At 36.2% G+C, this 63,299-nt stretch overlaps 3 protein-coding genes and 1 pseudogene across 5 annotated transcripts; all 4 read right to left on the bottom strand.

Moving 5' to 3' along the window:
• Positions 1-3,544: 3,544 nt before the first annotated feature.
• LOC100818589 (blue copper protein) lies at positions 3,545-10,005 on the bottom strand. The gene is made up of 2 exons (XM_006578248.4): positions 9,840-10,005; positions 3,545-4,050 (listed from the first exon to the last, which is right to left on the bottom strand). Exons 1-2 carry the CDS (start codon positions 10,003-10,005, stop codon positions 3,545-3,547), a joined length of 672 nt encoding a protein of 223 aa, XP_006578311.1.
• A 22,978-nt stretch (positions 10,006-32,983) lies between these two features.
• LOC100817522 (probable isoaspartyl peptidase/L-asparaginase 3) lies at positions 32,984-34,477 on the bottom strand (annotated as a pseudogene).
• A 4,982-nt stretch (positions 34,478-39,459) lies between these two features.
• On the bottom strand, positions 39,460-41,804 carry LOC100806480 (28 kDa ribonucleoprotein, chloroplastic). Of its 2 annotated transcripts, none has more exons than XM_003522731.5 (5): positions 41,402-41,804; positions 41,216-41,314; positions 40,545-40,829; positions 39,833-40,079; positions 39,460-39,743 (listed from the first exon to the last, which is right to left on the bottom strand). In XM_003522731.5, exons 1-4 carry the CDS (start codon positions 41,702-41,704, stop codon positions 39,873-39,875), a joined length of 894 nt encoding a protein of 297 aa, XP_003522779.1. In that variant the 5' UTR covers positions 41,705-41,804; the 3' UTR covers positions 39,460-39,743; positions 39,833-39,872. The 2 variants fall into 2 exon arrangements, with proteins under 2 accessions (XP_003522779.1, XP_006578310.1); XM_006578247.3 differs by having other exon boundaries at positions 39,460-39,759; positions 41,402-41,780.
• A 1,394-nt stretch (positions 41,805-43,198) lies between these two features.
• LOC100805956 (uncharacterized) lies at positions 43,199-47,711 on the bottom strand. 2 transcript variants are annotated; one of them, XM_014774580.3, is made up of 5 exons: positions 47,106-47,710; positions 46,740-47,006; positions 45,571-45,722; positions 45,272-45,377; positions 43,199-43,612 (listed from the first exon to the last, which is right to left on the bottom strand). In XM_014774580.3, exons 1-5 carry the CDS (start codon positions 47,295-47,297, stop codon positions 43,523-43,525), a joined length of 807 nt encoding a protein of 268 aa, XP_014630066.1. In that variant the 5' UTR covers positions 47,298-47,710; the 3' UTR covers positions 43,199-43,522. The 2 variants fall into 2 exon arrangements, with proteins under 2 accessions (XP_014630066.1, XP_014630065.1); XM_014774579.3 differs by lacking the exon at positions 43,199-43,612 and adding an exon at positions 44,300-45,168 and having other exon boundaries at positions 47,106-47,711.
• Positions 47,712-63,299: the final 15,588 nt, after the last annotated feature.

Genomic DNA, 63,299 nt, shown 5'->3' with positions numbered 1-63,299 from the left:
ATGTAGATCCGGTAGTTGTGTATGGGTTAGGGTTTTATTTTATGATTATTGTTATTTAGTAGTATAAATATTGAGCACGAGACTTTCTTTAGAGACACTGAACATTTTGTTTTTATTATTTATTATTCTCATTAGTGAGTGGTGGGAAATCATGTTCATAGTGCCTTCTCGGAGATCATGTCCTTTAGGGTTTCATTTCGATAGCTTCACTCTCTCAGACTCAGACTACCATTATTAATATTATTACTATCATCATTATTTATTTATCGATCTTTTCTTCTGTTTAATGTTTTTTTCGGTTTGTTCTGATGTGGTTAATTTGGGTTTACTCCACTCGGAATTTAATTTAATTTTTTTTTACGGTATGATTGTTTGCTTGCTTCGCTTTTCTAGTAGTTTCTCTTGGATTTGGTTTACAGAATCGATTTTTTGCAAATTATCGGTGCGAGAGTTGAGGACCAAACGGATTAACAGATAATTTTGTCTTTAAAATATATAATTAGGAGTTCCATTTTTGGATTTATGTGTATAGAAAAATGTTAGTTCCATGAATTTTCGGTATATCAAGAGGTTGATCTTTTTTTAACTAAAAAAAAAGAATGGTAATATTTTGAACCTTTTAACTAATAATTCATATTTTTCTTTTCCTATCAGATTATCTATCTATCAATGTTTCTGTCTTTCTCTCTGATGTCTTTATCTCTCTCAAGCAAAAGAACTTAAGAGAGAGAGAGAGAGAGATTTGAGGTAGGAAACAGGTTTCATGGGAGGAACAAGTTTTTGTCGTGTTTTGGAGTCTGTAAACATGAGGCAGTGACAGCTGGTGTTGGAGATCTTTTTATTGTTTTGTTTTATGGTGGTGCAAAAAGTGGAGTTTGCTTTAACAGGTGTCACATGCAAACCCCTATAAGTGGGCTTTTACGTGTCACGGACGCATGTGCTTCGTGGCATATATATCCAAAGATTATCTGCCTGTGTTTCGCCACAAAAGCTATGACAAAAGTCTTTTCCTTTTAAGTTTTTTTGTATGCTCTTTTATATCATAGGACCACTTCAGCACTTGCTTAGTGGTTATGATCATAGCATGCAGGGTACAGAATTTATATCACACCAGCATCGTCATTGTGTTTCTAACTTTCTATACAAACTTAGGTTTTTATTTTTGGTCCTTTGTTCTATTATAAAATGGAATTTATTCCGTGACTAATTTCATTCTCAGCTCTAGTTTTATGGAAGTAACATGCATTTTGAATTTTGAAATATCAGGAGGAATTCTCTTAAAAATTTGAGTTTAGTGTCTGCGTTATGCGATACATTCATATTGGTGCTAGGAATAATTGTTGTTTTGTCAACATGATATTGTAGTCTCCCATGAAGTTTGGATGTGTAGGGGAAATCTTGTAATTTAGTGTTTGTCTAAATTATATTTCTTAAAAAAGATATATTTTTTACTTTAAGAAGTAAATCATCTTTATTTCTTAAAAATGTGTTTATATAAAAAAGTTCTTATTTTAAAGTTACTTTTTATAAGTTTAAACAAACTCATCTAATTCTTTTCTTTTTTCCAAAGTTTTGAATAAAGTAAATGCGTCTTTTTTTGTGTGAAAATAAAGTGTATGCATCTAATATACAAAAGAAATACGAAAATTCGTAAAAAGACATTTAGAAGAATTTACAATTGTTCCGATTAATAGCAGTATCTTTATGATTCTCACGGATTCATTATATTCTAAGTTTGGTTAATATTTTATACAATAAAAAAAACTCTTAAATTTGCCTTCGGCCTGATTTTTTTGGCACAAATAAGGGCTTAGGAACTCTAGAAATTTAATTTTGATTTTTATTTATTTATTTAATAAATTGCACTAATTATTTGAGTATTTGATAGGGAGGTTTTAATGTGTACTTTATAATTTTTTATTATTAGGTATTAAGGGAAGGATAATAAATTTTAATAATTTTATTATTAAGCATTTGAGTTTGTACACTCATTTAGTAGTTACTAAGCATTCATTTACTATATTTATACAATTTTTATTAAAAGATACTATATTCTCATTGTTTTTGGTTTGTTTATTGATAGGAATTAAACTCAAAATAAAAATAATATTTGATGCGTATTTAAAATGGGAGACTTTTGCAATTTACATTTTATTATTTAATAAGTCATTGAAAGGTCTTCATTATCACAATTAATAACTTCTATTTTTAAAACAGAAAATGAAATTAGTTTCTTATAAGTTATAAACTAATTTATAAAAGAATTTTTCTAAAAGTTTATTTTTAACATATACATAAGCTATTTTTAATTTATGGAAAAAATTATTTTATTTTATTTTCTTTTCATATAATTATTTATAAAGAAGTTTACTCAAACATAACCTCAATTGGGTTTGCTTGTGTAAAGTCTTCCATGTATTGTAAGTAATAAGTGAGAATTGAGAACAGGTGACGTTTTTTATTCAACTTTTAAATGTTTTAATGAGTAAATTTATTCTAGCTTTATTGAATTTTTCTATAGTTTCAAAGCTTTTAAAATGACTTTTATATTTTATTTTTTTCACTAAATACCTATTGGCTTGTGAGTGTAAGACTACCAAATGCCTTAATGTAATAATTTGCAAAGTTAGAGACTTTTAAAATTTTCACAACTAGTACAGCCCTGTTTGAAGTTTTAGTTGAATCACAATGAGTTACTTCCATTTGATAGGAAGGAAAAAAATATGGGAAAATGAGATGGATAGAAATAAGAAAGGTAGAAGAAAATAGGTGAACGAAAGAATAGAAATAAAAGTGTTTGATTTAAAAAAAATATTGAAAAAATGAACAAAAATAAGTGAGAAATAGAACAAAAATAACTTATAAATACCATAGCTTTATATTATTTTTTTCACTTATTTCTTCTCAACCAAACACATAATTTTTTTTAAAAAATTTCTTATTCATTTCCTTCCTCTCCATTCTATTCAAGGATAGAACTATAAAATAATTATTCTTTAAATTAGAAAATCTCAATTCATTACAATTATAAAGACTCAAAATAATTAATCTATTTTCATTTTTGGTTGTATCAAGAAGTTTTAAGTAATTAGTCAGCAAAAAAAAAAGTTTTGAGTAATTTCCATTTAAAATTCGGCATATTTGTGGAAACAAAATCTGTAAAAATCTCTCCATGTGCATATTACTTACCAAAGGCTTACACCCACAATGAATCTGCACGTACGATTAGGCTAGATCTAACTGGTAATATGCTATAAAGAAAAAATTTGGGAGGTTAACTTCAAATTCACAAGAAGTTGAAAGATTCTTTTTTAATTTACTCCTAATTTTTTTTCCATATTTTTTCATATCACTTAGGGTGGTTATTTACTCAGATTTTAAAATAATAGGTGTTTCTCTTCACCATAAGCCTTTATGTATTAAAAAAAAACATACATAAAAAGATCCTACAGATCAGTACTCTGTATATTAAAAGAAGAATGAAAGACAAACATGGGAGATTTCCTAGATAACTACTACTACTACTACAAGAGACCTGGATTAATTAGTACTCAGATAAATCTGAATAAATCAAACCATAAAACAGAGTGACAATAGTAATAATAATCGTAATTATTATTATTATAAGGAAATTAAGAAAAAGTGAGAGCACTACCTCTGTCCTGGCTGAGTGGGGGAAACTTATACCATACAAAACATTGTAAGAGATCCACGAAACAATAAACATAGCAACAATTGGTGAGACACCACTCGCTGAAGACGAGTTTGATTTAGTGGTGTTGGGTGTGACATCAGAAGGTGAAGCCTTCCCAGTTGAAGTTGAAGAAGAATCAGTGGCTTTTCCTGATTTGACAGTGACGACAAGTTTCATGCCGCCAGAACAATGTCCAGGAACAGAACATATGAAGTAATGAGTGCCTGCGGTTTTAAGAGTAATTGTGGTCTCACCACTACTGTCTGTGCTAATCGAATTCCCTGCTGTGCACGACTTGTACTCGCTCTCTTTAACCTCATCCACTGTGTGCCCTCCTCCTCCTCCATACTTGAACACTGTCATAAATAAATTAATGCTACATCATCACCCACTTCCTAATTTTAATTTTGATATCATAAGTCTAGCAATGATTTCTGTTGGAAGGGATGTATATAGTAAGAAAATATATATTTTTTTCATTAAAATATACGTTTTTTTAAAGTCACGTAACTCTTGTAATTAATCATGTAACTTTGAGTTTTGGTCGTGTGTATATGATTGTATGATATTTTGATATGAACAGAGAAGCAACAGAGCACAATGCAAGAATTATAAAAGGAAAAAGAAGTATTAAACCAAGATACTTGGAGGATTATGTGGCAAAATAATCCTAGTAAGCATCAAGAGCCAGGTCAGCACCATCTAGAAGCATTCTCCCAAAGATCCTGGACCATTAGAAAGGATTCTCTCTGAAGCAATATCAGTATTCTCCTTAGCTTTCCTTCAAGGCATAAAAAGCCAAAATCCGTTAGAATTGTATCTTCTATTCCATTCTAGAATTTAAATGAAAAGCTTATAAATAGAGGATTATGTAATTCTGATGGATAGTGAATAATACAAGCAATTTTCCCTTCCTTCTTACTCTTCTGGAGGCTCTAGAACCTCGAATTCTAGGCTAAGTGGAGGGTCACAACAACTTGGTGCTTTCATTGAGCACTCCAAGCATGGCAGACTCCACACGTTCAAAAACTACCCTGGATCGTCTGGAAGAGGCTCTTGCCAAGCTCACTTTAAGTCACCTGCATATCACTGGCAAACTCGATGACCTCCTCAATCGCGTTGCGGTCCTGGAAAATACCCCTCACCACACTCCTTCATCCTCTTCAGCGAACCCTGCAATCCAAACCCACCCAATTCAGCCCCACAGACTTAAGTTGGAGGTCCCTCAGTTTGATGGTACGGATCCATCAGGATAGGTATTCAAGATTTCCCAGTTCTTTGAATACCATTCAGTCCCTGACTTATAACGCCTCATGATCGCGTCCTTTTATATGGACGGACCCGCGCTTGCCTGGTTCCAGTGGATGGCCAGAAATCACCAGCTACCCACATGGACAGGGTTCCTGCAAGCAATTGAAGCTAGGTTTGCTCACTCCCCATACGAGGATCCCACAGGCCAGTTATTCAAATTAACTCAAAAGGGCTCAGTGCGAGATTACCTTACGCAGTTTGAAGCCTTGGCGAATCGAATCACCGGCTTATCCCCTTCCTCGCTTCTGAGTTGCTTTATTTCCGGTCTCAACCCTGCTATTCGCCGTGAAGTCCAAGCTCTGCAGCCACTGATGATGGTTCACGCCGCCGGCTTGGCCCTTCTGTAGGAGGAAAAGTTTCAGGACTCTTCCCGCAGCACCCGCATCCACCCATCCTTTCCTTCTTCACCGTCAACCCCGCTTTCCATTTCGGCTCCCTCACCTCCCTCGCCTTTACCCTTACTCCCTTCCCCCGCGAAGCCACCTCCTCTACCAGTCAAACGATTAAGCCTCGAAGAACTCGCGAGTCGTCGTGAGCGCGGCCTATGTTTTTATTGTGACGATAAGTTCACCCGCGACCACCGCTGCTCCTCACGCTTCTTCCTTTTGATTGCAGATGATGACCCATGGGACACTCACTCGAACCCTAATATAGAGAGTCTGCCCCATTCACCTGACCCGCCCCTTGACCCAGTCCCGGCCTAACCCGAATTTACTCAACCCGATATAATTTTTAATTCCCCAATAACCCAACTACAACCCGAACCTCCCCAAGCCCAAATTAGCCTCCATGCCTTATCGGGCCAGACCGTGCCGGAGACACTTCGTTTGACTGGCCAGATTGCTCACCACATGGTGGTTATCTTAATTGACGGTGGCAACACACATAATTTTGTGCAGAGCTGCCTCGTTAAGTCCCTCAGCCTCACTTCCCAACCCACACCCACCTTACGGGTCCTCGTCGGCAATGGTAGTGAAGTGGAGTGCTCTCAGATTTGCGTGGCAGTCCAAGTCAATACCCAGGGTCGCACCTTCACAGTTGACTTGCACGTATTGCCATTATCATGTGCTGACATCGTCTTAAGGGTCCAATGGTTAAGGTCTCTGGGCCCAGTGCTCACTGATTATAATCATCTAACGATGAAGTTCATTCACGAAGGCCAATTTGTCGAGCTCAAGGGAAATTCCGACATGCATTCTTGGTCGTGAGTCCTCCCCAATTACGACGTTTACTTCAAACCCAGAGTGCGAGTGAGCTCTTCCACATTCGCATCTCCTTCTCGCAACCGTTATCACCTACACATCACCCGACCATCATCTCCATTATTGACCAATTTCAAGCTCTGTTCCAACCACCCACTACTCTTCCTCCCTCCCGCACCACAAACCACTCAATTCACCTACTACCAAACACTTCCCCAGTCAATATCCACCTCTACAGGTATCCCCATTTCCAGAAATAAGAAATCGAGACTCAGGTGTCCACCATGCTCCGACAAGGGATCATACGTCCGAGCACCAGTCCCTTCTCCTCACCCGTGCTCTTGGTGAAGAAGAGGGATGGTTCCTAGCGCTTTTGCGTTGACTATCGCGCCCTCAATTCCCTCACAATCAAAGATCGATTCCCCCTTCCCACCATAGACGAGCTGTTAGACGAATTGGGAGGTGCATGTTGGTTCTCAAAGCTGGGCCTCCTTCAGGGCTATCATCAAATCTTAATGGCACCGGAGGACATTAGCAAGACCGCATTCCGAACTCATCACGGCCACTACGAGTTCGTGGTCATGCCATTTGGCCTGTGTAACGCCTCGTCATCGTTTCAGGCCACCATGAACAGTACCTTTGGCCCCTATTTACGAAAATTCGTTATCGTCTTCTTTGACGATATTCTAATTTACAGTCAAAGCTTTTCCGATCACCTGGACCACCTCAGAATAGCATTACAAACTCTTGCCGACAACAGTTTCATTCTTAAACTATCCAAATGTTCATTCGCGACCCAGCAGGTGGAGTACTTGGGTCATTTGGTTTCTACGAAGGGAGTAAAACCGGTACCGAAAAAGGTCATAGCTGTGCAACAATGGCCGACTCCCAATTCCACTCGTGCCTTACGGGGATTCTTAGGCTTATCCGGATTCTATCAGCGTTTCATTAAGGGATACGCCACCCTTGCGGCTCCCCTAACAGCTCTCTTGGCCAAAGATAAATTCAATTGGACCCCTGAGGCTGATCGCGCCTTTCATCTCCTCAAAGATGCTCTGTGTCAAGCTCCCGTTCTGAGATTACTTGACTTTAATTCAGAGTTTGTCATTGAGACTGATGCCTCGGGAATTGGTATGGGGGCCATCTTATCCCAACATCATCATCCTCTCGCCTTCTTTAGTAAGCCATTTTGCTCTAAGCTACTTCGAGCTTCAACATATGTCAGGGAGCTCGCCGCCATCACGACGGCCGTGAAGAAATGGCGGCAATATTTATTGGGGCACTGGTTCGTGATTCTCACAGACCATAGGAGCTTGAAGGAGCTCATGGCGCAAGCGGTGCAAACCCCTGAACAGAAAGTCTACCTCGCACGATTAATGGGGTTTGATTACACCATTCAGTATCGGGCCGGCAAGGCTAATGGGGCGGCTGATGCCCTCTCGCGACTACCAGAACCACCATCTGATCAGCTTTATGTGCTAACGATACCCAATTGTCTATTTTTGCAGGAATTAAAAGCTGAGCTCACATCTAATCAGGAATTCATTGATCGCCGACAACAAATCCTCGATGAACCCAATCAATTCCAGGAATAGGTTGTTCGGGACGTATGGCTCCTTCATCAGGGACGCATTTGGCTTCCACCACGACTTAAGCTACTCCCCACCATCATTGCTAAGTTCCACTCTACCCCTACCGACAGGCATATGGGAGTGATGAAGACGTTAGCTCGAGTTCGGGAGAATTTCGTCTGGCCCTCTATGAAACAAGACATTCATCAGTTCATCATGAGCTGTGCTACCTGTCAGCAAATCAAGATAGATCACCGCCGTTCACCAGACCTCCTTTCCCCTCTCCCCATTCCGGCGCAACCATGGGAGGACCTCTCGCTTGACTTTATTGTCGGCCTCCTATCCTACCACGTCACTCAGTTATCTTGGTGGTTGTTGACCATTTTTCGAAGGGTCTCCACCTCGGTTCACTTCCACAGCACCACACCGTCGCCGGTGTAGCCCGTTTGTTCATGGAAATCTCCGGCAAGCTTCACGGAATGCCTAAGAGCCTGGTTTCAGACCGGGATCCGCTGTTTATCAGCCATTTTTGGAAAGAATTGTTCAAACTCAGCGGCACCAAGCTCCGGATGAGCTCTGCCTATCACCCACAATCGGATGGGCAAACTGAGGTCATGAATAGAATTGTTGAACAATATCTTCGCGCATTCGTACACCACCAACCTTCTACCTGGGGTCGCTTTTTGACTTGGGCCGAATGGTCATACAATACTTCGGTTCATTCGGCCACCGGCATGTCCCCCTATGAAATTACATTTGGGAAGAAACCACCCTGTTTTCTGCAATACATTGAAGGAACATCCAAGATCGAGGCAGTTGACGAGTGGCTCATTCAACGTGACAGGATGATTGGCAGCTTGGTAAAGAAATTAACCAAGGCTCAGCAAAGGATGAAGGAAGTTGCAGACCGCCGACGCCGGGAAGTGCAATATGCAGAGGGAGATCAGGTATTGGTTCGTCTACGTCCCCACAAGCAGACATCAGCTTCGGGAACTACTCATTCCAAACTCGCCAAGAGATTCTATGGCCCTTTTCAGATCACCAAAAGGATTGGTAGCGTTGCCTATCAATTGCAACTTCCCCCAGATTCCCGCATCCACCCATTATTCCATTGCTCCCTCCTAAAACTATACCTTCCTTCAAATGACTCAGTGCCCCTTTCTCTACCTCCTAAGTCTATTGATAATCAACCCTGCATTTTCCCACTTGCAATTCTAGACACAAAATGGGATGAGACTGCATCAAGGAAACAATTGATGGTTCTTGTTCAGTGGGCAGGACTATTCCCAGAAGATACATCGTGGGAGCTGTGGGATACACTCAAACAAGATTACAACCTTGAGGACAAGGTTGTCTTGGAAGCCTGCAGGGATGATATGAATAGAGAAGCAACAGAGCACAATGCAGGAATTATAAAAGGAAAAAGAAGAAGTATTAAACCAAGATACTTGGAGGATTATGTGGCAAAATAATCCTAGTAAGCATCAAGAGCCAGGTCAGCACCATCTAGAAGCATTCTCCCAAAGATCCTGGACCGTTAGAAAGGATTCTCTCTGAAGCAATATCAGTATTCTCCTTAGCTTTCCTTCAAGGCATAAAAAGCCAAAATCCGTTAGAATTGTATCTTCTATTCCATTCTAGAATTTAAATGAAAAGCTTATAAATAGAGGATTATGTAATTATGATGGATAGTGAATAATACAAGCAATTTTCCCTTCCTTCTTACTCTTCTGGAGGCTCTAGAACCTCGAATTCTAGGCTAAGTGCAGGGTCACAACAGATATCAATTTATCTTTTTTGTTTTCAGATAAGAAAGTCATTCTTACATATAAGTCTGGTTTTGTTGAAGATATAAAATAAGAGGTTGATACTTTATTGTACATGAGAGGGAGTGAGAAAGGTCATGTATATAAATCATGTGTCTATTTCTCTCCGTATTGAACATAGTCATGTTATATTGAAATGATAGATACAAAATTTGAACATAGTCTTGTAATATAAAATTTAATGCGAGAGCATCTATCACTTACTAGAAGAAGTTTCTTATTTCCTAGTTCTTACCAAGACTATCACCTATTACAAAGGTCTTGTCACCAGTCCATGTGCTATAATCAGCACCAATTGCCCAACCTGAAGTATCTCCCACGGTGTAGTCGGTTGCGAGGGTTGGCAGGCCCATGTTGATTGCTAGCAATGAGCCCAAAACCAAAGCACTAGAGAATGCCATGATTTGGTGAGAGTGAGAGATAATAGGGAAACAAGGAAACAGACTATAGAGGAGGCTTCGAGGATGAAGTTGGAGGATGTGTTTGCCTTATAAGTATTATTATTACTGAAAGAAAAGGGGATATGAGTTGTTAAGAGTTAGGCCCTAGTTTGCATGAAGATGACTTGAGTTGCACTTGATACCAAACGCCCAGAAAAGATGGTGTTATTATGTGTTGTTTTTATTATTTGATTTAATCACCATAACTAGGATCTTTGATTTCTTGGTAAAATACCGAGGTATTCTCATAGGTTTATATTCTTTGGGTCCATTATGGGATTAACTCTTGATCCGAAATTTAATCACACTTAAACTCTTTGTCCTTTCCAAAAGTGTATTATGTGAGAATCAAACTTAAATTTTTTCTCATAAACTTAACGTATATTGTCAAGTGAACTATGAGGGAGTGGCCCACGTTCAAGCTTTATTTTTTCCCACGTTTCATGTTCTGTTTTAGTTATTTCCCATTGCAAATTTTGGGAATTTTATTTTCTGAATCTTGTCTATTTTCCTTTCACATCCAATCCCTATCTTTGCAACCACCTTCAGTAACAAATCACCTACTCATACTCTATCTTACGTTCTGATAACAAATTGGTTGAACTCTGTGATGGACAGACTCTATAAATAGGATGTGGGGCTCTCAGTTTTATATCACCAAACTCACTTCTCTATTCAGAAAAAATACACCATCTATTCAGAGCTAGTAAGGGTCTGAAAGAATAAAATAGTCTTCAGGTTCGTGTATGCGCCGCTTCGCGTTCAATTTACAGTGGCTAGAGGTACGCTCATAATATTTAATTTCCGTTGTTTGATCTGAATATGCTATTTAAATTTATTTGCATGTTTAGATCAGTACCTATTTAATTTACATTTGGTATCAGAGCCTTTTTGTACCTCTGCCTTGCTTGTTGGGTCGTTCCTATTATGCGTTTACGAAGTTTATTTTCTAAGTATATGAGTGTTATGTTTTAAGCCTCCTTAATTCGAAATAATATCAAAATTAGGAATGATATGAGTTTTCTAATTTTTCTGTGATTTAAAATGTGTTTTTGGGTGTCTAAAATGCATATAATGGTGTGGGTTTTCGAAATCGGGTTCGCGGGTGTTGAACAGATCCTTATGACCCGGCTGGAGGTTGAAGATGAACATTCACGTTCTTTTGGTTGCTGATATGAAATTGTTAATAAATTTTATTTTCGGAGAGTACTAAACAAAGCAAGACTTGATCCAGTGGTTGATGTGATTTATATTATATCATTGTCTTGGGTTCGAATCTCACTAGAGACTTTTAATTGCATGTTTTCCTTTTCAATTAATTAAAAGGAACGCATAAATGGAAACGCCTTGGGCTGGTCTCGAACCTTGCCCTACAACATGAAATGGCTTTCAAATTGTTAAAAGGAACTCATTTATGTGCAAGCTATTTAAAATTGTGTGTCTCTAAGTTATGCTGAACATGCAATATTATGTTAAATACTGGTATGCATTGGATGTGATCCTTTAAAGTTTATTACATGTTGAATGGATATATGTACAATATTATTTTGAATTGGTATACATGTAATTTTTACGATTTAATATTGAGCACGTTTGCATTATTAAGTATGTTATACAAAGATTATTTTTGAATGTTAAGTGATTAATATAATTTTATTAAATTAGAGAGTAGCCACAACATCTTTAATTGAGTAAAATTATATGTTAAATTTATAATCACATTAGAAATATTAATTGTGATTAATCATATGTAATGTGATGAAATCTAGCCACATGAATTTTGTTGTATTTGTATGATTAATTAGGATAAAATATTATATTATATTTCTTAATTTACCCACAGGAATTAAAGAAAAGAACATGATTTAATAGTTTTATCGTAAAGTTGCATGATGAATCTAATTGAGTAGGACTTTAGCCCACAGACACGTTTTGTGTCAGTAGATTCATATATTGAGACATGATTTGCATTAGCAAAACATGACATTTGTTTAGTCTCAAATTTTCTTAATGAGCATGTGTGTTTGTTTGCAGTTTCACAATCTATGAATATTTCGTGTGACCTTCCCATATTGAAAGGTGATAATTATAAGGTTTGGAAGGAAAGAATTCTCCTTCATTTGGGCTTGATGGATATTGACTATGCTATAAGGAAGGATGAGCCATTGGCTATTACTGAAACTAGCGAACCTGATGCTATTGACCTTTATGAAAAGTGAGAGAGATCTAATCGTCTATCCGTTATGTTCATAAAAACCAACATATCCGCTAGTATCCAGGGTTCAGTTGACCAACATGATAAGGTCAAAGATCTGTTGAAAGCCATTGATGAACAATTTATGACCTCTGAGAAGTTGCTTGCTAGCACACTCATTATGCAATTCTCTTCCATTAAGCTTACTGGAACGAGAGGTGTGCGTGAACATGCGCTTAAGGGACATAATGGCTCAGTTGAAAACCCTGGAAGTTACCATGTCTGAATCCTTCTTGGTACATTTCATTTTGTGCACCCTACCTCAACAGTATACACCCTTTAAAATTTCTTACAACACACATAAGGATAAATGATCTATTAATGAACTGATGACCATGTGTCTTCAAGAAGAGGATAGATTGATAATGGAAGAGGGTGAGAAGGTAAATTTGACTACTTCTACTTTTGGAAAGGATAGGAATAAGCCTGTATGTAGATGCAATTGCTTTTGATGTTTTGATGATGATCATGATGATAAGATGCAATTGATGTAAATGGGTTTTTCAAGATTAAATTCAAGACAATACTTCAAGATTACAAGTCACAGCATCAAGATGATCACTAGTATATTAGGAAGGGAATTCCTAATTGAATTAGCAAAAGGTTTGGCCAAGTAATTTAAATTAAAAAGTGTTTTACAAAGGTTTTACTCTCTGGTAATCGATTACCAGTGGCCAAATATATTTTATAACAGCTACTAAAATTTGAATTCGAAATTTTAGACTGTGTAATCGATTACACAATTCTGGTAATCGATTACCAGCAGTTAGTAAACGTTTTAATTCAAATTTTGAAAGCTGTAATCGATTACACAATTACTGTAATCGATTACCAGACAGGATTTTCAGAAATATAATTTTAAGAGTCACAACTTTTCAAAGGCTTTATTCATGACCACCAATGGTCTATATATGTGTGACTTAAACACGAATTTGCTCAGAGTTTTTCAGAACAACAAGTGTTTATCCTCTCAAAGAGCAAAATCTTTTTTATCCTCTTAAGAATTCCTTGGCCAATTCAATTGCAATTCATTAAGGAATTATTTGAGTGCTCAATCTGTAAAATCCATCTCTTTCTAGAGAGATTCATTCTTCTTCCTCTTCTCATTTTCTAAGGGATTAAGAGACTGTGGGTCTCTTGTTGTAAAGGAATTCTAAACACAAAGGAAGGATTGTCCTTGTGTGTTTAGAACTTGTAAAAGGAATTTACAAGATAGTGGAACTCTCAAGCGGGTTGCTTGGGGACTGGACGTAGGCACAAGGGTGTGGCCGAACCAGTATAAATCTGAGTTTGCACTTTCTCTTCCTTTAATCTCCTTTGTTTATTACTGCTTTATATTCATACTCAAATTGTTTTATTTGAATTAATATTTAAGAAGTTCATCGTTAAGGGAATTTATAACTTAAAAAGAAAGTGAAATAGATTTTTAATTGGGGAAGTAGTTTGGAATATCTTAATTCAACCCCCCCTTCTTAAGATATCTGAGGCCACTTGTCTAACACTGTAGGCACCAATAAAGGAAGGATTCCGACTCAACCAACAATTAAAAAGGAGTCAAAGTGTTTCTTCTGTAAAAAGAAAGGACACATAAAGAAGGACTGCCCCAAATTTAAAAGTTGGTTTGAGAAGAAAGGTACATCATTTACTTTCGTTTGTTATGAACCTAATATGATTAATGTGAATCATAATACATGGTGGATTGACTCTGGTTCTACAATCCATGTTTCTAATACCTTGTAGGGTATGGAAAGCCTAAGGAAGTCAGTGGGAAGTGATAACTGCTAAATAATTGTGAATTTATAGGAGTTAAATAGTCAAATTTTGGCTTAAAATAAATTATTTAGCAGTTATTTGAAATTAAAAGTGAGAAATTAATTTAATTGAATTTCTGGTTGTAGATACGAAAAATAAGGTTGCATTTAGCAAAAGTGGCACAAAAAGGAAGAAAAAAGAAGAAATTCTAAAGCAGGCCCAATCCAATAGGGGCGCTAAGCGCGCATCAGGCGCTAAGCGAGCAACTAACTGCAGGCGCTGAGCGTGGCGTTAAGCACGAAGGTGGAAACCGTTACGCGCGCTAAGCCCAGCTAGGCGCCCAGCGCCCGATCCAACAGAAGCACAGGCCCAGCGTGCATGGCGCGCTCAGCACGCGATCTGTACGCGCTAAGCGCGAGGTGTGGCGCTGAGCGCGACTACGAAGGCCCATAAGCCCAGTTCAACAACTATAAATAGAGAGGCAGTCCCAAGGAAATTTCATCCCGTCTCAGAGCACTACTCTCAGTTCCTCAAGCCTGAGTTTCTTTTCTCTCTCTATATTCTTTGTTTTATTAGCCTATTCTTTCTTTCATCCCCAGTTGTAAGCCCTCAATGGCCATGAGTGGCTAAACCCCTAGCTAGGGCCTAGCAGGCCTAAAAAGCCAACGATGTACAATGAGCTTCAAGAGTTATCAATGCAAAGGAATTTATTCCAGGTTTTTCTGTTCTATTTCTTTTCTTTTATTCTTGCATTCATTCTTAGATCTCTTTTTGGGTTTTATTCGCTCAGGAGAGGGTAATTCTCAATAATATTTAAGATTCAATGCATGCATCCGTTTTAGGAGTTATACGCTTGGGAAAGGGTAACACCTAATAGAACATCTAAAGAAAAGAATCATTGGGTTAGCATTGCTAGGCATAGAATGATAACTCACTGCCCATGCATTTAAGCAACATCTAGAACTTAATCTTAATGCATTTTAATTATTGAATCTTCACAAAGGCATTTGGGAGATAGGTAGTTAAAATAGGCTTGCCAACGTGAGGCATCAGGGGCAAGTAGTCAACAGATGTGGGTAGAACTGATACCATTTCATTGATAATGAATATCCTATTTACATGCATCGTAGGCCAATTGGGTTTGTCTGGTCTTGGCATTTCTATTAATTGTTTCCCCTTTTTCTTATTTGTTTTAGTAATAGCACTCTATTCCTACTTTCATTCCTATTTTTACTATTTTACTCCCACTTACAAATTGAGAGGTATTGAATAAGTGCAATAAAATCTCTGTGGACACGATACTCGGACTTCCGAGCTTTACTACTTGTCACGATTTGGTGCACTTGCCAAAGTCCTAACAAGTTTTTGGCGCCGTTGCTGGGGATTTTGTTTTCGCACTTAATACTATATCAGTTTGTAAGCCCGACTCTTCTTTTCTTGGCTTACTTTATCAGTATTTTCTCTTTACTTCTATTCTTTCTTTCTTTCCTCTATAATTGCACGGGTAGTGCCTTCTTGTTTTTATGCGACTTAGGACTGCATCTGGAGACGTGGTCCCTATCAACTTGGAAATCGAAGCCACTTGTCGGCGTAACAATGCTGCAAGAAGAAGAAGGGAACAAGACACCGAAGGAAGCAGTCACACATCACCTCCTCTCTCTCCACATCACGCTGAAATGGACGGGGAACTGGCACGAAGAGTCACCTTAGAAGACTTCTCCAGCATCGCCACTCCTCAGTTCTTCACAAGTATTGCAAGACCGGAGGTGCAAGCAGCAAATATCTCCTACCCGCATTCCCTTATCCAGCTGATTCAAGGGAATCTCTTCCATGGTCTTCCAAGCGAAGATCCATATGCTCACCTTGCCTCGTACATTGAAATATGCAACACCGTAAAGATCGCTAGAGTCCCAGAAGATGCGGTACGCCTTAACCTCTTCTCTTTTTCTCTAGCAGGAGAGGCAAAACGATGGTTGCACTCTTTCAAAGGCAACAACTTAAGAACCTGGGAAGAAGTAGTGGAAAAGTTTCTAAAGAAGTACTTCCCAGAGTCGAAGACCGCCGAAGGGAAAATGGAGATTTCCTCCTTCCACCAATTCCCGGATGAGTCCCTCAGCGAAGCACTAGACCTTTTTCACGGGCTGTTACGAAAGACACCGACACACGGATATAGCGAGCCGGTACAACTGAATATATTCATCGATGGCTTGCGACCCCACTCGAAACAGCTACTAGACGCGTCCGCAGGGGGAAAAATCAAATTGAAGACTTCGGAGGAAGCAATGGAGCTCATCGAGAACATGGCGGCCAGTGATCAAGCAATCCTTCGTGATCGAAGCTATGTGCCTACAAAAAAAAGCCTTTTGGAACTTGGCACGCAAGACGCGACATTGGCACAGAACAAGCTGTTGACGAGGCAGATTGAAGCCCTTACCGAAACCCTCAGCAAACTACCTCAACAGTTACAAGCGGTAAATTCTTCCCACTCTTCTGTTTTGCAGGTAGAAGGATGCCCCACATGCGGAGGAACCCATGCGCCTGGACATTGTGTAAGCCAATAGGATACTTCTCGAGAAGTAAACTATATGGGCGTACCAAATCGCGGATATCAGGGTTACAACCAGGGGAACTCATCTGGATTCCACCAAGGGGGAGCAGGATTCAATCATGGGCCACTAGGATTCAATCAAGGAAGGAACTTCACGCAAGGTTCAGGGTGGAGGAATCAGGGAAACCAGTACAAGGAGCAGAGGAATCAACAACCATACCAACCGCCATACCAGCATCCTAGCCAGGGCCCCAATCAGCAAGACAAGCCCACCAACATAGAAGAGCTCTTGCTGCAATTCATCCAGGAGACACAGTCCCATCAGAAGAGCACGGATGCAGCCATTCGGAATCTGGAAGTTCAAATGGGCCAATTGGCACAAGACAAAGCTGAAAGGCCCACTAAAACTTTCGGGGCTAACACAGAGAAGAATCCAAAGGAAGAATGCAAGGCCGTGCTAACTCGAGGGCAGAGGAAAGCACAAGAGGAAGGTAAGGTTGAGGAAGAAGACCAGACAGAGGAAGATAAGACAGAGACACAGGAGGACAGGACAAAAGTAGAAGAGAAGGTAGCATCACCACCTAGAACCAAGAGCCAGAAAGCACGGGAAGCCAGGAAAGAAGAACCACCAGCCCTACCACAAGATCTCCCATATCCTGTGGTGCCCACCAAGAAGAACAAGGAACGCTACTTCAAGCGTTTCTTGGAAATATTCAAAGGGCTGGAGATCACTATGCCATTCGGGGAAGCCTTACAGCAGATGCCCCTCTACTCCAAATTTATGAAGGACATCCTCACCAAGAAGGGGAAGTACATAGACAATGAGAACATTGTGGTAGGGGGTAACTGCAGCGCTATAATACAGAGAAAGCTACCCAAGAAGTTTAAGGACCCCGGAAGTGTTACCATCCCATGCACCATAGGGAAGGAGACGGTGAACAAGGCCCTCATTGACTTAGGAGCAAGCATCAATCTGATGCCCTTGTCAATGTGTAAAAGAATTAGGAATCTGAAGATCGATCCTACCAAGATGACGCTTCAGCTAGTAGACCGTTCGATTACACAACCTTACGGGGTGGTAGAAGATGTCCTGGTTAAGGTCCGCCACTTTACTTTCCCGGTGGACTTTGTGATCATGGATATCGAAGAAGACGCAGACATTCCCCTCATTTTAGGCAGACCATTCATGCTGACTGCCAACTGTGTGGTGGATATGGGGAATGGGAACTTGGAGCTGAGTATTGACAATCAGAAGATCACCTTCGACCTCTTCAAAGCAATGAAGTATCCACAGGAAGGTTGGAAGTGTTTCAGAGTAGAAGAGATTGATAAGGAAGATGTCAGTATTCTCGAGACACCACAGTCTTCACTGGAGAAAGCAATGGTAAATGCTTTGGACTGTCTGACCAGTGAAGAGGAGGAAGATCTAAAGGCTTGCTTGGAAGACTTGGATCGACAAGACAGTATTCCGGAGGGAGAAGCCAAGTTTGAGAAGCTAGAAGAGAAAGTTCCGTCCGAGAAGAAGAAGGTAGAGTTGAAGATATTGCCAGATCACCTAAAGTATGTGTTCTTGGAGGAAGACAAGCCTGTAGTAATCAGCAATGCACTCACAATAGAAGAAGAAAACAGGTTAGTAGGTATCCTCAAGAGACACAGGGAAGCTATTGGATGACATATATCGGATCTCAAGGGAATCAGCCCTGCTTATTGCATGCACAGGATAATGATGGAAGAGGATTACAAGCCAATCCGGCAACCCCAGAGACGGCTAAATCCGACAATGAAGGAAGAGGTTAGAAAGGAGGTACTCAAGCTCTTGGAGGAGGGACTCATATACCCCATCTCTGACAGTGCTTGGGTAAGCCCAGTACAGGTAGTTCCCAAGAAAGGTGGAATGACAGTGGTGCGGAATGAGAAGAATGACTTGATACCAACAAGGACTGTCACGGGCTGGCGAATGTGCATCAACTATCGCAAGCTGAATGAGGCCACCCGAAAGGACCACTTCCCTCTACCGTTCATGGATCAGATGCTGGAGAGACTTGCAGGGCAGGCGTATTATTGTTTCTTGGATGGATACTCAGGATATAATCAGATTGCGGTGGACCCTAGAGACCAGGAGAAGACGACCTTCACATGCCCTTTTGGCGTCTTTGCTTACAGAAGGATGCCATTCGGGTTATGTAATGCACCAGCCACATTTCAGAGGTGCATGCTGGCCATTTTTTCAGACATGGTGGAGAAAAGCATCGAAGTGTTCATGGATGACTTCTCGGTTTTCGGATCCTCATTCGACAGTTGCTTGAGGAACCTAGAGATGGTACTTCAGAGGTGCGTAGAGACTAATCTAGTCCTGAATTGGGAGAAGTGTCATTTCATGGTCCGAGAAGGCATAGTTCTGGGCCACAAGATCTCAGCTAGAGGGATTGAAGTTGACCAGGCAAAGATAGAGGTTATAGAGAAGCTGCCACCACCACTGAATGTTAAAGGTGTCCGAAGTTTCTTGGGGCATGCAGGGTTCTACAGGAGATTCATCAAGGATTTTTCAAAGATTGCTAGACCCCTAAGCAACCTGCTGAATAAAGATGTGGCCTTCAAGTTTGATGAAGAATGTTCAGCAGCATTTCAGACACTGAAAGACAAGCTTACTACTGCACCTGTGATGATTGCACCCGACTGGAGTAAAGACTTTGAGCTGATGTGCGATGCCAGTGATTATGCCATAGGAGCAGTCCTTGGACAGAGACACGATAAGGTATTTCATGCTATTTATTATGCTAGCAGGGTCCTGAATGAAGCACAGTTGAATTATGCCACCACGGAGAAGGAAATGCTAGCTGTTGTCTTTGCCTTGGAGAAGTTCAGATCATACTTGATAGGATCGAAGGTCACCATTTTCACAGATCATGCTGCCATCAAGCACCTGCTCGCCAAGACCGATTCGAAGCCAAGGTTGATTAGATGGGTCCTCTTATTGCAAGAATTTGACATCATCATCAAGGATAAGAGAGGATCCGAGAATGTGGTAGCCGATCACTTATCTCGGTTAAAGAATGAAGAAGTCACTAAGGAAGAGCCAGAGGTAAGAGATGAATTTCCTGATGAGTTTCTTTTGCAAGTTACCACCAGACCTTGGTTTGCAGACATGGCAAACTAGAAAGCCACAGGAGTCATTCCAGAGGAGTACACTTGGAATCAGAGGAAGAAGTTCCTACACGACGCACGCTTCTATGTTTGGGATGACCCCCACTTGTTCAAAGCAGGGACAGATAATGTATTGAGAAGATGTGTCACAAAGGAAGAAGCACGAAGTATTCTTTGGCACTGTCACAGTTCATCATACGGAGGACATCATAGCAGGGACAGAACAACAGCAAAAGTGTTACAATCAGGTTTTTTCTGGCCCTCTCTTTTTAAAGATGCTTACGAGTTTGTGCGTTGTTGTGATAGATGCCAGAGAACAGGGGGGATATCACGGAGAAATGAGATGTCGTTGCAGAACATCATGGAGGTGGAAATCTTTGACTGTTGGGGCATAGACTTCATGGGACCCCTGCCTTCGTCATACGGGAATATTTACATCTTGGTAGCAGTTGACTATGTCTCCAAGTGGGTGGAGGCCATAGCTACGCCGAAGGACGATGCCAGGGTTGTAATCAAGTTTCTAAAGAAGAACATTTTCTCCCGCTTTGGAGTCCCACGAGCCTTGATCAGTGATGGAGGAACGCATTTCTGCAACAACCAGTTGAAGAAAGTCCTGGAGCACTATAATGTCCGACATAAGGTGGCCACACCTTATCATCCTCAGACGAACGGCCAAGCAGAAATCTCTAACAGGGAGCTCAAGCGAATCCTAGAGAAGACAGTAGCATCATCCAGAAAGGATTGGGCCTTGAAGCTCGATGATACTCTCCGGGCCTATAGGACAGCGTTCAAGACCCCCATCGGCTTATCACCGTTCCAGCTAGTGTACGGGAAGTCATGCCATTTACCAGTGGAGTTGGAGCACAAAGCATATTGGGCTCTCCGATTGCTTAACTTTGACAAAAATGCATGCGGAGAAAAGAGGAAATTGCAACTTCAGGAGTTAGAAGAGATGAGACTGAATGCCTATGAATCGTCCAGAATTTACAAGGAAAGAACAAAGGTATATCATGATAAGAAGCTGCAGAGGAAAGAGTTCCAGCCAGGACAACAGGTATTGCTCTTTAACTCGAGACTAAGGCTGTTTCCAGGTAAGCTGAAATCCAAGTGGTCTGGGCCGTTTATCATAAAAGAAGTTAGACCTCATGGAGCAGTGGAATTGGTGGACCCTAGAGAAGGGAGCTTCGAGAAGAAATGGATCGTCAATGGCCAGCGCTTAAAGCCGTATAATGGAGGACAATTAGAGCGATTGACGACCATTATCTATTTAAATGATCCTTGAAAGAGCCTATTGTCTAGCTAAGGACAATAAACTAAGCGCTGGTTGGGAGGCAACCCAACATTTAGTGTAAAAATGTAGAGTTTTTATTTCTGTAAAAAAAAAAAAAAAAAAAGCCCAACAGGTGCAAACAGCAAACAGGGGGTACGAAAAGCAAAGCCCACAGGTACAGATAGCAAAAGGAGGGGTGCCAATAGCAGAAATCAAGTGGGCTGCACGAAGACCCGCGCTTAGCGTGAGACCTCGCGCTAAGCGCTCAGGTAAGTTTTTCAAATTTGAATTTTAAAAGTCTGAGGGGCAACCAAGGGATGCTTTACTTGGTGCGCTTAGCGGCCACATGCGCGCTAAGCGCGCACGTCATAAATTCTGGGGAGTTTTCGAAACTCCCCAACGCCTCAGTTGCCTCCCAGGAGCCTTTTTAAGTGCAGCGCCTCATTTTCTTTTCTTTTCTCGCCGATATCTGTCCCTGTGCTATTTCACGCGGATTCCATAGGTAAGACATGGTCTGGTACATAGGTTAACCTAATCTGCAGGTATCATCACGCTAAGCCTTGCGCATAGGCTTAGCGGGAGCAAACCATGTGAAGAACAACACGAGGAGCGCGCTAAGCCGCTGCAAGTCACAGGAGCTACCAGGAAGCGCCAGCAGCAGCGCGCAGGGTGGCACCAAGCGCGAGGCTGGGCTTAGAGGCCACCAGTCCTCGTGCTTGCTTTCTGCACCCCCATCTTTCTCACTTCACCCCCTTCTTCTTGCTTTCTGCACCCCCATTCTTTCTCACTTCACCCCCCTTCTTCTTTGCTTTCTGCACCCCCCTTCCTTCTAACTTCACCCCCTCCTTCTACTTTCTGCACCCCCTTCTTTACTACTTTCACCCCTAAGTTGTTTACTTTTTGCACCCCCACTAATTACTAACTGCAATCTGTTTTGCTGTTTGTGTGGTTTTTGTTTTTTTCAGATGGCTTCTCGCAAGCGCCGTGCCGTGCCCACACCCGGGGAAGCGTCCAACTGGGACACTTCCCGCTTCACATCTGAGATTGCTTGGCACAGGTACCAAGACAACATTCAGCTCCGGAACATCCTTCTGGAGAGGAATGTTGAACTGGGACCCGGGATGTTTGACGAGTTCCTCCAGGAACTTAGGAGGCACAGATGGGACCAGGTGCTGACTCACCTTCCGGAGAAGCGGATCGACGTGGCTCTGGTGAAAGAGTTCTATTCGAACCTTTATGATCCAGAGGACCACAGTCCCAGGTTCTGCAGGGTGCGAGGACAGGTCGTTCGTTTTGATGCTGACACCATTAACGACTTCCTCGACACCCCAGTTATCTTGGAGGTCGGGGAGGAGTATCCAGCATACACCAGATACCTCAGCACTCACCCCGATCCTGACACCATCGCGGCCACACTGTGCACTCCAGGGGGGCGCTTTGTCCTTAATGCTGATGGTCTCCCCTGGAAGCTCCTGAGGAAGGACATGACGACACTTGCTCAGACATGGAGTGTCCTTTCTTACTACGATCTTGCGCCCACTTCTCACACTTCTGATGTTAATCTTGACAGGGCTCGCTTGATCTACGGTTTGGTGAGCCGCATGGACATGGATGTGGGCAGCTTTATATCACAGCAGATCAGCCAGATTGCCCAGTCCAGTACCTCGAGGCTCGGGTTCCCAGCGTTGATTACAGCGCTGTGTGACATTCAGGGGGTGGTTTCTGATACCCTGATCTTTGAGTCACTCAGCCCTGCGATCAACCTAGCCTATGTGAAGAAGAACTGCTGGAACCCCGCCGATCCATCGATCACGTTCCCTGGGCCTCGCCGCACACGTACCAGAGCTTCAGCATCAGCTTCCGAGGCCCCTCTTCCTACCCAGTCTCCGTCTCAGCCATCCCAGCGACCGCGACATCTACCTGCTTCCACCTCAGCATCCATGGACACGCATGGGCAGATGCTGAGGTCCCTTCACGTTGGACAGCAGCTCATCATGGAGAATATGCACAGGCTGTCCCTACACCTGCAGATGGACCCCCCGCTCACCACTCCAGAGGCTTATCGTCAGCGAGTCGCCTGGCCAGGAGACCAGCCCTCCACTGACAGGGGGGAAGAGCCTTCTGGAGCTGCTGAGGATCCTGCAGTCGATGAGGACCTCATTGCTGACTTAGCCACCGCTGACTGGGGCCCATGGGCAGACTTGGGCGGAGGCAGTTGATTTTTTATGCTTTCCTTTTATGTTCTGATGTCTCTTTTATGTTTTGTTTTGTGTTTTGTTCTTTCTTATGTTTCGTTATATGGTCTGTTTAGGTATTAAAAAGAAGTAGTAGTAATAATATGAGAGATTTAGCATTTGTTTTCTGAGTAATAATTGCATGATAACTTGAGCAGTCATAATTTTTGAGCTTGTTCTGAAAGGTTGAAACACTTGAGATGCCACTAGTCCTTGGAAACATTGGTTCTGGAAGCACGAGTCAGGTCAGGAAATGGAACATGAATAGCACAAGGTGGGAAGGATAGTCTGATGGAACAAGGTTATAACCGGTATGCCGTATACTTGCTTTAATTCCGGTGAGAGTGTGAACTTAATTGTGAGAGAAAACGCCTGTTTTTAAGTTCCTGGTTTTGCATCACTCTTGGATTGTTAGAATAGTTACTTAAGGTGGATATGATCAAGGCCATGTTTGTTATATCTAGCTACTTAGCCAAAAAGCCAACCCGACATCATCTTTTTCCCCTTGCACCCATGATTGAGCCTATACATCATATTATTTCCGAATTAACCCTTGAGCCAATAAAATGATAAGTCCTACCCCTTAGGATGATAAGAGAGCAAAAATGGGTTATAAAGGTCTTAATTTGGGGGATTTTGGAAAATAGGTAGCTAAGACAATGGTATAGCACGTAGTACGACACCTTTCATAAACTAGAAAAAAAAATAAAGGGCAGAAACAAAAAGCAAGAGAGGTGTCAAAAGAAAAGTGTTGTGGAAAATAAAGGGTTAAGAAGAATGCATCAGAAGTATTAGAAATTTTTGCTCTCTTAATCCTAATTTGAATTTTCAAGAAAAACCATGATTTTTTTTGTGAGCCAAGCCCCAATACAAGCCAATAAAGTCCTTAGTGATCCACCTGAAGGTAACTAAAGATAACTATACTTGAGAGGAAATGCAAAACTTTGGAATCTTACTTGCAGGTTGTTAGAAAATTGCAGACACTAAACCATACACTTGTGAGCAGAGGAAAACACCAGCCTTGTGAGGAAAGTAAGGCAAGCCAGATTTGATCAAGATTCCAAAGGACTGACTAACCACTTGTGTGTTTTATGCTTTCATTCTGAGATGTTGACAGATGCAGAAAGGACCACTGGAAGAAGGAGGAACTAAGGCCATTAACAGTGTTGAAATACTCAGAACTTGTTTGGAAATTATTTCTATTCTTGGTTTGCTTGGGGACAAGCAAAGTTTAATTTGGGGGATTTTGATAACTGCTAAATAATTGTGAATTTATAGGAGTTAAATAGTCAAATTTTGGCTTAAAATAAATTATTTAGCAGTTATTTGAAATTAAAAGTGAGAAAATTAATTTAATTGAATTTCTGGTTGCAGATACGAAAAATAAGGTTGCATTTAGCAAAAGTGGTACAGAACGGAAGAAAAAAGAAGAAATTCTGAAGCAGGCCCAATCCAATAGGGGCGCTAAGCGCGCATCAGGCGCTAAGCGAGCAACTAACTGCAGGCGTTGAGCGTGGCGTTAAGCACGAAGGTGGAAACCGTTACGCGCGCTAAGCCCAGCTAGGCGCCCAGCGCCCGATCCAACAGAAGCACAGGCCCAGCGTGCATGGCGCGCTCAGCGCGCGATCTGAACGCGCTAAGCGTGAGGTGTGGCGCTGAGCGCGACTACGAAGGCCCATAAGCCCACTTCAACAACTATAAATAGAGAGGCAGTCCCAAGGAAATTTCATCCCGTCTCAGAGCACTACTCTCAATTCCTCAAGCCTGAGTTTCTTTTCTCTCTCTATATTCTTTGTTTTATTAGCCTATTCTTTCTTTCATCCCCAGTTGTAAGCCCTCAATGGCCATGAGTGGCTAAACCCCTAGCTAGGGCCTAGCAGGCCTAAAAAGCCAACGATGTACAATGAGCTTCAAGAGTTATCAATGCAAAGGAATTTATTCCAGGTTTTTCTGTTCTATTTCTTTTCTTTTATTCTTGCATTCATTCTTAGATCTCTTTTTGGGTTTTATTCGCTCGGGAGAGGGTAATTCTCAATAATATTTAAGATTCAATGCATGCATCCGTTTTAGGAGTTATACGCTTGGGAAAGGGTAACACCTAATAGAACATCTAAAGAAAAGAATCATTGGGTTAGCATTGCTAGGCATAGAATGATAACTCACTGCCCATGCATTTAAGCAACATCTAGAACTTAATCTTAATGCATTTTAATTATTGAATCTTCACAAAGGCATTTGGGAGATAGGTAGTTAAAATAGGCTTGCCAACGTGAGGCATCAGGGGCAAGTAGTCAACAGATGTGGGTAGAACTGATACCATTTCATTGATAATGAATATCCTATTTACATGCATCGTAGGCCAATTGGGTTTGTCTGGTCTTGGCATTTCTATTAATTGTTTCCCCTTTTTCTTATTTGTTTTAGTAATAGCACTCTATTCCTACTTTCATTCCTATTTTTACTATTTTACTCCCACTTACAAATTGAGAGGTATTGAATAAGTGCAATAAAATCCCTGTGGACACGATACTCGGACTTCCGAGCTTTACTACTTGTCACGATTTGGTGCACTTGCCAAAGTCCTAACAGGAAGTGATCAGTGCATCTACTCGGGGAGTAGGATGAACTCGCATGTAAAGGCCATTGGAACGTGCTTCTTAGTTTTAAGTAGTGGCTTTAAATTACATTTGGAGAAAGTTTTTTATGTTCCTAGTTTTTGTAAAAACTTAATTTATGTTTCTAAACTTGCACCTTTGGGATTCTATTTTAATTTTACAGAATTTGATTTTAATTTATTGAATAAATATGAAATTATTGATTGTGGTCAATTGGTTGATGGTCTTTATTCGATTGAATTGAAAAGCGACGCTACTTATAATTCTATTCACGTTTCTGTTGGGTTAAAACGATGTATTGTGAATGAAGAATCCTTTATGTTGTGGCACTGGAGATTAGGACATATCTCTATTGAGAGAATCAAGCGATTAGTAAATGAAGGAGTACTTAGTACTTTGGATTTCGCTAATTTTGAGGCTTGTGTAGATTGCATTAAGGGTAAGCAAACTAACAAGTCTAAAAAGGGTGCAAAGAGGAGTTCTAATTTATTAGAAATCATACATACAGACATATGTTGTCCAGACATGGATGCAAATAGTCCGAAATACTTCATAACCTTTATGGATGATTATTCACGATATATATATATATATATATATATATATATATATACATTTACTTCATTCTAAGAATGAATCTTTAGATGCCTTTAAAGTTTTTAAAGTTTTTAAGGCTGAAGTTGAGAAACAATGTGGAAAACAAATTAAGATCGTGAGATCAGATAGAGGTGGAGAGTACTATGGTAGATACACAGAGGATGGACAAGCACCAGGTTCATTTGCGAAATTTCTTCAAGAACATGGGATTGTTGCCCAATACACTATGTCTGGTTCTCCGGATCAGAATGGTGTGACAGAATGAAGAAATCGAACCTTATTAGACATGACGAGAAGCATGAGAAGTAATGTAAAGCTTCCGCAATTTTTTTGGATTGAAGCTCTTAAGACGGATGCGTATATATTAAACTGAGTTCCAACCAAGGCTGTCTCAAAGACACCTTTTGAGTTATTCAAGGGTTGGAAACCAAGTTTGCAACATATACGCGTTTGGGGATGACCGTCTGAAGTAAGAATTTATAATCCACAAGAGAAGAAACTAGAAACTAGGACCATTACTGGGTATTTCATTGGATATGTTGAAAGGTCTAAAGGGTATAGGTTCTATTGTCCTTCCCACAACACTAGGATTGTGGAATTAAGGAATGCAAAGTTTCTTGAAAATGACTTGATCAGTGGGATTGATCAATTTCAGAACATTTCTTCTGAAAGGGATCACTATGAAACTGAACCTTCTGGGACAAGTAATAGGTTAGTAGTCATTCCCACCCCTCAAATTAAAATGGGTGTTAGACAACCAGTGATAGAAGTTCCACAAGCTGTTGAAAGTGATCATGTAGATCAAGTTGTTTGTGAGGAACAACATGATGATATTGAACAAACTGGTGAAGAACCGGTTGAACAAGTTCCTCAGCAGGATGATCAAGTAACATTAAGAAGATCTACTAGAGTAAAAAAGACAACAATTCCTAGTGATTATGTAGTGTACCTACAAGAATCAGACTACAATATTGGAGCCGAAAATGATCCTAAGACATTTTCACAAGCCTTGAGTTCTAAGGAATCAAATTTATGGTATAATGCTATGAGGGATGAGATGGATTCTATGACATCTAACCAAGTTTGGGATCTCGTTGAGTTGCCCGTTGGTGTAAAAGCCATCGGATGTAGATGGGTCTTCAAAACATAGAAAGACTCAAAAGGCAACATTGAGAGACATAAGGCAAGACTTGTTGCTAAAGGATTCACTCAAAGAGAAGGAATCGATTACACAGAGACCTTTTCCCCTGTATCTAAGAAAGACTCTCTTCGAGTAATTTTGGTATTAGTAGCTCATTTTGATCTTGAGCTGCATTAAATGGATGTGAAAACGGTGTTCCTGAATGGTGATCTAGACGAAGAGGTTTACATGAAACAACCTGAGGGATTCTTATCTAGTGTTGGTGAGCACTTAGTCTGCAAGCTTAATAAGTCCATCTATGGATTGAAACAAGCCTCCCGTCAGTGGTATTTAAAATTTCATGAGGTCATTTCTTTATTCAGCTTTGAAGAGAATGTCATGGACCACTGTATGTACCAGAAGGTCAGTAGGAGTAAGATTTGTTTCCTTGTATTATACATAGATTATATTCTGCTTACGCCTAATGATAAGGGTATGCTATATGAGGTGAAACAATTTCTCTCGAAGAACTTTGACATGAAGGATATGGGAGAGGCATCTTATGTCATAGGCATAAAGATCCATAGAGAAAGATCTCAAGGCATTTTAGGCTTGTCTCAAGAAACCTATATCAACAAAGTTTTAGAGAGATTTAACATGAAAGATTGTTCACCAAGTGTAGCTCCCATTGTGAAGGATGACAAACTCGCTTTGAGTCAGTGCCCCAAAAATGATTTTGAGCGGGAACACATGAAAAATATTTCATATGCTTCAGTAGTTGGAAGCCTTATGTATGCTCAGCTTTGCACTAGACCTGATATTGCGTTCACTGTTGGAGTATTGGGAAGATATCAAAGTAATCCAGGTATTGACCACTGGAAAGCTGCAAAGAAAGTGATGAGATATCTTCAAGGAACAAAGGATTACATGCTCATATACAGACAAACTGATTGTCTGGAAGTGATTGACTACTCCGACTCAGACTTTGCTGGTTGCGTTGATTCACGAGGATCAACATCTGATTATATTTTTATGTTAGCCGGTGGAGCTATATCTTGGAGAAGTGCCAAGCAAACCTTAACTGCTACTTCCACTATGGAGGCTGAGTTCGTTTCCTATTTTGAGGCTACCTCACATGGTGTATGGTTGAAGAGTTTCATGTCTGGCCTTAGAGTTGTGGACTCTGTTTCTAGGCCATTAAAGTTGTATTGTGACAACTTTGATGCGGTGTTTATGGCTAAAAACAACAAAAGTGGAATTCGAAGTAAGCACACGACATCAAGTACTTAGCCATAAGAGAACATGTTAAAGAAAAGAAAGTGGTCATTGAACACGTCAACACTGAGTTGATGATTGATGATCCTTTAACTAAAGGCATGCCACTAAAGAATTTTAAGGATCATGTAATACGAATGAGACTTGGTTCCGTGATGTAATTTCATTGTACGTGCATTTGTTATTTTCAATTAAACTCTTATTCAGTTAGATATTTTATCATATGGTTTTGTGCACATATTTATTTATTTCGAGAAAAATCATTCGGTTTAGATATAGAATAAACATATGGTTTATTCATTAAGTTGAGAGCTAGTGTTGAGAGACTTGATATATTATGGTACATGGAAGATACTACTCATCATCAGAGGACCTATCGTCATGACTCATATTATGTTTCTTATTATGGTTGATGTTGAGTTAAATGGACCAAGTGGGAGAATGATGGAATGACCCACGTTCAAGCTTTATTTTTCCCCATGTTTCACGTTCTGTTTTAGTTATTTCCCATTGCAAATTTTGGGAATTTTGTTTTCTGAATCTGCTCCATTTTCCTTCCATATTCAACTCCTATCTTTGCAACCACCTTCAGTAACAAATCACGTACCCATCCTCTATCTCACATTCTGATAACAAATTGGTTGAGCTCTGTGATGGACAGACTCTATAAATAGGATGTGGTGCTCTCAGTTTTGTATCACCAAACTCACTTCTCTATTCAGAAAAAATACATAATCTATTCAAAGCGAGTAAGGGTCTGGAAGAACAAAACTGTCTTCAGGTTCGTGTATGCGCCGCTTCGCGTTCGATTTGTAATGATTAGAGGTATGCTCGTAATATTTAATTTCCATTATTTGATCTGAATATGCCATTTAAATTAATTTGCATGTTTAGATCAGTATCTATTTATTTTACAAACTACACCCAGTTCGATAATTATTAAGTGCTCTTTCTCACTTCCATTATGAGATACGAAATAGTGGTTGAGTGGAATTATTCTGTTGCAATCATAATGCCCTTTGACTAAACTAAACCTTCCAATAGGAACTGAACTCATCTGTAGTAGTTTAACATGATCGGTTATGATGGATTGCCAATGAAGAAAAATCAAGGGCAGATTAGAGTTGTGTAATTTATACCTATTTCCTTTGCTTGCCCAATATTGAACTATTTTTATGGAAATGCATAGTTCCAATTTTGGCTATATGTTCCGACCATATATACGGTTGGGAAGGTTATGCATTGATGCTTCGAAGGAACGCTTGTCAAGTATATTTGATGAGGGTCCCTCATTACCGTGCATAATTATATAAACACGATAATCGTTTGAAAATTAATTTGCTTACAACATACTCATAGATTGTGATGCACACAATAACGCCACTGCTCTGCTAACGCGTTATAAATTATTACTCCATGAAGATCAGTCAAAAGTTTAATAACATTCGACTGCGAGTCATATGAAGATTAGGTAAGGCCATAATCATCTGGAATCATGTTATAATTTCTCGTTATATCCTTTTAACCATGAACAAATAGGTTTCCAACACGTAATGATATACATGGGCATGCTAAAAGGGTACCATTAATAATTATAAAGACTTACACATCAATGTTGGTAAGGAGGATATCATTGCGTTGTTCTGTATGGCCATTCTTAAGGAACGAAGACAATATACTTTATTGGACATGTGTAAGTAAAGCTTCTACTTTTCAGGGGATTGAAACATTTAAGAGAAAAGGTATAATTAATAATCCCACGACGTAATTCACATCTAAATTCTCAATAAAAATAAAATAAAATCAACCCCTTCAAGAATGAGATTAATTTGATATTGAGGCTGTTTTCCCATAAATACGATATTTAAAAGAATTCTCAACCAGGTGAGTAGTTTATATTTGAATATAGGGATATAATTTTACATCTCAAAACAAATTTTGGCTAAACTAAACGGGGCAATTTACAAAAAATTTGTGTAATTTTTGCTGCCAAATTTTCACCAAAACTTCTAGTCATGCAATGGAAGCTTCAAAAATATATTAGTTTCGTTTGTTGAGATTGCTTTGGAGGCAAGTTATAAAGTTCAAATCGGCAGGAAAAAAATATGGAGAACGTGGCAACGGAGAGAAGGGTTTCTTTGTGGCGACAAAAAATGAGGTTTGGAAAAGAATGTGACATCTGAAATCTTGGTTCCAACATCTAACCAAATATGGTGATTATTAAATTTGAGTAACATATTAAATTAGTCTCTAGAAACTAGAATCATGATAATCGGTTAACTTAATCCTTTCTCTTAAAAAGGTTAATTTAATCCTTAAAATTATAAAAATATTTTAATCTTTGAAATGATTAAGTAATGGTTATTTGTATTTTTGAATTATATAAATAAGAATTAAATGATTAACACTTATCCACAACGGTCGACACAAGACTTGTATCTCTTAATCAAGTTGTTCAAGATTCAAATTTTGATCATGTGTATGGAATAGACCATATTGAAAAATGAATATTCACCTTAAGTATACTCATAGTCCGATGAAAATTAATCATTACTTCTAGAGGTAAATATTGTTGTATAAATATCATGGTAAATAAAAAAATATATTAACACTTAATAATTTCAAAAACTAAAATGTCATTTTTAAATTTCATGAATTAAAGTGACTTATACTCAAATCATAATTTTAGGAACTAATTTAGTATATTAGTGACACTTGAAAGTTTGAAGACTGATCTCATGGGCTCCTTTGACAGGCTTACCTCTTTGTGACGAGCCTATTACGTAAAATAAAGTTGGAATTTTCTTCCTGTCCCATGCACAATTTCTTTTACACCTAGCATATAGAGTGAAAAACTAATTTTGTCCCTCATTCATTCACACTTAAAATGTGAAATACGGCTTGGGAATCCGTCTACACCATTCATTCATGCTTACAGGATTTCTCCTCTCAAATTCTCTCATCTTCTCTTCAATCCATGCTTGATCTTCATCAATCCGTGTGTGCTCCTCATTGGTGTCTGCTATCGTCCCACTATTTTTGCCGTGAGTCCTGCTATCACCCTATGTGTTTTTTTTTCTTTTGTGTATTGAACCTATACGGATAAGAAATTTGTATGGCCCATACAAATTGGTTCTTACAAATTGGTAATATGTATGAACTTTAGGGATTGCCAATTCGTATGGCATAGATCGAAGTTGTAGATGAAAAAAACTAACATCCTCCGCCGTTGCACCGTAACACCCATCACGACGACAACCACAAACTCAATGCGAATTATGAACGAACCACCATGGCAATACACCTCGACCAAACCAACCACAACATGAAGGGAGGAACTCAACCAAAAAAAACTGCAATTGAATGGTGTAGAAGAAAGAAAGAAGGAACGAAGAAGAAGTAGTAAACATGGGTAAGGTTGAAATTTTTAAAATTATGTTGGGTGTAGAAGAAATATGCTAGGTGCAGGAAGAAAATCCAAATAAAGCTGTAGAGATTGGGGTTGTTGGGTTGGGTCCCCTACTCTATGCCGAAACTACTTGTGCTTTTAGTTATGTTGATGCTAGGTGCACCCAGCATTATTGCTGGTGCACCCAACACTTTAATGGAAAAGACAAAAATAACCCTGGCATTTTTTAAAAAGCTTTTGTCCACCCAACCTCCTTTTTTTCACGCGTCACCTTCTTCTTCAGCTTCCTCTTCGCTTCGTCTTCAGTAGCTCCCTTCTTCTTCAGCTTCTTCAGTCACAACGTCCTTGGTGACCCCGTGCGCCGTTGTTCCTTATCTCCGTTGGTTGTGCTTGCGGCACGTCCCGTGGTGTGTTCGTCTTTTTCTTCTTCAGCTCGCGACATTGTCGAGGTAAGCCACTCCCTCCCTGTCGTCTGTGTTTCCATTGTTGGTGGTGTTGTGTGGCTATTACTTGATCCACGTATGCATTGATCTGATCCGCATTAGTGATAGGGTAGAATGTAGATGATCCACATAGGTTGTAGATGATCCGCAGTAGTGATAGATGATCCGCATAGGTTGAAGCTTAATACGGACCAAGTTGATTCGTAAGCTAGTTGCAGACCAAGTTGATCCGTAACTAGCTTACGGATCAACTTGATTCGTACTTGATCCACAAGAACTCAAGCTCGTACTTGATCCGTACTTGAAATAGCAAATTCTGATGCTTTCTCTCCTACCAGCAAAGTGTGTTCAGTATGTTACATCACTAACCTGGCAGCTTTAATTCCATTCTTTACATATCTCATGGTTGCAACAGCTCCTACTTCCATTGTCACCTATGCATCTGCTTAGCAGAAGATAGGACCAAAAATCATGCCAATGCATGAAAAAGTATAAAGCAAGGCACAAAATAATCAGCAGATGTAGAGCATGGTGATTGGTAGTTACCCCATCCATTATCAAAGCATCAATTGTAGTTTCTCCATTCTCATCTGGACTTCCACCTGGACCAACTGTTTAGAGTAGGATATCCAAAAGGCATCCATAAGTGTACTTATCATGAACAAAAAACCCCAAAAAGACCAAATCTTAGGAATTAGGATAGTTAAGAACTATGCATAGAAAGAACAAAAACAACATCAAAAGTTTGTCTGATTCATTCTTATAGGGGTAAAATAAAGAGAAATTTTCACAACTCTCCTCTTCCTACCAAGCTTTATTGCCAATGCCTATCTTCCAGATAAGTTGTTAATAAACCACAACAAAACAAGTCAAACTAGAACATAAATTTTACACACACACACACACACACACACACACACACACACACACACACACACACACACACACACACACACACACACACACACACACACACACACACACACACACACACACACACACACACACACACACACACACACACACACACACACACACACACACACACACACACACACACACACACACCTCTCATCTTTAAGAAAGTTAGATGAGAGAGATTATGTAAAAAGTCTAAGGATATAAATTGATTTTAACTTATAGTAGTTTAATTCAATTTGTAATCTTATTTTTTTTTACTCTTATAAGTATTTATTGAGTTATCCAAAATGGGCCTTTATCAAAATCAATTACCAAATACTTAAAAATCACAATATGGAGAGACAAGTTCACACACACAATTTATAGGTTCCATTAAATAAAAGAAAAAATTAAGTTGAAATATTGATATTGAAAAATCCTTGTTATGTTCCAACCTATCCCATCACATATGAGTTCCTCACAAGCAGAGCATCCTTCAACCACAAAATCCACAGCTGAAGAGCCAGCATCAACAGCCCTCCATGCAGCCCTAACAGCCTCGATAAAGGGCCACGTGCTCACAACCAATGGGTACTATTCTGATTCCACAATTCCATGCCCCACCACCACCTGATCACAAACAAACAACACGTATCACATCGAAACTTGCCTAAAGTGGAAAAGATTCAGACTTTAACCCAAAAGTTGCTGAATTTTGAGTGTTGGGAAATTCAAAATTGTTCATTTTATATTCTGATTAGGGAGGGGGGGAGGGAAAAATGAGTTGAGAGAGAGAGAGAGAGGAGTGTGTTGGGTACCAAAGAGAGTAAAGGGAGGAGGAAGAAGATAATGTTGAAGGGCTTTGCAACCATGGAGGTTCTAGCACTGTTCTTGAAGGCCTCTGAAATGGAATGAATAGAGAGCAACCCAACTGAAGAATTGGATTGAAGTATGAAATGATCAAGCCTATGGATCAAGTTTATCCGCAACAAGCCTACGGATCAAGTTGATCCGTAAGAGCCGTACGGATCAAGTTGATCCGTATGATCCTATTTTAATTTTAAAAAAATGAAAAACAGGTTTATATTGATGAAATGTGAATTTTGTTAGGGTTTAGGGTTAGTTTTGAGGGTTTTAGGCTGAAGTAGAATTTGAATGAATAATGAAATAAGTTTCATATTATGCCGTAATTTTTTGATGTTGATATTCGTTTGAAATTTGATTGTGCTACATTTGACTATTGGCATTGTTTGGTTTGTTTTGTACTGTTTGAACATGAACATGTTCATATTGGTTTGAAATTTGTTTAGTTTGTATTAGTTGTAGTCTACCTGAACCACTTTTAATAGTTTGTATTAGTTTTAAGATACCCAAGTGCCCGAAGGCTCCTTGTTATGGCAAGGTATGAGATAGGGTCATTGTACACAGTCTTACCCTTGCATTTATCTCCTAATGTGGTTAAAAAGGAGTTTACTGATATGAACTAACAGAATTCTCCTTCCCAATTATGGCATTAACCTCATTCTTATTTCTCTCGCAGACTTTAGTTAACTTCCATAGGCCCGTCAGCATCCCTCATTCTTTCGATGTGTATTAATGTAAAAAATGCTTCCATGTTACTACCAATCTTCAAATAAAAACAAATCCTGATGACTCCCTTTGGAAATCCAAAGTTCCTTCCAAGGTTTAAGTTTTGTCATGTGGACTAAGATACTAATACTATATAAGATTAAAATTAATGATAAGTAAAATTTTTAGCAGTTTAGCTCTAGCTTTGAAGGTGGTGGATCCTCTCACCTTAGACAATTAAAAGCTACAAAACAAAACATATCTAAACTTATTTTTCCATCTCAAAGACAACAAACCCAAACAATAGCCCAACAATCCTGATAGGAAATATACACAAAGTTACTCCTCCTTAGTCCATGAATTGAAGCAAAGTTTCATCAAAATCAAAATCATGTTCAGAAACAGTTTTCTCGAAATCTTGAGGTAGTTTCTAAGTTATTGTTACAAGCATATCTTTCCTAGACCAGTTCAATTCATGATCGTTGTTAAAAGCATTTACTTCTCTACTAATTGATTGTTCTTATTCATTAACCCATATTAAATAAATCTCTTGGAATTGTCTTGAAAACATAATGTATATTTGCTTCAGAAGGATGTTGGACATAAAAACATTGGTGGACTTGAGAAGCCAACAGAAAAGGATCATTTGGGTAAAACATTATTTGTTGAAGTAAACACAAATAAGCCCATATTTGTCTTCTTCACCCTCAAACCAATCACACTTAAACATCACAAACTTGAAGTGACACATCATCTTTCAAGAACCAATATCCCTCTACCATGTTTCGAGTGAGTTGAGTAGTTGAAAAATGCTACTACTTTCAAGAATTCTTCCCATCCCTTACATCTAATGTTGACCAATAAACTGAATTGCCAAATCGAGAGCACTTCAATTCAACCTTAAGGTGAACTTTTAAGATACCAAATACCAAACATGGCGTTTCACATTTTTTAAAATAATAAATAAAGAAATATAGCATTATGACAAATGTAGGCGAAGAAACTGAACAAGTTAATATTGTGATGAATTTGTGTGGTTTAGTGATGGAATTTGTGGTAGACATTTGCAAATCATGGTTAGGACTAGAGGTTTAGGTTGTGCCTTAGGTAGGGTTATTGGCAGAGCTCTGGGGAGTGAGGATTGTCATGATTCTGATGATGCTCCCCAACGGCGAAGGCCTACCGCATCGGCATGCAGGCAACCGGGAGCTGTCCGTGTTGCCGAGGATGACCTTGTGGTAGTTGCCGATGAGCCTATGGTAGCTGCAGATGCTGGTGCAAACGCTGGTGCAAACGTACATGCACCTGGTGTAGACACTGGAGCATAGGCTGGTGCAGATGAGCCTGAGGGATTTTCAGGTGGACCGAATGACCCATCAGTGCTTATTGAGTATGCTAAGCATGTTGCAGCTAGCGTATGGACCGAAGAGGTATTTATAATTTTCTATTTAAGTTATTTGTTAAGTATGTGTTATTATTGAAATTTGTGTTCCTTTAAAATATTATGTTAATAAATTGTATGTTCCTTTATACTTCAATTCAGGAACGACCTGAATTGAATTTATCCTCCCATGGGAGGAAGGTGCAAAAATTAGGTAGGCATGTCCCTGCAATTGAGGGGCTAGTTGTTGGCACAGGACTAAGTCCTTTAATCGCGTGTTCAGTAGACACTGGCGATCGGGGACTTATATTCTCGTTTATGGAGAGGTGGCACAGGGAGACCCATTCAGTGATGGAGGAGACTAGTATAGCCTTACGGATCAAGTTGATCCATAAGCCTTTTACGGATCAAGTTGATCCGTAAGCCTTTTACGGATCAAGTTGATTCGTATGCTTAATATCAACATAGGGATCAACTTGATCTGTATCAACCTTACGGATCAACTTAATCCGTATGATTTACGGATCGCCCTCGCGCACACCTAGCACAAATGCGTACCTCGTATGCCGTCCCCGACGAACCAACCACCGCAACAATGAACACTGGCACCTTCACCTTCACCGAAGCTAACCGATCTCAAGAAAACGAAGAAAATACGGTGAAGCACTGCGCAAAAATGGCTAGGGCAGTTAAAAAAAATAGCTTTTAAGATGAGAAAAAAGTGCAGGAGCAATTTTGACATTTTTAAATAATGCTGGATGCACCAACAATAATACTGGGTGCACCTAGCATCAGCCTTTTAGTTAATGTCAAGGGAACAATCATAACCGTTAAAGGGTTTCCACTTTCCAGCTATTGAGCTGAACTTTATCAGTAAAGGAAACAATAGTTATGTAGTATAGAACCATCTTGAAATTTGACATGAAATAAAAACCTACTCAATTTATCAAATCTTGGAAGTAATTAGAATCAACACGGCATTGATATAATATGCTAAATTTCCTCACAATATGTAGAATAGCATGCTGCATGAGATAAAAGCTGATAAAAGTAAAACCCAAAAAAAATGACTGGGGCTAAAAATGTCACCACGTTAGGGCAATTTTGACAAAATCCTTCTGGTACATATTAGCATTTTATATATGTTTCATTTATCAATTAATATTTATTTAAGATAGCAATCATGCGTTGGTGTTTTGTGCTGAACAGTACTGCTGAGGAGCATTTATGCTTCAAGTAACCTTCGTAAGAAACTACGAGAAACATCTCTCGTGTCATAGGCTACGTTCTTTCCGTGACAGGAGAAAAAACAAGTTATCGGCAAAAACATTTTAACTTCGGTACCTGTTAAAATGAAAATGTTCTTTGCACAAAAAATTAGAACAACAAATATTTCCTCAATTTTACGGTATATTTTTAATTGTGTAGACAAAAAAATAAAAATAACATGTAATGTTACATCTAATGTCAATTTTTCAATATTCAAATAATAAAATTGCTCTATTTGCTCTTCATTAAGCCCAGTGTAATACTTGGGCGTAACATTATCATTTGTAAGGTTAAAAGTATATAATCAAAGTTGAAAACATGTAAATGCTTTGGAGTTGGCCATAGTAACAACAAAAAGACCTGTCCAACAATCAGCAATCTCAAACGACTAGTTAAGAAGGAAAGGAAGAGATGTCCGATGCCTTTAGCGTCTTACCTTTGTAAAGTTGATCATTAAAACATAAAAAATACTATGTAAATCTCAAATCATAACCTAAATGAATACTAAGGGAAGTGGTCGCAACATCACTATTTTAAGAGCATACGTAACCACTTTACAACTGAGAGAAGGCAGGACAAATAAGAAAGGTAAAATATGCAATTGCTTCCAATACTGTTCATTAAAAAAATTGTCAGCAACGAATATTTCCTGAAAGTTTCAAACAGTTGTCATATCGTGATGCTATTTAGCTTAGTAAACTAAAATCCTAAAACCTCGTCAAGAAAAAAAAAATACTCCTTACTATGGTTATCAAATCAATCGAATATTTTGTAAATGTGAAGCAAACTATATTGTAAATCATAACATCCATGATCAATAATTGAAAAGAGTCAAATGACCATAAGAAGTATCTTAAGATAAAGAAACATAAAAAGACATCTAGTCTAAATATTGGCATTTTAAAGCCAAACGACTAATTATGTATAGCATTACAAAGTGAAGCATCAGCTTCAAAATAGACCAAGATTCAAGTCATAGAGCTCACAAAGACAAAAAAAATGACAAAACAATCCAGCTGCATAGTCCCTAAAAAATCCAAAAAACAAAAAATGACAGCAAGTAACTAAAACAATTAACAGTGCAACAAGGACAATCCAAGGTGTGATTCTAGCAATCGAGATTATTCAAGGTGCAATTCAGCACCATAAATGATTTTGAACGCATTCTCAAAATGAAATGAAATCACACAAATCATAATTCATGATTCTTATGACATTGCAGTATTTAGTAGATAATACAACAGAGATTTACATGCATTGTAAACAATCCCCTTTTGTTGACACATATAGTGAACTCAGTAAAAGCAAGAATCTAACTCTCTGCTATGAACAAACAATCCCGCTTAAATATTAATGTTAGGAGTTAATGCATATTTCAACCCAACCTTCAAGCCACATTCATAGATTATAGGACAAGTCTTTTTGTCTTAAAGCGATAGTATCAAAGTCAAAAAAAACCAAACCAAACCAAATAACTGTCTTAGGGCTACTCTGAAAGAATGCACAAAACAAGCTTCAAGTATTATTAATTTAAATAAATGGTTTGTATTGTTATACTACATGCATTTTATGGTCAAGCTTCAATTCCTCTGAGTGGTTTAATTTTGTTTCCTTTTGGTAGATTTGGAACCAATATCCTTAAACTACTCAATATATTTATTAAAGTTAAAGAAAAAAAATATTGAATGGCATACACATGTTCTTGTGAAGTAACCACTAGGCACTAACCAACAAAGATGCAAACAACATCACCACTGATATACATATATTTCTCGCTTTCTTAAGATATAGTAGCTTGCCAACAATTGTCAAATTATGCAATCAAGATAAATGGATTCTTGAATCACGGAAGTGCTTGGGCTTACACCTATCAACTCCTTGTATCTCACGAGCCTCTGGTAAATAAAGGTGAAAACCACCTGTAAAACACATAATCTAAACCAATCAAAGACTTTGGATTGTAAGCAAAAATGAGCAAACATTCAGAATGTCTGAAGCAAGGACATACAACATAAATAATATTGATATGCATCAGGGAAAAACTGATATCAATCAACTTTGTCAGCTTCTTCCCCATTCACGCTCAACTCAGAAGGAGTATCTTCAGACTTTGCACTGCCCTCTGCAGGTTGTTGAGCTTCTGCCCCATTCACACTCAAATCAGAAGGTGTATCTTCAGACTTTGCACTCCCGTCCCCAGGTTGTTGAACAAATCGCCGACCCCGATCCACCCTGATTGGCCTTCCCATAAAAATCTGTAGAAGAACAATTTTCCCCATATCACTCAGACTAAAAACAAACATTAAAGGCTTGTTTGATTCCCTTCTCATTTTAATGTTTTAAAAACTGTTTTCTAGAATAATTCCACACTACTCAACAATTAATTTCTCATTCAAAATCTATTAAGTTTTGAAAATTGTTTCCAAATCAAGTGTTAAAAAAAAACAGAAATAACTGAGAGAGATGTTTTCTCATCGTCTCCTGTTTTCTTCAACTGTTTGAGGGACAGACTTTAAGGAAACAAAAAATTTACTTGGAAGAAAAACGCTTTCAAATGTGCTTAGGGTATGGGACAAACAAAGTTGAGAAAACAGAAAACTATTTTTGAAAACAGTAAATAAACAAGGCCTAAGACATTGCAGATAAAATTTGTGAGAATGACATTACCCAAACTCAATAATTCAAATCCAAATTCAAACAAATAAGAACCCCCAAGTTACCTTTCCTTGGAACTCAGCAAGAGCAGCCTCAGCTTCTTTCTTGGACTTGTAGGACACAAATCCATAACCAGACGGCCTTCTAGGATTATCACGATACACAACCTCAGCAGACACAACTTTACCAGTTCCAGAATCAAAAAACTCCTTGAGATCTTTGGCGCTCGCTTCATAGGACAAGTTGGCAACAAACAAGTTAAACGTCACCACCTTTGGTTTCACAGGGGGCGGCGTTTTCTCCTTTTTCGGCCGAGCATAATTGACTTTGATTACACGACCCTCAAACTCCTAAGCACCATTCAAAGAAAGAAAAAAAAAACAGAAGCACATCATATATTGTCATCAAAACATGTACTTTATAAATAAGAGGAAACAGTTACTTTAAACCGAAAAGTGGTAGGCGTTGTCACATTAATCCGTGAAACTAAGAAAATGTTAAATAAGTCCCTAAATTAACAACTAAATATCATTTTAGTCTTCAAATATATGTTAATACTATCCCTTTAGTCGCACATTTTTTTGAATTTTGGACTAATGTGATTGTCGATTTATACTTTTCGGGACTTTGTTTTTTAATTTCCTTCAATTCAGGAACTAATGTGACAATACCATACAAATTCATAGACAAATAATAAAAGCGGTAAAAGAGTGTGAGTGTGGTGTTTTAGGCTTACATACGATTCGAGATTATTGAGAGCTTCAAGTGCTTCTTCTGGGGAACCCATTTCGACAAAGGCCAAACCCCGGTTTCTGTTTTTCTTATACATAGAAAGCTATAACAGACACAATTTACAAATCCAAGTCAGAAAACAAAAACCTTAAATAAACAGAACCGAAAAGAAGAGAGGGAAAAAACAAACCTCGACTTGGAGGACTTTTCCATGTTTTTCGAACAAAGAGCGAATATCTTCGGGGGTGCTTGTCCAGGGCACGTTCTGAGCGAGTAACCTGGTGCGAGAAAATTCTTCTTCGGCGACAACAGGGTTGGCTTGTTGGGCGTGTGTGAGAGTGGTTGTGATAAGGGATAGGCGTGGAAAGTGAAAGGAAGAGGGATCGATATGGATGGATTGAGAATGGGGTGTTTTGCGAAGAAAAGAGAAAGAGGTGGATTGAGTTGATAACTGATTTGTTGAAGTTAAGCAAACAAGACGTAGTAGCGCCATTACTTGGCAATGGCAATGCAATAAGCAAATAGCACTCAGAACTTTAGAATGGATAAGGAACAAAATATCCTTGAATCGACACACTTTGCTCTATTTGTTTGCCTGTTTAGACTAGAAATTCAAACTTAATTAATCCATTTTATTTTAAATTCAAAAAAATTAATTACACTCCATTAGTTTTTAACTTATCTTCTTCTTCTTTTTAATTCAATCCAAATTAATTAGAAGATCAAAATTTTGTCTTTCATTTTATATACTTTTTAGACTTTAGTGTTCGATTTTTTTTTTTTTACGTTTTCTTGTATTTATTTTGTTTTTTTGGCTATTTAATGTAGTATTATTAAGTGTCTTTGTTTATACTTATTATCCAAATTTTTTTCTTATCATAGATAAAGAAATTAATGAAATATGTAAAATTATAACAATGGAAAAATTATATTCTAATTTAAAATAATACTAATACTTGAACTTAGTTTAGCTAGTCTTCGGTCCCGCATTTGAACTACAAGACATGCATAATTGGTGTGAATATGAGAAGTTACAAAGACTCAGATGAGTTTTTGCTTTGACTAGGAAAATTGACTTAAAAACGTAAGATGCGAACGTTCAACCAAACACATTATTAATTGTTGTCTAAAATTATTGACTTTTTAAAATTTATATGGGTACCAACACATTGTTAGTTTGAATAGAGTTGAATTCTAATATTTAAGGGGCAGATTCAATTTATGACAGATGAGAAAAAAAACATATTTTGAAAGAAAATTTTACTAAATTAAGTTATCAACAAAGTGAATAGATACTTTGTGTTTATAACATAACAATTCAAAAAAAATAATATACAAAAATAAAACTGAGAATTAATGACTTGTTTTTTCAACTTAACCTGTTAATGAAGTTGAACTATATTAATCATGATGAAATTGATTTGCTAGAATTAATTTAAAAAAAACAACTCAAACCATCAAATTTTGATCGGTTTGTATTTTATTTTTCTCTAAATCAAATCCAAATCAAATTAAGAATTCGATCTAATGAAATAAGTAACTTCTCACAATATAATAAATTTAATTAAAATCTTCGCTGAAAGAGATATCCATGTTTAACGCGGGATAATATCTTTAAAAAATTACTTATGAAAGAAAATACTAATCCCTGAATACTCCCACTAAATACCCCACCATGCATTAAGCCTCTTATCTTCTCTCTAGCATTTGCACTTATTTTAAGAATATATTTACAAATTACACTTTATTTAAAAATTATAAAATAGCAAATTGTTATGATTCAAAAAAAAAAATAGTTACGGAAAAATAGATTACCTGAAAATGATTGATTGAATTTGAACTGAGTTATATTGGTTTTTGCAATTGTTAACATAATAATGAAAAATACATTCAATAGCGACAATAAAATCTGAACACAAAATCTCGTGGAAATTATCTTTCATTAGTAGGCCTACCCTAATTGGGTTGTAAATCAAATCACTGTTAGTGTTTATAATCAAATTTAAATACTAAAAGTAAAGAGTTACCCCATGCAAGCAAAGAGTGATCAATAGTGATTTTTAGGAGCAACAAATACGAATATTGTGGTTAGTAAATTCATCTATAAATCGGAAACAACTTTCTGTATGATCTAAACTCATCGTCCCTTAATGTGAGTTTGTTTTAGCGTACGATGAACCCAAACCATGAGTATCATTGAGCTGAAGGGATGTTTGACAGCTTCAAACGTCTAAACTCATCTACACACTGTTAGTTTGTCACGTTACTTCTTATGCATTCTACAGTCTGGGGAGTTATGTCTTAAGGGTGATCATGGTTGTCTTGCTACCTCGTGATCGTCAAAATCAATCTTCCTCTGCTTTGGGCTACTTGTTCTGGGACTAGACTTTCTCTTGTTTGACTGCAAAAGCCAAATAAATATAAATATATGCAGACGTTCAAGTAGAGATGAAGCGCAGAAGACAGGTATATAATTATATCATAATCAACAAAAACAAAATGAATTTGAACCGGCAATGCAACACTAGCATGCACATATGCTGCAAGAATACATCACTTGATTTTCTTTTATAAATCCTAAATAACTTGCCTTGGCTGATGGGCTGTTGGTAGGGGTGGGTAAATGAACCCAGGTTCATGGACTGGCCCGTGAGACCCACGGATTACGGACCAATTTTTTTAAACGATCCATGATTATGTCATATTTTTGGATCTGCCCCCACTTAACCCGCGAACTATGCGGGTTTGGCCCGCGGGATCCGCGGGTTACCCGCAGTCCGCATTAAGTTTGATTTGTGTGACCCTGACCCAATTATATTAGGTTTGATTTTCTCTTTTTCACTTTAAATTTTTCTTTTAAGATAACAGATAAAGAAATATATTAGATAAGATAAAGATTTAAAGATAAAAATAAAATATTTAAATTAAAAGATGATAAGGATAAAAAGGATAAGATAAAAAAATAAAAGATAACAGAAATAAAAAGATTAAGATAAAAAAGATAAGTGATAACATGCTAAAAATCTTCATTTTTTATATTTTTTCAAACTTTATTTCTTTTAATCTATCTTTTTCATATCTGCAATACATAAATAATAAAAATATCAATTTTTATCATTTAAGCTAAAAATAATTTTTAAATAAATATTTTTAAAGATATTTTAATATATTTTTATTTAAAAAAATAGCTCACATAGCAATTATCATTGTAGCAGGCTAATAACACTTTTTCTCCTCGCGATTTTTCTCCACCACGCAGTCACGCACATGCACGATCATATGACTCTTTCCCTTACGAGAAAACAAAACACGACTCACACTCACGCAGTCACGCGACACACCATAGCGGCGCATCCTCGACCCACCATTGCGCCACCACGCAAAGTACATCTCTTCTCTCTCTAGAATTTGTTTTTATCCTATTTTTGTTGGACTGATTCATTGTTGTTGTACTCTTAAATGTGGAGACGAAGAAGGTTCAAGCTACTTCAAATATGGAATCATTTGTTGTTGGAGATGTTTAAATTTCATATTTTAGATCTATTGTTTGGATTTTCTTTTGTTAAGACATTATTTATTTTATTGATGTAATTGACTAATTATTGAGATTTTATTTATATCTATATTGAACTTAATTTGATTGTATTGTATTTTTATTAAAATTGAAATTCTTTTAAAACTAGACCTACGGACCGGCCCGTTTGACCCGCGGGATCCGTGGGACGGGGGCGGACCAATTTATTTGGTCCGTGTAAGAAGCGGGACAGATTGGTCTGGTTTGCTACCAATGCGGACTTATGCGGGCAAGGCCTTACGCAGAGCGGGTCGGCCCCCTTACCCACCCCTAGCTGTTGGTATGCTCCCCCCAGAATCGGGATGGTTTCTTTTCTTGTATATCCTCAATAACCTTTTGTTCTCCTTTTCCAATACATTGTTTTCATCAAACAGTAATTTGACCTAGGCATGCCATGCCAAGTTAAGTTAGATATTAATCAACAATCAAATCATCACCCAAAACAAATGAAATGGTCCAAAATCCTGGGGACCAATCAAAGTTTACCTCCTCCTCAGCTTTGTGAAGGTTAGTTCTTAGATGCTCCTTATCCTTCTCAAGTGACTTGATTTTAGCAACAAGGGACAAAACACTCCGAGTTGATGGGTTTATGCTACCAAATCCAAAATAAAAAATCAGGCTTACAAAAATGAATTGACAAAAACTGAAATGGCAATATGAACAGAAATTGACTCTGATGGTTATAAAAACTACAACAGTTAAAGTTGGCCAAATGAACAATGCTAGAGAGTTAAGGGAAAAAGAACAAATCAAGAGAAGATAATGAGGCGAGGTTGCAGGCTCACCAGTTCCACATACTCAGAAACTGTTTACAGGCCTCATTCTCACTGTTTACTTGCAAAAATGCATATGTAGAATCATCATCTTTACTAGTAAGAGTTGCTAAAACAGAATCAAGTAAAATATTTTCCCCAGGAGTGCACACAGAAGGATTCACCTTCATGGAGAAAGCAAATATCTGGGATCAACATTGACAACCAAAGGAACAAGAACTTGCAAAAGCTATTACCGTTTCATGAGTAATAGAAAAAAAAGGGGGAAAAGTGGAATTTAGAAAAAAGAACATCATTTAATAATATAAGAATTCATTAATATAGATAGGTGAAAAGGAAGATTAGTCACGAGCAGTAGAACTTCATTAATATAAAAGTTGTCAATTTAACAGCAGACGAAAGTCAATCATATGATTCATGAGTTAACAGCATCATAATGCATTATCATTATAAGGAGTGTTGGTAACACATTTTCTAACACACTCTTCCCAATACTATTTTTAGTTATTGGAAGCCACATAATCATGAGTGAAGCTCATAAAATAAGTAGTGTGTGATCCACCTAAATTTGTGATTTCCAATAAATTACAAACATCAATAGAGAGTATGTTTCAAGGAGCATTTTAGAGAGCATGTTGCTAGCATATCACTTATCGTTATAAAAAGAAAGCAAACCAAATAATCTCAATTTCTAAGGTTATACCAATGCAAACAAAAATTAAACTGGGATGAAACTCATTTCATCCTAATGCCACTGCAGCTACTGATTTTTGAAGTAAAAACACATAACATCACACCAGCAACTCCAACTTATGGAGAGTGAATTAATTCCAAAGTCCTTCCTAACAGCCCTTTCGAAGATATCATCAGTAATTAATCTACTCCCCAAAAAATAAAAAAGAGAAGACTCTAAAATTTTCAAGTTTACATTAACATCAGAAAATTAAACTCCAACTAATCCACCAAACCTCTTTAGTCTTTACTCTCACAAATAATAAACTGGATAAAAATGAAGCCTTTACAAACCCCTTCACGCTCCCTTAGCTAGCATTGCAATATTTTGCACACATTACAATTTACAATCCACCAATTATGTTAGAAGCCAAGACATATATTTTAATTGTTAAAAAGGGTGGGAAAACACTAACAAAAATCAAAAAGGGGAAAAAATATGGTTTTACCAATTGATGCTGATTCTTATATTTGTTCAATTCATTCCCCATAAAGAGCAAATCCCGTTCCAAATCAAGAACTCGGGTTTGAGCCTCCCGTGCCCGTTCGTCAGCGTCGTTCCCAAACTCCATCAACGCTTCTCTGTCTTTATCATACAGGGCGCGATCATTCTCCAACTGATGGCAGCGAGCCAACAATTTCTCACAATCCGTCGCCAGTCTCTGATTCTCCTCAACGAACTTCTTCAGAGCTCGCGCGTTCATTCCCGCTTCATACTGCTCCGAAAAAAAAAAACCATAACCGAAAATTTCAACATCAACTTCCAAAATTAAAAATAAAAATTGTGAGAGAAAGATCTTGAAGAGGCGCGAAACCTTGAAGCGGTCGATGAGTTGGTCTTTCCGCTTCAATTGGGGGAAAAGGGAAAGGAGGTGTTCGCGGAGGCGCCATTGCGACTCTTGGGAAGCTTGAAGCTTGGATTCTAGGGTTCGCGACGATACGGGAATCCCTAATGTATCGTCGAGGGTTTGTTTGAAGTAGTCGTCCACGTCTCGAGGGAGATTCATTGCCTGCAATTCTTTCTAAGAACTAACTCAAACCAAGAATTCAAAATCAGTGTTTCAATTGAAAACTTTTGAAGAGAACGACGAATTGCAAACGCTTTGGAGGTATTGGAAGCCTGTTTTTTTTTGGGTTGGAAAATGAAAATCCAATCTTTCCTGATTCTGATTCTTTCTGTGTCTTCTCTATTGAAATTGAATGGGCTAGCCGTTGGGACGCGCATAAGGTGCTTTTTTTTATTTATTTTTTATTTGTTGCGAGGTGAATTATTTTTTTTTCTTCCTATACCGGAACACTTTTATTAAAATTCCAAAATTAATTATGTTAACTTCTTCTTTTTTTCTTTGTTTATTTATTGTTTTCTTCGTACATCATTCATTTTGGTGAGTAGTGATTGAGTTCCTTATTTCTTGTTGTGATTGATTTGATCGAAGTATATTATTATAGTGATTCATTGATAGTTCGTGATTATCATTATGGTTAATGTTACGATGAAATGACGAAGATTAATTTTTTTCTCCAACTTAGATCCGTGCTAATAAAGATACAAATCTACCATCCATAAGAAATCATTAATGTTAATAATATGTATGATTACATATTACCGATCCATATGACCATATGCATTTCCAAATTTTTTTAAAGTATCTTCTCACCCCACTCTCCCATATTGGACAGTACACAAGAAGCCCAATGGGTTCAACTTCTTCTACCTAGTGACATCAACATCCTAATTATTCTAGGGTTCTTTCTTTTTACATTCTTTTTTTTTTCCTTTGCAATCTTTCATGTTTTTTTTATTTTTTGAAAGAATATATCATTTTCCCATAACTAAATTCCAAAATAATATTTTGATAATTTTTAATGAAAAAATTGGAATAGTAAAAGGTTTTTTTTATTTCATGTATGATTTCACAATAGTTAACAGAAACTTGTTTTTGTTACATATAGTAAATTTACACTTTCTAACATAACAAAAACAAGTTTTCAGTATTGACCACAATGACAACAAACGTGTTTCGTCGAAGGTATTTTGTAAGGTAAAATTCCATAGAAAATAAGGCTCATTCATTTTTACTATCAGGGACATGATAGGTGCACCAGCATTATTGTTTGTGCACCCAACATTTTTGTTAATGCCCAAAATGCCTTTGGCTTCTTCTTCCTTTTTAAGTTGCTTTTTCTGTTGTTTTTTGTTACGCGTTTATTGTTTTGTGCTTCCCTTTCTCCCTTTCGTGTTGGTTTTCCATTGTTGAGAGAGGTGACGCTTCAATGGAGGTGAAAGTGTTATCGGTCAGTGATTGTTGCGGTTGTTGGTTCGTTTTCGTCGAAGGTACACCAGGTACGCTTTTGTTGGCTGAGTGGTGATCCGTAAACAGATTTCAACATACGAATTAAGTTGATCCGTAAGTATGAAGTTCATCCATATAAAGCATACGGATCAACTTCATCTGTATGGTTTATACGAATGAACTTCATTCGTATAAACCATACGGATGAACTTCATTCGTATAAACCATACGAATGAACTTCATCCGTAAGGTTCTTCTGTATAAACCATACGGATGAACTTCATCCATATGAATTAGATGGATGAACTTCATCCGTATCAACGTTACGAATTAATTTACACTTACAGATCAACTTTATCTGTACGAATGCAAAAATATATTTTTACACAATGTGTTTGAAAGAAAATGTTAAAAAATATATTTTTAACACTCTTCTTCACACCAAACAAGCAAAAATATAAACAATCTTCTCTAGGAGTTGTTTGATGGGAGAAAAGTGAAAAAATGAAAGAGAAAAAATATTTAAATTAAAATAAAAATAAAGATATAAAACCCACACAATTTTTTTTTTAAAAAAAAATTCTTTCATCCCTATTTAATCTCAACAAAACATCCTCTTATTTGGCGTTTGCTTCCACTGATAAAACGGAAAGTAATCTTTGTTTCCCCTGGCATATTATATTATGTTATGAATCTTTGTAGAACTTTCTGATCCGAAAAGAATTTTTTTGTGTCATTTCACTAGAAAGATAGGAGCAAAAAATCAAAGTTTGGGGATTTCGTACTAATTCCCTGGACGGATGTTCTCTTTTTCAAAATCTAAGAGTGTGTTTGGATGGAGTAATTCAATAGGGAATTCATTTTTTCAAGGAATTTAAAATGATTCATAATAAAATAGCTTGTTTGGATAGAATATTTGAAAGGAGATTTAATTTTTGGTATTTTTATAAATCATTTTGATTGACTAAAACAATGAGATTTCAAATTCTCTCAAAAAATATAGAATTTCATTTTTTTTTTTAAAAAATGCTCACTCTAACTCACGTTCTTGCTCGCGACTCTTTCTCGCTCAACACTCGCAACTACGGGTGACCAAAGTTTTTATGACCGACATCAACATAAGTTATTTTTCACTGACGTTGGCCGATATTTTTTCAGTCAAATTTTTTTTGTATGATGTCAACCAAAGCTATTTTTTGCCGATATCGGCTAAGATTTTTTTATGATGTTGGTTAGGGTTATTTTTTCACTAACGTCAGTCATGGGAATTTTTTGCTGACGTTGGGCAAAGATTTTTTTGGCCGTTGTCATCCAGGTTTTTTCAGTTGATGTTAACCAATAATTTTTTTGGCTGACGTTGGCTAGATTTTTTCTACTGACATCGATCATGGCTAACTTTTGAGTATACACCTGCTAGGGTTTTTCAGTCGACGTCAACTAGGTTTTCGGCCAACATCAGCCAAAGCTATTTTTAGCCAATATCGGCTAGGGTTATTTTTCAGCCGATGTTAGCTAGGGTGTTTTGGCTTGTAAACTAGATTTTCTTAGTCAACGTCAGTTAGGATTTCTTTTGCTGACATCGACTAGGGTTTTCTGGTTGACATCAGCCAGAGTTATTTCTTAACCACATTAGCTAGATTTTTTGATTGATGTTGGCTAGAGTTTTTTCTACTAACATTGGCTAGGTATTTTTGACCGACATTGGGTATGACTAACTTTAGTCGACATCGACTAGGTTCTTACAGTCGACATCGACTAGAATTTTTTCAATCGACATCGATCAGAGCTATTTTTTAGCCAACATAACCCAGAGCTATTTTATAGCCGATGTTGGGTAGAGTTTTTTGTCCGACATTGGTCAGGACTATGATTTAGCCAACTTCGACTAGGGATTTTTCGGTCAACGTTGACCAATGATGTTTTTTGGCCGACATTGGGTAGGTTTTATTGGTCGGCATTGACCAAGTTATTTTTTAGCTGATATTGGGTAGATTTTTTTGTCAATGCCTACTAGGATTTTTTAGGTCGACGTTGGCTAAAAATGACCTTGGTCAATGTCATTTGAAAAGATCCTAGTCGATGTCGGCCAAACAAATCCTAGCTGACTTTGGTAAAAAACCTAGCCAACATCGGCTGAAAAATAGACTTAACCAACGTTAGCCGAAAAATAGCCCTAGATGACGTCAATTGATGAATATTCCCGACATACTTTAACAAGAAAACTCTATTTGATGTTGACCAAAAAATAGTCTTGGTTGATGTCGGTTTAAAAATATCATTGGTTGTGGTCAAGCAAAACAATCCTAATTAAAATTATCAATATTTTATATTTTTAAATTATTAAAGATTGAAACTCTATTATGTTTGTTTTTTTATGAAGTTTAGTATTAAAATTTTATCTATTTAAAATATAAAATTAAAATTTTACATATGGGAAAATTGAATTGCCTTACCCAAACAAAAAATTTAAAATTAAAGAAAAATTTAAATTAATTTATTCAAATAAAACATTTAAAAATAAAAAAAATTAAAATAAAACCAATTCAAATTTTAGATATTTTAAATTCTGTGAAATTTTGAAATTCTCAATTGAATCAGAAAGTAAATGATTTGGAATTTCTATCATTTCGTGTGCGAAACTTCTTTGACGTTAGAGCACTCCTCACGAGAAATGCTCGTTTATTTGTGTATAACATTTTGTAGATAATTGAGATTCTCTACAGTTGTATTGAAGAGAACTACGTCAGTTTGGATTTTTATTAATTTTTTAAATGATAATTTTATTATCTTAGATAATTAAATTTAATAAATTTTACTAACGAAATTGTGAACTGCACAACCTGCAATCCTGAAACCATCTGTAAGCTAGATTCCACTGTTTTATAGAAAAGACAAGAAAAATAAGAAAAACTTATGTGAAAAAGAGAGACAAAAGAGTAGTATTATAAAAAAAAAAATAGTGTATAAAAGCATTTATAATAATATAACCCGTGTATGCCAAAAGGATAGTATTATTAATAATTTCGACACAATAATCTCCACACCCATTAATTACCAATGTCACGCAATTATTCCCTCCAATTCTTGGCAAATATTTCCATTGACTTCAACAAAGAATCCAACTTTTCAAAGAAAAAAATCCATACCGGTGTTTGAAAGGACTAAGGAGAAATAGTGAGAGAGAAATTTAATTTGGAGTGAATTTAAATTATCACATATTAAAATAATTTGTTTATATATTAAATATAAAATACTTTTAAAAAAGGACAATTTTTAAGTGAAATGAAATAATTTAAAGAACAATTCAAATGAAATTATAGTATCATTGTGAAGTCTCTTATCTTAAATATATATTTAGTGTATACTTTAGCTATCTAACTATGTTAGAATACTTTCTTTTTGTCCATTTTTATCACACTTTTCTTCTATTTTTTCCTCTTCTTTCTCTCTCTTTACTAGCATGGTAAAGTGAGTCAATCTGTCCGTGTATTTTCAACCAGCCTTAAGGAGGATACAGCAAGAAGTAGGTTGAAAATATAACCGACTTCATTTAGAGGTGAATTGATGAGTTGACCACCTAATTAATCCACCCAATTTTTTAAAAAATGTTAATTTTATTTTACACATCATCAAAATATTTTAAAAAACAAATTTAAATTATTTTATTCAAATAATATATAAAATAAATTAGCTAAAATAATTAAATTTCCATCTATTATATATTACTTTGAATTTTAATTTTTTTTATCCACACACTACCTAGCATAATATAAGGAGCGTTCAGAAATGTATTAACAGTACACCATTGATAAGCTTGCGCATAAAGCTTTCAATTAGAAAAAAGGCTGGTGTATTATTGAATTCGAATTGATAACTAATGAGACAACAAAATATATTATGCATGCCTTTTGGAAAGCTTCTTAAGCCAAGGTAGGTCTTGCTTTATAGCTCTTTCCTTTTTCCCTTAAGTGACAACAAAATATAATGGATCATTCATGACTTGGATGTGAAAGTTTATTAATTTGGCTATAAACATCATCATTTGACACGTGTGGTTATTGGTGCACAATGCATATGTATGAAGAACGTAACGACAATATATATAACAAAATTTACCACAATTAATTACAAATTATAAATATAAAAATGTGTAGATGATCCTATTCTCTTCTGACTTGTTGACCATGATTTGTCTATACATACCCAAATTGCCCAGCAGCAATCGAGGACACATTCTCTGCATGTCACATTAGCATTACATAACATACAGTATTCTAGCTCTCTATATATATATGTGGGCTTAGAGGAGCACATTGTATAATATCACACTGAAAATGAAAGAAAACGATCAAAATCTTAATTTGTGGAAATGGACGTATACCGACATGGTCAATACTTGGGAAATCATGCAAATACAAATCCGCCAATTGCACCTTTCAGAAATTGTCATCATTCTTAAACCACTAATTAAGCAATTAATTTTGGTGATTTATATTGAAAATTGAAGGCATATTTCTCATATGACGATTTAATCTCCCACCAAATAAGGCTTGCCTCAATATTTTGAATAATTGATGGACTGAGATATATGTAATTTTCTTTTTATCATTGAATTGTCTATTGATATGAATTATTCACTACTAAACATTATGATTAATTTTCTTTGAAGTGCATATAAAATGACTATTTTTTATAACTTTTTTTATTTCATAGCAAGATTAGGACTCAATTCTTGAATCACTTGATTAAGAAACAATTAATCGTGAAAATTGCACTTAAACCCGGAAAGAAATATATTTTAATAACAAATTAAGTAATTTTTGCTAAATGATTCTATTAAAAAAAATATTTAAAGATGAGACATAAAATTTATTATCGATTGTAAGTTCTTTTTAATCAAATAAGCAAGATCATGATTTTTAACTTATAAGAAAATTGTCTAATACTTAATACATATAATAATAGTAATTTCAATAAAGATATCCATAGATAATTATAGTAGTATCGTATATCAATTTGTAAGATAATTTATAAGTATATTTTATGATAGTGTTTTCGATTAAAAAGTTAATTTCGATAATTATTATACTTCGATAGTAATTCAATAGTAACCAGAAATAAAGATTGGACAAATAAAAGTTTCAAGAAGAAACGGAGATTGAAAAAAATAAAGGATTTAGAAATATGCAGTAAAGTAAAGAAAAATATGAATTCATAAAAGGTGGAAACAAATACATACACAATAACCTTCTGAACTAGTAGTCAATTTTGATGTGAGGCGTTGTTAGTGTTTAAAGAGTTTAATGATACAATTCAATCCATCGAAAATTCACAGGTAGAGGTCTTATTTATAAACTTCTAACACAAACAGATGAATCTATGATTTTGATAGATTTCAACACGTGTACAATAATATTCTCAAATACAGAGATCTAATGTTATTTAATGTCTTCGTGTAACTTCTTCTATAACCACTTCAACTGATCTTTCAAAATTCAAAATGTCATTGCTTCTAAGCGCTTTTAAACTCTACATGTGCTTGAGTAAAGTCTTTGAAAACATCAATATCTATCAAAATACACTTCTTCGATGGTGCATTCAACCTCTCGAATTTTATTTCATGTATTGATCACTTTCGAATGCACTCTTCTATTTCTCTCGAAACAAGTTCATCGAAATCATATATAAGTTCCATAACTTACACAATTTTACATAACAGAGGTAACAAATACCCCCAAAAATAATGCATTTGAATATTACTTTTTGAGAACATAATATTTTTGAAGCAATTATTTGGATGTTACTATAACAACTTACCTAATTAAAGTGTTGCACATCATTAAATGTCCTAGAGATGTAATCTCCCTTCAAAAAAATTGCACTTAAACTTTCTATGTGGTGGGAATGCTTACTTCAGTTATTGTAGGTCTATATGTTTTTAAGTACTTTTCATTTGTCGAACCAATATAATTGTTTGTATTTACTTTTCGAATCGCATAAGCATTTCTCGAAAAAAACCTTTTGATAACATATGGTTCATCCTAGTTAGGTGACCATTTACCAAGAACTTTGGATTTCTTATCCGTTGGTAATATAACTTTCCATATTGAGTCACCAATTCAAAAGGATTTTTTCCTGACCTTTTTATTATAATGTTTAAAACCTTTTTCTTTTTGACGAATAATGTTTTCTAGATCAATGAAACGTTCTTCATCTAAGGTATTCAACTCTTCATACATCACATCTCAATCATCTTGGATAGGGATTTCATTCTGTCTTTGAATTCGAATCAAAATTATATTTATTTCGATAGGCACAACTACTTCATGCCCATAAACCAACTTAAGAGTAACACCAGTAGCCTCTTTTGGTGAATTATGATAAGCCTAAAGAACTTGATCTAAACTTTCATGTCAACTTCTAGGTTTTTGGCCAATGTGTTTCTTAATGAAGTTTATCAAAATCTTATTTATGGTTTCAGCTTGGCCATTTGTTTGTACATAATAAGGAGTAGAAGTTAATAATTTTATATTTCAAAAATTGGCGTATTGAACCACTTTTCTTAATCAAGTTTATCAAAATCTTATTTATGGTTTTCTCCAGTCACGTGTTGTGAATAACCTATATTCCAAATTTCTACTTCTTTCTGTAATTTTTCTTTGATAGTTATCAAAGTTTCAAAAATTTTGTTTACTCAAATTATAATCATATGCAATTTGAGCCAAATCATTAGTTTCTTTATTTTGATCTCAAAACACATGTTCAAATTCAACTTTGTCAAATCTACTTAATGTAACATCCCAATTTTTGTAATCTAGATTAAAAAGGATTGTTATTTATAAATAAATAGAGTTTTAGAAAAATGATGAGATTTTATAAAGAAATAAATAAGGAGATATAATTATTAATTAAAATAATGATTTGAGAGAAAATAAAAAAGGATATTTCATTTATTTGTTTGATAGAAATAAAATAGAGTTTGTTTTTATAAAATAAATAAATAAATAAATATAAAGCAAATAATAGGCTGAGTACCCTAGGTATAAGTAGTTATGTTAAGTCAGGTGCCTCTTTTTGGCCTCATCCTCTTTTTTCCCCTTTTCCTCTCAAAACCCTTTCTTTTTCCCGCAGCCCACCAAACCTGTCTCAGGAAAACGATGATCTCGGACTCGTTCACCGTTGGATCGTCGTGAAATTTGAGTAGCACGTTCACAACCAAATTTAGAACATTCTCACCGTTGGAAATTTTAAAATCATATCTGAGCTTAGAGGAAAACCCTTCGCATTGTAGTATTTCAATTTTCCGCAGAAACCCAAAACTGTCTTGGTAAAACTACGATCCCGGTTTCATTAACCGTTGGATTTTCATGAAATTTAGACATGTTGTTTGAAATTCAATTGCGCACATTTTCACCGTTGGGATTGTCTAGATAACATTTGTGGAGGGAGAAAAAAGAATCACATGAAGACAGTACAAGTGGAGGTTTCAATCTCTTCTCCGTCTCTCCGACGTTTGGAAATTCTATCGGAGCAGTCGGAGGAATAACTGGAGGAATCTCAGGGAATCGCTAGAGATATTACTATCGCTGGCTGAAGACACGTGAGTCCGCTCAGAGGTAAGGGATGAGTTATTCACAATTGAGGATTAGTGAGAACATGTGTAGGGATCCTTAGAGATATCAATTGAAATGGGTTTTGGGGTATTTTTACAATTTTCATTTTATCCTTTTAATTATTACAGTGAATTATATATGTTTGATGAATCAGTTGATGTCCCAATGAGAAATTGCTATGAAATTGATGTGTTTTTGTATTGAGTGTGAACCACTTAGAAAAATTAAGATCTTTTATTAACGTAAATTATATTTTTAATAATATTATTCAAGACTTATTTTATATAAATTATTATCTTGTTCTAATTTTTCTACGACGATGATCAACATGTTATGTGTATATAATTATTGTAATACTAGAATAATAAATTAAACAAAATTGTAAGATTAATGTCTAGTGGTAATTTCTTTTGATGTAATATTAAATTAATTGTTATAGAAATCCTTTGTTAAAAAAAAACAATGTAGTTTAATTTACTATATACATATACATATATATGTTTTGTATCATGCAAATATTATTATTGTGTGATGTGCATGGGTTATAAGGTGTAATAAGTTATTATAATGGTATTATAATATTATAGTGAAGATTGAGTAGTACAAAGTTGAATGTGTCAATTTGCGAGATACATGTAAAAATGAGATGATTGATGCGATATTATGAGATGTTAAAGTGTGGGCATGATATTTGATTGTGAATAAGTGTGTGTTTGACGCTTGATGTGACAATAATTAATTGTGAGCTATGAATTGTACATTAACCCGACCAGTGTTATCTTGAGAAAAGCGTTGATGCGCAGTGTTTAAGAGAAAATATAAGTTTCCTATTCAGGAACCAATGTTAAATTATAGCGCAATGTGTTAAACGTGTTTGAAACACGAGTGTGAGGTCGGGAGTATTGTATAATTCATGAGCAGTGCTTATAAATGAAATATGTGATGAATTATGAAATAATATGTTACCTTGAGATTATAATATTGTTATTGAGATTGAGTAAAAGTGTAAAGTAGAATAGGTGTTGAATTGTGAGATACGTGAAAACATGTGATGGTGGATTGTGACATTATGAGATGTGAAATTGTGAATGAGTTTTGGTTGTAAATAAGTGTGTGATTAACTCTTGATGTGACATTATTTGTGTTGTAAGCTGTGAATTGTACAATAACCCGACCAGTGTTATCTTGAGAAAAGTGTAAATGCGCAATGTTAAAGAAAAAATGTAGGTTTCCTATTTAGGAACCAGTGTTAAAGAGAAAGTATAGGTTTCCTATTTAGGAACCAGTGTTAAATTCTAGCGCAATATGTTGTACGTGTTTATAACACGAGTGTGAGGTCGTGGGTATTGTATAATTCACGAGTAGTGTCTGTGTGCTAAAATGATTTTAGGGGTTGGACCTGAATCAGGAGGGAGAGGCCCTGACGGACTCTTCGGAGTGTAGGCCTTAGGGGTCACCGGGTTTGAGTGCTCCTTTAAGCCTATGCTGATCCCATATGGCTGAAGCATTCTCACAAAACATCGTGACCCTGACTGGTCTCCCTATGATCTTACTTAGTGAGAGTGACCTGACAAATCCGTTGTGTGGTGTGTCTTGTTATGTACTCCTAAGCGCCCCAGGGTGGTTTTTCACTGACATGGTACCACATTGCATATAGGCTTGAGTCTTAGCATAACTGTCTCATGCGCTTGTTAATTGTTTATTATGAAATTGAGGTGTTATTATGTCTTGATCAGAGCGTGTGATTCCTGTGTAATGTGATTGATGATTAAAAAGTGTGATTGATTGATGAAAAGTGAATTTTGAATGACAAAGTGGTGGAATTACGTGAATTACGTGTAAGTAAGTTTTATTTGGTTTATATGATATGTATATCTAGTTGTCTTGTTTCTCTATTAGTTAGGAATGTGATAACTCACTCCCGGTTTATTGTTTGTGTTTGGATCCTATGATGATCTTGAACTCTGTGTTCGGGGAAGCAAATGACTAGGTGAACTGCTTTAAGGAATATTGTGCTGAAGGACGTCGAGACACAACGCTCTGATAGGATGTGACATTGGGGTATAGGGTTTTATATTAATTGTATGAAGTCTCAGACGGCCTTGTTCGAGCCGGTGACTTTATTATTTATTTGGACAAGTTTGAATATGATGTAGAAGAAAGTGATTGTGAACCTTTTATCCCTTTGAAAGACTTGTATTTAAAAATGTTTTAAAAAAATACTTTTAATTAATATTTGAATTTTTATTCCTTTGTTAGTATATATGTGAGGGGTAGAGGGTGTCACACTTAACAACTTGGATGCATATGAAAAGTATTTCAACAAATTACTTTTGATGCACTTAAATTTATGAATCAATTGATTGATGATTAATTCATAATCTCCTTTGATCAATACATGTCTTGCACCTAGATTTAATAATGTTTTTAAACCCACAATTAAAGCCTCATATTTTGCTTCATTATTAGAACATAAAGGTTTGATTTCGAAAAGGATCATCACACAGTGTATTATTTGGAGAAATTAAAACTACATCAATTCCAGAACTATCTACATGTTTCAAACCATTGAATTACAATATCCAAGATTTGATCCCTATATAACATTCCAATATTTCTATGTTATAATTTGGTCTTTAATAGCTTTCAATGGTACAAAGGTAAGTGAGAATTCTGTTAGTGCAAGGATCTATTTTCCTATTCTATTATGCAAAATAGAAGTGCTTGCATTATTATTGTTATTATTGTTATGGTTATTGTTATTACTATGACTTCTTTGACTATTTGTTATCATTCTACCTCTTTTTAACAACATATAATCATCATTAAGACTTGTTCTTAAGATTGAGTTTTTTTGGAAACTTGTCCCACCAGGCATGCCAATTTGTTAATCGTGAAAATTTCACTTACTCCTCGAGAGGAATATATTTTTATAACTAATTGAGTAATTTTTATTAAATGATTATATTGATAAATAAATATTTAAAGATGAAACATAGAATATGTTCTCAATTATAAGTTCTTTTTAATCAAATAAGCAAGTTCATCATTTTTAACTTATCAAAGAATTCTTTAATACTTAATACATATGATAATAGTAATTTTGATAAAGATATCCATAGATAATTATAGTATTATCGTATAACGATTCGTAAGATAATTATAAGTAGATTTTATGATAGTGTTTTCGATTAAAAAGTTAATTTCGATAACTATTATACTTCATAGTAATTTCAATAGTAATCAGAAATAGAGATTGAAAAATTAAAAGCTTCAAGAAGAAATGAATATTGAAAAAAAAAATACAAGGTTTAGAAATATACAGTAAAGAAAAAAGACATGAATTCATAAAAAGTGAGAATGAATACATATAGTATGACCTTTTGAATCAGTTGCCAATTTCGATGTGGGGCGTTGTCGATGTATGAAGAGTTAAGTGATACAATTTAATCCACCGAAAATTGGCCGTTAGAGGTCTTATTCATAAACTTCTAATACTAACGGTTGAATTTTATGATTTTGACACATGTAGAACAATATTCATAAATACACAAATCTAATGTTATTCAAAATGACCTTTTTAAACTCTACATGTGCTTGAATAAAGTCTTTGAAAACATCAATCTCTATCAAAATATATTCCTTCCATGGTGCATTCAACCTCTTGAATTTTTTTTAATATATTGATCACTTTCAAATGCACTTTTCTGTTTCTTTTGAAACAAGTTCATCGAAACTATATATAAATTTCATAACTTAAACAAATTTTACAAAACTAAAGAAATAGAAACATAAATCATTACTACATATGTCAATCAGTGTTGATATATATATATATATATATATATATATATATATGTGTGTGTGTGTGTGTGGCATTCTTGTATTTAACGGGTCATGAATTGGCGCCTAAATTTGTAAGTTATTGCAACCAAAAGTGCAGCTGCTCTAGTTTTAGTTTTTTCCTTTCAAAATGTTAATGAATAAAACATTTCCTACTTCATGATATATGAAATAGCGGGTGTGAAGCTATGAACTTATCTATTTAGGTGTATGTGTGGGGAAGGAGAAAAGTGGATGACGATTTGAAGGTACAACCCACAAAGTTAAAAGTAACGATTTTTTGGAACAATTGATCGTGTGTCTACCCAAATGAGGTGAGAGACGAGAATATGAAAGTAGTAAATTTTGGTCATACACTTAAAATAGATAATTAATAATATATTTAACTAAAATAATCTTAATAATTCATATATACTTTTGACAGAAAAATTCATATATACTTAATGTAACCAAAAAAATCATATATAATTAAACGACAAAGATATAAAAGATTTTTCTCAACAACCTCTCTCTTTGCATGCGTTATATATATACATACATGTGATCACGCCATCCAGTACCCGTTGAAACTTTAGCTTCGATAGTAATAAACGCAAGCAATGATCAAAAACGTTGAATCTTGGGGAAAACTCTGCTTCTTTGATGGGCATATATATGGTCCTATTACTTTCACCGGATGTGAAGGGCAGTTGAAGAAGAAAAAGATCATTATTTTGTACTATTTGTTCCCAGCCGCTAGCACACAACCCTCCCCATTCTGTTTGTAACAATTCCAAAGGATGGCATCATTAGATATATTGCGCAATTGTGATGCAGACAAAGGGAAAGGATGTAAAAAGAATATTCACACGTGAAAGACAATATGGAAGGTGTATATATAATTACCATCTCATTTAATGAATCACTAAAGTTGAATGTTTTCAACTGTTTGTGATGATTTTGCAAGGTACTTGATTATTTAGAAATTTATAACCCAATATAGATCTGAATCTTTTTTTGTTCCCATTTTCCTTCTTGTCCTTTTCGAAGTAAAATGCACGAGTGCTTGCGTAACCTACCAAACATCCGAACTTATTGCAGCCTGGAAATTTACCTAGGTTAATTAAAGGATGTCATCAACTTCGATCGGTTCCCATGCCAATGATAAGTAACGAGTGGAAATATTTTTAGGGTTGTGTACTCATCAACATTTAGGGTTTGTTTAAACAGGCTGTCTAAACATATTTCTAGGCCTAAAGTTAACTTGAAAGTGAGGTTTTCCTAAAACAATTTTTTTTATAAAATAATTATTATATTTTATTAAAATAATTATTTTTATAATTGAAAGTTTATTTTTCAAGCTTTTTAGAGATGTAAAATTATTTATAAAATTATTATAATCAATTTCCTTTAATCTTTCTTTTTCGATCGATATTGATAAGCAATAAAAAAGATTAGAGATAATAACTTTTAGATTTATTCTGCTGAGAATTTATATATTTAGAATAGAGAGTGTAAAAGTGATTTTTGGACTAATTTTAATAATAATTGATATATTTAAAGAGAAACTTTTGATGTAGCTAATTATAAAAATATCGTTAATATATAATGTAATTAATGAGTAATTAATTTTTTAAGTGGCACAAAACAATAAAAAAGAGATCCACTATAATGAGTAATAAATTTTGGATTCAAATACCAATATTGCAGATTTGGAGCATTACTCGTACCGATATTGCAGATTTGCAGCATCACTCTCGACCCTGCAAGAAAATTGGTTCACTACTCTAGAATAACATACATTAAAAATTATATAAAATGTTAATTGCAAGGGATATTAATTTAGGGGGGCCTATAACAAGGATTGGACTGCTTTATGCTTTAGCCGGCCCTGTGTTTAAACTTTTCTAAAAGCATTTGAAGAAAAAAAAATACAAAATATTCTTGTTAAAATTAGTTTATCCATAAGTTAATTTTGTAAAAATTTCTTCATGTTAGCCTCTTCAAAAGTTGATTTTTAACTTGTAAAAAATATGTATAAGTTAGTTTTATTTAGTTTATACAAAAGTTTGTTTTCATTACTTATTTCATAAATACTTGTGGAGAAATTTGTCCAAATAACTCTTAGTGAGACAAAAATAAAAATGAAAGAGAGACGTAATAAATATACCAGAAAATATGATGAAATAAAAAAAAAGAAATAGAGAAAGATTAAAAAAAAAATTTAATGGGTGTGTATAATAAGAAGTTATCAAATGATATTTGTAATAAGAGAGCGTGGATGTATCCTTAGGCTGCATATACAGTTAAATGTTGGATTTTTCGCCAGGTTTTTTTCTTTACACCTTCTTTTTCACTTACTTTATGTCACTCATCATAGACTTTTATCTGAAATCACAATAGGCGAATGATCAAAATGTCTAAGATTTAGTCTTTTATCTTGAAAACAACTATATAGGTGAGTGATGGCTATTATTTACATAATTAAATGTAAAAGTAGTATAATTAGCGTAAAAGTAAGAAAAAAATCATTATCACACATATACGAGGTTTAAATATATTTTTTTATCTCTTTAAATATTATCGATTTCTTATGTAATTTCTTAATTTAAAAAGCTTGTAAGGTCTTATCCCTTTTTATATTATTCTTTTATTAATGTTTTGTTAGTTTTATTTATTAGAGGTCATTTTTTTACTTTAATCCCTTTAAATAAATGAAAAAATCTTAATAACGAAAAAAACTAATTAAAAGGTAATAAAAATGCTTAACATGCAAATCGATATATAAAAGGCTAATTAGCAAAAGGAATTACATGAAATAATATTTATAAAAAAATTCCCTTTAGACATACACCTTTTTTCTAAAGTTTTTTTAAAATATTTATTATAATATTTGTAAGGTAACTATGTAGCATGTAGATCAATTGATCATTTCGGTTTGACTAGTGATGTAAAGTTTAAATCTGAAATATATAACTAATTAAATACTTTAAAAAAGAGTTTTGTGACTTATAGATATTATACTTAATTCCAATAGAATTATCATAAAAAACAAGCTAAAAAATCACAATGTATTGTTACATTATTAAATTTAATATATTAAATAAAGTTATTTTCGTAGTATATAATGTATTTATTTTTATCACATCAAACATTTTATCTTATATTATGTCCACGTTTTATTTCTTTCTACTTGTATCGAAATTATGGTCATTAAGTAGTTTTTAAAAAATATATTAAAAACAAATATGAATTCTTGAAGTTCTTATTGTGTTAGAAG

The sequence above is a fragment of the Glycine max genome, chromosome 4, assembly GCF_000004515.6.
Source record: "Glycine max cultivar Williams 82 chromosome 4, Glycine_max_v4.0, whole genome shotgun sequence".
Lineage (NCBI taxonomy): Eukaryota > Viridiplantae > Streptophyta > Magnoliopsida > Fabales > Fabaceae > Glycine > Glycine max.
Note: the sequence above shows the minus strand (reverse complement) of the source record. Positions and strands in the feature narration are given on the sequence as shown.

What these genes read in the sequence shown, in the direction of transcription:
- LOC100818589 (XM_006578248.4), bottom strand. Translation starts at nt 10,005, where the DNA reads ATGGCATTCTCTAGTGCTTTGGTTTTGGGCTCATTGCTAGCAATCAAC. An exon ending in TGTAATAGGTGATAGTCTTG is followed by an intron (nt 4,051 to 9,839) that starts GTAAGAACTAGG and finishes TATTTATGACAG; the next exon opens with TGTTCAAGTATGGAGGAGGA.
- LOC100806480 (XM_003522731.5), bottom strand. Translation starts at nt 41,704, where the DNA reads ATGGCGCTACTACGTCTTGTTTGCTTAACTTCAACAAATCAGTTATCA. An exon ending in GAAAAGTCCTCCAAGTCGAG is followed by an intron (nt 41,315 to 41,401) that starts GTTTGTTTTTTC and finishes TGTCTGTTATAG; the next exon opens with CTTTCTATGTATAAGAAAAA. An exon ending in TCAATAATCTCGAATCGTAT is followed by an intron (nt 40,830 to 41,215) that starts GTAAGCCTAAAA and finishes AATGGTGCTTAG; the next exon opens with GAGTTTGAGGGTCGTGTAAT.
- LOC100805956 (XM_014774579.3), bottom strand. Translation starts at nt 47,297, where the DNA reads ATGAATCTCCCTCGAGACGTGGACGACTACTTCAAACAAACCCTCGAC. An exon ending in ATAAGAATCAGCATCAATTG is followed by an intron (nt 45,723 to 46,739) that starts GTAAAACCATAT and finishes TTCTCCATGAAG; the next exon opens with GTGAATCCTTCTGTGTGCAC. An exon ending in TTCACAAAGCTGAGGAGGAG is followed by an intron (nt 45,169 to 45,271) that starts GTAAACTTTGAT and finishes TGGCATGCCTAG; the next exon opens with GTCAAATTACTGTTTGATGA.